General features: G+C 40.3%; 1 protein-coding gene, 1 long non-coding RNA gene and 1 other non-coding gene across 3 annotated transcripts; 2 read left to right on the forward strand and 1 right to left on the reverse strand.

Annotated features, from left to right (window-relative positions):
* Nucleotides 1-4,468: 4,468 nt before the first annotated feature.
* On the forward strand, nucleotides 4,469-4,714 carry LOC122226732 (protein PET117 homolog, mitochondrial-like). Its single transcript, XM_042950368.1, has one exon. It carries the CDS (start codon nucleotides 4,469-4,471, stop codon nucleotides 4,712-4,714), a length of 246 nt encoding a protein of 81 aa, XP_042806302.1.
* Nucleotides 4,715-7,383: 2,669 nt separating this feature from the next.
* Nucleotides 7,384-7,486, forward strand: LOC122228976. Its single transcript, XR_006206857.1, has one exon. It is a non-coding gene; the product is annotated as a U6 spliceosomal RNA (small nuclear RNA).
* A 16,698-nt stretch (nucleotides 7,487-24,184) lies between these two features.
* On the reverse strand, nucleotides 24,185-37,553 carry LOC122228201. The gene is made up of 2 exons (XR_006206472.1): nucleotides 37,282-37,553; nucleotides 24,185-24,247 (listed from the first exon to the last, which is right to left on the reverse strand). It is a non-coding gene; the product is annotated as an uncharacterized LOC122228201 (long non-coding RNA).
* Between the last annotated feature and the right edge of the window lie 34,536 nt (nucleotides 37,554-72,089).

The raw sequence follows: 72,089 nt of genomic DNA on the forward strand, positions 1-72,089 counted from the left end.
ATGTTATGATTTGAGAAACTTCTAGCTTCATTTTTCCTATTCTTGACTACATATGTGATATTCAAGAAACTGTTGATGATTACCCCTGTTTAAGTTATTTGAAACCCAGGACCCGGTGAATTTTAATGGCAAAAGATGGACTTTTTACATTCTTTGTGGGAAACCCTCTAAAAAGACAAGATTTATAGAGTTCGCTGGTTCTGTAAGTTATACACGTTTATAGCTTTCAACATTAGGGATTCGAACATTAGAGAAGTATATAAATGAGACAGTGACATTTCCCCCATAATCCTATTCTCCAGCATGAACCACAGTTAACAGCTATGCAGCTCTTCTTTCAGACTTTTTATTTTACAGAGTTTACAAAGCACTTTCACATACTTCATCTCATTGAAACCTCACAACAGCAGTATTCAATTATAAATGTGAGATTGGGGAAATTGTTTTCCAGTGAACTTTAATAACCTTCTCACAAAAGGGAGCTACCATGACTGACTACCTTCTATTCACATTTTTGCAAACCCAGGCCAGGATTGATTCACTGTGACCTTTCGTGCTCAATTCATATAGCAAAGAGCAAACTGGGCTGTGGAGAGCAGAATCAATCCAAAATCTGCTAAGCATTTGGTTCTATCAGCTACAGTGTTAGCTAAACACAGAACATTTGCATGGGTAACAGATAAAGATGGAGCAGTCTTCTGAAACACAATAGAGGATGCTTCTTCAAGAATCACTAACAAAGAAAAATGTGGGGCTAACTGGTCTCAAACTCTGGTATAAAATTGAGTTCAAATTAGAGTAAATTGTGGTATTTCCTCCCACAGAAGTGGGTAGAGAGAGACTGAACACACAATTACCACTGGAGATAAAGTAGCAGCTCTCAAATTAATGGAATAAAACAAGTCCCCCAGGCTAACAGCATAGTCTTGGGGTTAGTTGCTTAATTAGTGGGCTCTTTGCTCTAATAGATCTTTTAGATAAGATCTTGAAATGGAATCTGAATGGGGGGAGGAGAGTGTTGGAGAGAGCTTGGAGTCTTTGGTGAACCCGGTTACCATATTTTTAAACCAGACTAATGGAAAGATAAGGACCTTGATTCCAAAGAGCCAAATCAACCTTATCTCTTGACTTCATTTTTGTATAATGAGCTATTTATTTTGGCCTGGAAAGATGCTTCCATGAACCCATTATGATGGCCAAGGACTAACTATGATTAAATTTTCCTCCAAGGACAACCGAAGGATAGTTAATATCCTTATCTTCCTCCGGTTTCCACATCATGAGCAAACATATTTACCAGGCAAAATCTGTATTATTGTGGCTTTAACATGGTATATAGTGCTTACATGCTTCTCTTCAACTCTTCGGTCACATCCGAAAGCAGGAGGAAGTTGTGACCAAGCGGATTTGATTTCCACTGGAACAAAAAGCAACCAGTCTCTGAGCTCCCTGGACTCGGAGCAAAATTCAGACTGACTTGAAGTTGTGTGACCTAGCTTAAACTGTTGTAATGGCCCTGATAGCGATTCGTGTCCGCACAAAACAAACAGCTATCTTTCTAACCCTTCACAGCTTAGGAAGGCCCCCACCACAGAGCCGCCTTTAGTCGGCTCTGCTGGCTTTGATGATGAGGCTCTGGCAGCCAGTCTAAGAGAGAAAAGGACATTCGGGGAATTTTAAGTGGTTTGGATCAGCAGTTGTCATGTACAATTGATGTTCATTTATATTTCACTAGCCAAAATCTAATGCTGCCCAAAAGTGGGAAAGAAATATTTCAAATACTAATCAGGTCCAATCCTGCTTTCATGTAAAAAATGAGCTGTCCTACCTTTTTTCAATCCTAGTCTCAGGAGGGAGATTTAATGTTTCCTGACAGTGCTTTAAATACTTTGCTGTTCAGACTTCAATGAATCCACAATAATTATATCAGTTAAACCAGCTTGGTTTTTCCAAAGCTGTTTCAAGCTGAGGGTGCTTTTGAACTTCTTATCATGGCATTCATCCTTTGATACCAGGTTTAATAGAGGAAGGGCTAATACTCAGATGGATCACCACTTAACTATTTAACCCATTTATGTATTAGTTGTTTTTGTTTTTGTTATTTTGTTTAATCTAATCTATCAGACTCTGTGATCTACACTTTTCCAGCCTCCTCCTTTCCAGGAAGTTTAATTACACAGAATATAGGAACCATATGCTATTCCCAGTGGAGAGTCTCAAGGAAGGCCCAGTGATTTTTAATTCCCAGAAGATCAAGCAGTAAAGACTTCAGTGGATTATCATTAAGAACTGACTTAACATTTAGCGTCTAACTAAGCCTTTTATAAGAGCTTTTATGTTGTCATTTCTAAGAAGGAGGTTAAAAAACTATCGTTTCAAAGATAAAGTGTGAATTATCAATGTACCATTGTTTTGGGGGGGGGGTGGGAAGTACCAATATATCTAGGTGGAAATTAATTCTACTCATCCCTCATCACTCCCTCAAGACATCTAACAATTTCATCATAATTTTGGCTTCAATCAGTGTGCGTTCTTACTGAACCACACTCTCCCGTAAAATGAGATCTTCTCGATCTGTTGTATTGGCAATCTCCAGTCTTCACTTCTACAACAATTGAATAAACAAAAGAGCACAGTTGAGAACAGTTTTCCTTCAGAAGAGCAGCCAAAGAACAGTAAACACATTTACATAAAGCCAGAAAGCAAGTGTAGGAATCAGAAGGCTTCTTCTCTGTGTGAGTGGAACAGTGAGCCTAGACTTCTGAAGTAGCCCAGGAATCATAAGTGTAGATGCTCTTTATTTCTTCAGATGACCACTGAATTTCCATAGCAGAATCTGTCTTAGCTACTTTGAAAGTATAAGAAATACCACTACAAACCAGAGATCACACGTGCAAAATCTTTGTTGTTCCATAAATAATTTTCCTGTATAAAAATAGATTCAAAATCGTGAAGTGGATGCTTACTAACAGCAAAAGAAATGATCAAAAAGATGAACATAAAGGCTTATAAAATCAGAGTAGGCCATGCAAAATACAAACATTGCAGGGTCAAAATCGAAGCGAGATTTTAGCAAACAAGGTTTGCTTTGAAGTTCTCATTCAACATTTATCATGTCTTCTCTTAATTTTCTAATAACCAGCTATTTGTTATTTTACATTTGACTCTTCATTATAAGTCCAAACTTTCATAATTTTATGCTCTGTTTCGTAATCCTGCCATACCCATTTACATGTTGTTCCAGGATTAATATCAGCAACTAAATTTGTTATTTTCACTTTAAGTGGGGAATCTTTTGATATTAATTGGTTGATTTAGATATTACCTCTTTTTTAATGCTTATTAATTTTGAGAGAGAGAGAGAGAGAGAGAGAGAGAGAGAGAATGAGTGGGGGAGGGGCAAAGAGAGAGGGTCCCAAGCAGGCTCCACACTCAGTGAAGAGCCTGACACAGGGCTTGATCTCAGGACTGTGAGATCATGATCTGAGCTGAAATCAAGAGCCAGTCACTTAACTGACTGAGCCACCCAAGTATCCCTGAGAAGGTTACCTCTTAAGGCAACAAGTTTGGACTGTTGGTAGGATTATTGCCATGTTCAGATACTATAGTGATAAAACTTTCAAGTTTGGGGGTCAGAGGACACAAGATCTAGTTCTAATTTTGCTATTTATTAACTATATGGGCTACTTAATAGGGGGTCTGTAATTTAAACTCCCTACTATACTTTATAGGAAGTATATGTATATGTCAATTAGATTAAGTTACATTGTAAGGGTGGTCATTTGCCCTAACCAAAAATTCACTCCCTAGGAGTCATCAACCAGTCTTCTAATCAACTAGTCTTCTAACTAGCCTCCAGAGGTGTTTTCTAGAAAAAATTTGTCTAGCCATTGACTCAGTCCTCAGTCCACTGGTGGTCTGATATCTACTATAGCAAACTACAAGCTTGTATGTTACATAAGTGTTTTGTGCCTGCTTCTTAATAAATGTTTAATATGCATCTTTATGTGTGGCCAAATTTTGTCAGAGATTACTTTCAACATAAACTGGTGAAGAGGTTGTGTGGAAGGTAGTTACTCCTCATTCATCTCTAATTATTGGTGGTTACCATTATCTACAAAATAACTTTTGCAATATTACCCTTCACCTAACATTGGTTTCTCTTTACCTCCATCCCAGATATTTGTAATGTCACCCAGGAGTCTATAGGCAATTAGTGGGTAATAAACTCATAGATCTCCAGACTATAGACTCAGAGAGATTCAGTGGGATTCAGTGCATGCACAGAGCTTTCCTGGGTTAGCAGTCTCCTCAGGATTCTATAGATTGATCTGACAATTGTCTGGTCCATGCCCCAAGTCCCGGAAGCAGTTAGGATTTCTCCAGTTCTGGCAGCCTCTGAGTAGCATTCAGCTGTGGCCCTGGGGCCCCAGGCGGGTAGTGGGAGGTCATGGTGGCTGGTGAGGGGATGTCTAGGAGCCCGAAGGTGGTGCTAGGCCTATCGGTGGTGCTGATGGCGGCCACCGTGGCCCGGGTGCATCTGAAGCAGTGGCAGGACCTGCAGAGGCTTCACGGTGGAGTGATCAGAGACATTGAGAGGCAAAATTGGAAAAAAGAAAACATAAGTCTCTTGGGAGAACAGATTATTTTGACTGAGCAACTTGAAGCAGAAACAGAGAAAATGATAGTGGCAAAAGGATCTCAAAAAACATGACTTGAAATGGATGTCAAATACTGATGGGACATTGTCAAGTGTGAGTGTGTGAGTGTGGATGGAGAATAGCTTTGTGAGGTATTCAACCTTTTCATGGTTACTGCCCTTTCAAACTTGACCAAAGACAATGACACTGGATCATATATTCTAAACAATTGCTTTAGAAGTCCCTTCTATCTCAGTAAAGAAGTGGTCACTCTTCTGAAGAGTGTCTGCCTGTGTGATCTTGGTAGTAGCCCCTTTAAGCCTGGTATCCAGAGTTTAGGATTGTTCGTGAAAAGTGCTTGAGAGCCTAAGAGAGGAAGGTATGGATAGTAATATCCACCTAAGTAGTTTGATAAGCCGTCACGATGATAAAGCCACGAGAACATCTACATCAGAAGGGCTGGAGGAGGGAGAGGTGGAGGGGGAGACTGCCCTGATAGTTGAATCAGAAGACAAGGTATCAGTGGACTTATCTCATGATCAGAGTGGGGATTCCCTCAACAGTGATGAAGGAGATAGGTCTTGGATGGAGGAGCGGCTGTCCTACTTCTGTGACAAGTGCCAAAAATGGATACCGGCCAGTAAGGAGCTTCTTAATTCCCTTGATTTGTCAGTTCCTATGCGAAGGTTTGTTCTTCTAACCTGTGAACAAAACATGAATGTAAAATGGACCTAAATAAAAAGATAATTATTATTTTTATGGTTAGTTTAGTTGGTTAATGAGAGATTTATATAAAGCATAGACACATTTGTGCTAATAAAAACTATTGTCAACCTCTCAAAAAAAAAAAAAAAAAAGAAAAGAAAAGAATTTCTCCAGTTCCCTCCAAGGTCTTCAGTTCCCTGGAGTCTTGATCAATGCTTCTTGTAGACTAAGTTTCTTCCCTAGGACCATTGTCAAACCCTTTGCTCTGCTCGTAAAAACAGAACAGAGATTAGATATCCTGGGGCCATGTCATTGATAGAGATGATGATGATGATGGTGGTGGTGGTAATGATTATTAATATGATTTCCACATGGCAAAAAGCTATGTCCCCATTTGATTGTTTGCACATAAAATAAAACCCAAGAAATACTGTCTTACACCACAAAGTTTTTTTTTCTCCTTATATAATACACCTGGAGTTGGGCAATCTAAATCTGGTACAAGGCCTCAATGATGCAATAAATGACCTTAAGTCTATCTTCCTGCTCCGTCATCATTAGTTTGTAGTCCTGGTCCCCCCATTTTCAATACGGCTGCAGCACCTCCAGGCATGCAATCAATAGGGGAGGAGAGAGCTTTTACAAAATAAGGTTTTGCCTTTTTATTCAAGACATAAAGTTCTCTTCAGGGAAATCCATTTATATTACATGGCCAGAACTTTGTCATCCTCTAGCTGCAAGGGAGTTAGGAAAGGGAATAATTTTAATAGGACATATCACCATCTTGAACAAAGTGAAATCCCAACAGGAAGGAAGAAGGGGAATGGGGAATAGATATTGACAGGCAACTAGTAGCATTTAGCGTTCCTACTATTTAGTAGTTTAACAGGTAATTTTCATACTTACCATCTCTAACATTACCCAGTAACCATCTTCCACATGATGAAACTGAGGATCAAAGGTTTTTAGTAACTTGCGCAAGAAAATGGCAGATTCATGATTTGAATCCAGGACAACTTGATTAATAGCAATAGTAATAATAGTTAACATTGGTCAAACACTTGCCATGGGTCAGATATTCCACTAGGTCTTTTATGTGTATTGACTTGTTTCCTCTTCATAGAATCCCTCTGAAGAAGGCATTTTTATTATTTCTTTAAATGTTTATTTATTTTTGAGAGAGAGACACACACAGAGCATGAGCAGGGGAGGGGCAGAGAGAGAGGGAGGCACAGAATCTAAAGCAGGCTCCAGGCTCTGAGCTGTCAGCACAGAGCCTGATGTGGGGCTTGAACCCATGAACCGTGATATCATGACCCGATCTAAACCCGGACACTTAATGGACTGAGTCACCCAGGGCCCCCTGAAGAAGGTGTTTTTATTGTCCTCACTTATCAGATGAGAAAACCAAGGCCTTGAGAAGTGAAGGGACTTACATAAAAGTCCACAGATTATAGGAAGTGAAGCTTGAATTTAACTCAGTTCTGTGTGAATCCTTAGCCCTTGACTGCTCTTCTACACAGATTCTGCAAAATTCAGCTGCTCAAACCGTGAACTCTGCCACCATCATACTAGGGTAGTATGGTTAAGTACCAATAAGGCAGCTAATAAGTACTCCACTTGGAAGGATTAAATGGAGAATTCCTGGAAATGGAAGCTGAAGATTCAAGAAATAGCAAGAAAATGAGTAAGGTCGAAGCTGGTGTTCAGCTGTGTGCCAGAATATGCATTTAATGTTTTTCCCTGATTCAAAATACACACCTACATTGGTGCGTATTCTTGATGAAGTCACAAGGAAATATCGATCACAGAAGATGACCATTGGTAGTTGCCTATCCAATAACCATTCTCCATTCATTACTAACAGAACCCCATTTTACCAAGGGCAACATTAGGCTTGATTAAAATGACTCAGTGCCACAGACTTCTCTGCGTCTATGGGGTGGCCATATGGAAGCAGGCTGCCCAGCGTAAGCACACTGTTTTGGTTAGGGCTTCCTGAAAAGTTATGTTTATCGCCAAGAAGAGACAAGCTTGCGCTTGCTTTGGCAGCCCATACTGGAAATAAAATGATACAGAGGAGATTCGCGTGGCCCTTGCACAAGGATGACATGCATATCTCTGAAGCATTCCATATTTTCCTCAGTTCCCAGAGGTCATAGGACACTCCATTGGTTAATCCCAAGGAAACTATATGAGTCAAAGCACAATATGTGGCATCCAATATTGACATTGTGATTTTTTTTTCCACAAAAAGAGAGAGAAAGAGAGAGAGAGAGAGAGAGAGAGAGAGAGACCAGCTCAGCCCCCTCATTATTTGCCCTTTATTCATTCCTCTTCCTTTAGCCTGAAATACAGTTGTGATGTCAAGTGGGGCGGTGGCCATCTTATGAGCATGAAGATAACTCACTTATCTCATGAGCATGAAGATAATGGTCTTGCACTAAGGACGGCACAGTGGAGAGATAAATAACTGCCTAAATGCTCCATTTAAGTATGTTGACTCCATACCAATCTAAGCTTGCCTATTTCTGGATTTGTAATGATTTATGAAAAATAAACCATTTAGCTAAGCTGCTGCTATTGTATGGTTGTTGTTGCCTGGAGTTGAAAATAATACCTACTGAGAGAGATGGCCATGCTATTTTCCCTTTCCATTGGGTTTATTTTTGGTTTACTACCAAAGTCATCTCCAGCATAAAGCATATCGTTGTCATTGCCCCAGATTTGACTGCATGGGGGATGCTAATTAGTCTGGAAGGAGTGGGTTTATGGCTCTGGTACCTTGCACTAAAGAAGGCCTCAGAGTAATAAGGTGACATTGTACAAAGAACGGAGGCTTTGGCAGAAGTAATCTTCATGACAATTTTTACTCACTCACTTTGAGCTGCAGTTTCCTTAGCTCCACAATGAAGAGTCTACTTTCTACCCTAAATATTTCCTGAGAGGTGCATGGGATTCCTAATTCAAGCAGCATATACGTGGATAGTTATCTTTATTACGAATTCCCCTCTCTCACTAATACGAATGGACCACATCATCTCACCCTCTCCTCCTCCCTTCTCAATGCATCCCTAGTCTTCTTGATAGAATGTTCTTCAGAAAAAAAAAACTTCTGCCCCTAGAGTTTGGCCTTGGTTTTCATTTTATCTAGATTTCGTATGGTTAAAAGAAGTGGTTGGAAAAGGGAGTGGGGAGGAGGAGAAGGCCCATAGAGTATGACCCAAGGAGGATTCTGCTGACAGGCAGAGGAAAACCTACAAGAAGAGAGCATGAAAACATCTCCCCCTTCCTCAGAACTTCCTTTCTTCCCCATGTGAAAATGGAGACCCAAGTCTGTGACCATATATCTTTAGGTTCACAAAGTATATCTACATTTTTAATTAGAGTGTTTCTTAAGAGCTAAGTCTTCTGAAATGTGCTCTCGGAATAAAGTCATAATCATCTATAGTACATATTTATAACACACACACATATATGCCACATACATATTTATATATAACGTTAGAGTCTGTTACCATGGCAACTATTGCAGTACTAACAAATTAAGCATTGTGACTCCACTGTAATAAGAAAAGAGAAATTCAAATGAAACACCAAGCATTTGTTTAAGCACAAATATCTTTAGTAATTAAATACACAGAAACAATACGGAAAACCACAAATTAATGCTTAGAAGCCTTTTCCAGTATGAAACCCAGATTTGCTGTTATTTTCCCTTTTCCATTCCATTCCATTATACATCTTTATAAATTAAGTTTGGCACTGAGTTAACGAGAACAGATCTGCTGCATGGGAGCTCTCACACACCGAAAAGCTCAGCTTTCATTCTAAATAGTTACACCTTCCATAATCAGTGAGAAAGATTTTATGGCTCTTTTTATTCATCAAAAAGAGGACTTTTAAAAAGAAAGCTCAAATGTGAAGTTGGTCTTACATCCCCTGTTTCATTCAGACAACATGTAGAACTACCCCTGGGGTTTTGAATACATTAACATCCTTTCACAATTAACCCTAATAGGACAAGTGTAGCATTTTTCCAAGCAGATATATTCAAAGCCGAAAAATACATAGTGTTTAAATAGGTCTCATTATATCAGCTACACCAAATCTCTCCTCTTTATATACAGAGGATTGTACCTCTTTTCACTGTCATGCAACATTAAAATAGGAAGGCATACACAAGGGTGACACGGATTTGACAAAAAATTAATGATTTGTACATCACTTTAATGCTTCAAATCTGCAATTCATGTATGCTAATTAGTTCATAATGGGCTGTTGAAGAACAGAACTGTCATCCTGCTGCTTCCCGGGTTTCTGGAAGCTCTGATTCAGCACAGCCCTGCCCGGTTGCCTGCTGGATTCTGGGCTGGTACCCGGCAGATCTATGAGAGCATTTTCCCCCACCACACACAATTGTTTCTAGGATGTGGTGCTTTAATCTATCAGAGTTCCGATGGCGTATCTCAGATGAGTGGTTCCTGGGTGCCGCAATACATACTGGGAGCAATAGCACGGCCCCACTATATCCAAATGATTGATTTCTGGGTTTTAGGCTGTCAGGCTATACCTCAGAGGGCAGCTGTCAGCTTCCTAAATGTATGAAGTTGTATTATGCAGCACATTTTGAAAATGTATGTATAACTTTTTTTTTTTATTTACAGATAAAGAAGGCTGTAAAACTTGGAGAGAGGAAACAAAGGGGGTACAAAGATCAGATATCTTCTCTTACTGTGAAATCATGTATATCTCCCCAATGCAAGAAAAGCAGCTACCGAATCCCTTTTTCCTTCGGTCTTTGTGCTGCTGGGGTGGAGACAGACTGTCACAACAGCAGGAGAGTGTGAGGCTGAACTGTTTCACAGACCAAAAGGAAACACCAGGGCTTGCTGGAAGCTGCGAGACTTGAAAACGAGTTGCTCTGTTTTTACTGGAGAGAAAACTTATTTTCCCTGATCTCATGATAGAGGTTTGACCCAGTGTGTTCCTCATATCACATCTGCTGATCTGTAAACTCAGCTGCTGCGCATGTCCAGAGCAGAGACCGCACAAAGGAAACAAGCACTAAATTTGTTTCTAGGTTTGAAGTATCAGATGCCTGGTGGCTGAAATTTTGTCTTGAAGACTCCAAAATGAAAATGCATGTAATTAATTTTTTTTTTAATTTACTAGAAATATGAACTAGAGGTCAAAATGGAAGAACTCAGCCAGGCCAGGGGAAAAAAATATGCCCGATGTGGCTGAGCCTTAAGGGATTTTAGATGGTCAGGAATAGATACTTGATAAATCTGCAAAATAATGGCACATTAAAAGAGAGTTTAAAAGTGATCAAGTTAGGGGCGCCTAAGTGGCTCAGTTGGTTGAGCAGCTGACTCTTGATCTTGGCTCAGGTCGTGATCTCATGGTTTTGTGGGTTTGAGTCCTGCACTGGGGTCTGTGCTGACAGTGCAGAGCCTGCTTGGGATTTTCTCTCTCCCCCTCACTCTGCCCCTTCCCAACTCAAGCTGTCTGTCTCTCAAAATAAATAAATAAACAAACGTTAAAAATAATGAATAAATAAATACATAAATAAATAGACATGATCAAGTTAATGAGAATTACTTTGTTTACAGGTTTATTTAAGGTCTTTCCATAGGCAAGGAAGTAAAAAAATGTACTGATAAGAATAAAAGTAGGTGTTTAATAAATGTTGAATAAGTGAAGGATGCTCTTCAAAAAATATTATGACTTTAGAAAGACATGAAATAATATTCCAACCTTGAGACTGCTATTGGCTGTCTAGAGAGCAACAGGAAAACTCACATAGATGTAGATAGTGATGATACCATTTTGTCTTCATTAGACATCTGAATAACACTTTCTTGGGGAGGAAACCAAACCACAAACTTGATGTTCCCTCCACTGGTTGGGTTATTCAGATCTACAGATTTTAAGTTGTATTTGGTCAATATTTATGAGTAGGACGGTTGGGTCATTTAGTAGATGTGCGTTTAGATTTTTGAGTAAATCTCAAGCTGTTTTCCAAAGTGGTTGTACCATATTACATCCCTACCAGTCAAGTATGACTTGACTACCTGTCCCCCCACATCCTCACCAATAGAAATATTTTTAACTTTGGATAGTCTAAAAGGCATGTAATTTTGGGCACCTGGGTGGCTCAGTAAGTTAAGTGTCCTGCTCTTGATTTCAGCTCAGGTCATGATCTCACGGTTTGTGGGTTCGAGTCCCATATCATGGTCTGTGCTGACAGCACAAATCCTACTTGGTATTCTCTCTCTCCCCCCCTCTCTACCCCTCTTCCCCCTCTCAAAGTAAATAAACTTAAAAATAGCAATAAATAAGAGGCATATAATTAGGTCTTGCTATGGTTTTGATCTGCATCTTTCTCATGAGTAATAATGTTCAGCATCTTTTCATGTTCTTATTTGCCATCCATAAATTTTCTTTGGTAAAGAAACTGTTTAAGTTTTTCCTGTGTTTTACCTTTTTTTTAAAAATTATTGTTATCATCAAGTTTTAAGATTTCTTTATACATTCTGGATACAGTCTTTTATCTGATATATAATTTGCAAATATTTTCTCCTAGTCTCCTGAGTCTTTTCATTCCCTTTGTCTAGTTTTTCAAGAGTAGACATTCTTCATTTTGGTGAAATTATATGTCATATATATGTAATAGTATATATATATGTATATACATGTATGTATATATATATAATAGTATATATACATACACACATGTGTATGTGTGTGTGTGTATGTATGTATGTAAATATACATGATCTTTCAGTATCTCCTTTCCCTGATCAGTCTGCCAGAAGTTTATCTATTTGATTATCTTCTCTAATAATGGATTTTGTTTTCATTAATTTTTATCCATTGTTTTTTTTTCTATTTCCTTGATTTCTACCCTGATCTTTAATCTTTATTATTTCTTTCTATTTGCTTATTATCCACTTCATTTGCTCTTCTTTTTCTACATCATAAGGTGGATGCTGAAGTTCTTGATTTTAGACAAAAGAAAAATGAAATCATATATATATGCAAAGATTGTTATACAAATATTTATTAAAGTTTAATTTTTTTAAGTTTATTTATTTTGAGAGAGACAGAGATAGTGTGAATGGGGGAGAGGCAGAGAAAGAGAGGGAGACAGGTTTCACACAGCATGGAGCCCAACACAGGGCTCAAACTCATGAAACCGTGAGATCATGACCTGAGCAGATACCAAGAGTCAGATGCTCAACTCACTGAGCCATCCAGGTGCCCCAAGGCTTTATTTTTAATAGCCAACACCTGGAAACTACTCAAATGCTCATCATCATGTGGATAAATACAAAATACATAACTTGTGCATACTTATATAATGGACTAGTACTCAGCAATAAAAAGAGAAGTGTTACATAAACTGTGTGGCTATATCTGAAAATAAGTACACTATTGAAAGAAGCCAGGGAAAAAAAGGAAATACTATATGATGTCATGTATAAAAAATTATAGAAAATGCAAAGTAATTGATACTGACACAATAATAAGTAGAGAACCCAGTGAAATAATAAGCAAAATATTTTAAGAGATATTTTATAAATAAATACATATGTATGGCCAAGAAGCCTATGAAAAGATGGTCAATAATATTAGGCATCAGGAAAATTACAAACTAAAACCACAATGAGATACCACTACAAAGCCACTAATATAGCTAAGATTAAGAAGAGTGCCTTCATTTTAAGGTGCTTGGGTGGTTCAGTCAGTTAAGGATCTGACTCTTGGTTTCTGCTCAGGTCATGATCTCACGGTTCATGGATTTGAGCCCCACGTCAGGCTATGTGTTAACAGCGTAAAGCCTTCTTGGGATTCTCTCTCTGCCCCTCCCATGCTCTCTCTCTCTCTCTCTCAAAATAAATAAACTTTAAATAAAAAGAGTGATAACACAAAACATTGGCGAGGATGTGAAGAAGGTAGGATTTTAATACATTGCTGGAACAATTGCTGGAAAGTAAAAAGGGAAAACTATTTGAAAATTTGTTCGACACTTTCTTTAAAAAGTTAAAGATATATGATCCCTAGGACCCAGCAATTTCTCTCCTGAGTCTGTACCCCTAAAAAAGTATATGTCCACATAATACATGAATATTCATAGCAGCTTTATTCAAAATAGATTAGAATTAGAAATAATCCCTCCCTTGCTCTGGAGACTCCAATTACATGTATATTTGATGTTTAAAGTTGTCTCACTGATGCTCTGCTCATTTTAGTTTTCAAATTTTTAAAAATTCTTTGCAAATTTCACTTTACATGGCTTCTATTCCTATGTCTTCAATTTCATTAATCTTTTTTTCTCCAATGTTTAAGCTGATGTATTTTTTATCTCAAATATTATAGTTTTCATCTTTAGAAGCTCAGTTTGGATCTTTTTTATGTCTTCTATTTCTCTAGTCTTCATGTGCAATCTTTCCTCCAGCCTCTTGAACTTATGGAATACTGTTATAATAACTCTTTTAATGTCTTGTCTACTAATTTTAACATCTGTATAATTCTTACATTGGTTTCAACTGATTGATTTTGCCCTCATTATGGGTCATACTTTCCTGCTTCCAAATGCTAATTGGGAATATTAATTCTGTTCATTTCTGAACGGATGTCTGATGTTGTAAATTTTACCTTTTGGATGCTGGGTATTTTTGTGTTCCTGTAAGCATTCTTGAACCTCTGGGATGCAGTTGAATTACTTGCAAAACACTTCATCCCTTTCAGAACTTGCTTTTAAGCTTTGTTATGTACAACTAGAGCAATCTTTATTCAGGGGTTACCTTTGTCTCAATATTAAAGTGAAACTTTCTTAGGACTTGAGGACTCTACCCAATGTCCCATGAATTATGAGGTTTTCCACTCTGCTTGGGAGGAACAGGAATTATTCTTGGCTTTGTGTGAATTCTTGGTACCATCTCTCTAATCTTTTCAGAGAGTTCTTTCCATGGACCTAGACAGTGTCCTTATGCACATGGACTGATCAGTACTCAGTTGAAGACTCCAGCAGGACTCTCTATGGATCTCTGATTCTCTGTCCTGCAGACTCTAACCACACAGACTCCTTTTTCTCTCTTATCCCATGGGACCACTGTATTCTGCCTAGGATCCCCCTCTCTGCACATTGACCAGAAACTCTCCCTGCAGCAAACTAGGGCAAGTGTAGGTCTCACTGCATTTGTTTTCTGTCTCTTAGGGCTCAGTGTCTTTCACTGCTTAATGACCAGAGTCTTGATAACCTTTGCACCAAGGTGGTATTTTGTTTAGTTTTTCAGGAAGGAAGGTAAATCTGGTCCCTGTTATTTAGACCTGCCTGGAAGCAGAAATCCCATCTAAGTCTAATTTTGCACCACTACTCAATGAGGTCTTTTGATGGGCAGTTTTTAATTTTGAATAAGTCCATTTTATTGACTTTTTTCTTTCCTTATTAGTTCTTTTTGTGTCATCTAAGACAAAATTTTGCCTCTCTCAAGGTTATGAAAATTTTCTCCTGCATTTTCTCTAAAAATGTTATAGTCTTTAAGTTAATTTTTGTGTATGGTACGAGGTAAAGTTCAAGGATTATATTTTCCTGTGAATATCCAGTTGTTCCACCACACCTGTTGAAAAGCCTGTCCTTTCACACATTGAATTACCCTGGAACCCAATCCCTCTGCCATGTTTGCAGTGAAATTATGTTTTCAGCCTCACCAGTCTCTCCTCCACACTGAGCTTCAAAATCTAGCTCTCTATAGCAAATATCTTCTCCTTTTTTTAAAAAAAAATACAAAATGTTCTGAGCACATGTTTTATACAAGACACTGCTAAGGTCTGTGAAGAGTACAATAAAGTAAAATACAGTATCTCCTCTTCCAAGAAGTCTCAATCTTATAAATAAGTAGGAAGTTACAAATGCACTTTGGTGTAAAAAAAAAAAAAAAGGTCAGGTGGTTGGTTGAGATGAGTCAAGAAAGAATTAAGTATAAAAATGGCCAAAAGCTTCTGGTTGGAAAATGGAAAAGAACATTGTGTTGGGCATAATAATGGCTTCTGGAGATGTCCAAGTCTTATTCATTGCAACTGTGAATATATTACCTTATGTGGCAAAAGGGGACTCTGTAAATGTGACTAAGCTAAGGATCTTGAGAAGGAGTGATGACGCTGGGTTCCCTGGGTGGGTCCAGTATAATCACCAGGGCCCTTATAATATAAGAGAAAGCAGAAGACTGGAGACTCAGAGAAGGAAATATGACAATGGAAGCAGTAGTCAGAGTGATGGGATTTCTGGAAGGGGCCATGAGTCAAGGCTTAAAGGCAACTTCTAGAAGTTGAAAAAGGTAAGAGAACAGAAGTTCCCCTAGAGTCTCCAGAAAGAATAGAACTCTACCAAAACCTTAATTTTAGTCCAGTGAGACCCAGTTTGGACTTCTGAATTTCAGAACTATAAGGTGATACATTTGTGTTTTTTTAAACTACTAAGTTTGTAGTAATTATCACAGCAGTGCTAGGAAAGTAAAACAGGTATAGAATAGAAGGGTTGCTTTTTGTCCTAGTCTCAAGAGTGAGGTTGTTGGGGAGAACTTCCCACATGGAGGCTTCCTCATACAGTGGTGATCATCACCACTGTGCATAAAGGAGGTGCACAAAGGGCTAAATCCAAAGTGCCCATTACTTTGTCAGCCTCCTTTGCTACAATAAATATTTTGGCTCAAAATGGTGGGTGGATTTTATGCAAACTTTTTGTATTTGTATTTTGTATCACTAGCTTCCTGTGAATCAAAAAAGTTCACCATCCTCCATCCCCACCCACAGAGGGGACCCGAACTACACAAAGACTGAAGACAATGCAATGGCTTTACAAGACCTGGAGTCAGAAATGCTATAATATTTGTAACACCTGTAACGGAAAATCCTCTTTCCCTTTGTAAAATTTGTCTGTTCTTCAAACTTCTTACTTATGTTCAGAAACATGAGCCTGAATATCCCCCAATAGAAGACTGGTTGTATAGGACTCTTGGCCATATTTCTCTTTTCTTGAAGAGATTTTTTTTTTCAGTCAAGTTCTTGTCATAATGCCTGGATACTTTTGTGTGTCCACATGAGGTTAAGTCAAAATCCTTCTTTATTAATGAAAATTCCTTAATAACCAGTATAAGTTATCTGTATATAGACCAAGAAAACACAAGTCCTTTGCCATATCATTGCATCACTCTCAGCAGTGGAGAACATAAAATGCAGAGAGCTGAGCAGTGGCCTTCCTATGGCCTTCCCTGGTGGGAACAGAGCCGCAGGACACATGGTTGTCACTCTGGGTTGTAAAAGTCCTCTCTGCATGTGGGGATCTGCACAGACAAGCAATGAGCTGAACGTGCACAAGCATTGTGTTGGATGAGAACCTTGCTCCTGGCTAAATAGCAAATAGCAGTACTCATTGTTGAGGCTAATCCCCACTCACTTGGCCTCTCTGTGAGAAATGAATAATGCTCCATAGCCTCATATGTCCAGGCGTCATGCTGGATATCCAGGCAAGCCTAGGTGGAGACAATGGGCTTAACGATTGGATTGCTCCACTGTATTTATGGGGGGAGGGGACTTTCATAAGGTCCCTGTGAAGCAAGCCAAGACAAGAGTTTAAAATATCAGGTGAGACAAGATGTTCATGAGCAGAATTAAGTTTGCAGTGTCCTAAATCTCTTTGCTGAATTATTTTATCAGATGGGTAATGCTTTCACATTCAGACTGTGTCTACATAGGATTAAAACAGTGGTAAAAATTTAAAGATTCAGATAACCAATTTTTCCTTTCTTGACCACATGATATCAAGGAATTGGTTTGGCTGACTTAATTTTCTTTACATTTATTTTAGTAGATTAGAAGAATTCACTTCTTTCACTTTATCTAAGAAAGTTTCTATTTTGAAATGGTTTAATGTGCATTTATAGTATGTTCCCAGCTTAAACACACACACACACACACACACCCTTGTGCCATCTCTTCTTTTCATCTCCTGAGCTGGGAGATTCTCAAAAAGATAGGGGCTAAAACAACACTAGTATAATTAAGCTGTAATTATTCTACATTTTTTATGGTATCATTTGGTTCTCTGAATACTGATATCAGATTTTCCGCTTGTGAAGTTGCCAGTGAAATGGTGTATGGAGATTGGGAACAGAGTTTGAAGAAATCTGGCTTGGAGAAATACTGCAGGAGCATAAATCTCTTAGAAGCCTGTCGAGCTGGAGGATGCATGCTGATTCATGTGAATTGTGTTCATAAGGTAGGTGAGAACCCTTTTAAAGTAGGAGGAGTTCAAGGGAGTTTGGTCCTGTTAGATGATTAGGCAAAAAGAATTTAATGCAGGAAAATTCTATGAACAAAAATAGTGAGTAATGGAGTCAAAGTTCGGGTGTTTTATTTTTTTTTTTTAAGTTTATTTATTTATTTTGAGAGAGAAGGAGAGGGAAGGGCAGAAAGAGAGGGAGATAGAGAATCCCAAGCAGGCTTCATGCTGGCAGCTCAGAGCCCTATGTGGAGTTTGAGCTCATTGAACCGTGAGATCATGACCTGCACCGAAATCAAGAATTGGATATTTAACTGGCTCAGCCACCCGGGTGCCCCCCAGGTGGTTTTTTAGAACAATGTTGGCTTGAAATTAGGAAATCCAAGTGCAATGGGCCCTCTTTCCTGAGTGGCTAGAGAGTAACAAAAGATGTTCCAGTCTTAAACTTGGAAATGAAATTAATAAATAAATATTATAAAATCTAAGCCATTTACATTCAAGTGGCTCCAATATGCTTACTTTACACAAAAATGAATTATTTAGCACCTGAAATGTGCAAGACTTCAGGTAGACAATCCGAGTTCATAGTGGACAAGACAGACATGGTTCTTATCTTTAGTGAAGCTTAAAATTTAGAGACAAGACAAATGTGATAAGCTGAGGAATACCTTCCCCCACTCCCAAAAATGTCCACATCCTAATCCCTGGAATTTATAAATGTTACCTTGCACAGTAAAAGGCACTTTGCAGATGTGATTAAGGTAAGGTTTTTTGTGATAGAAAGATTAGTCTGGATAATCTAGATAAGCCCAGTGTAATCTCCAGGGTTCTTATAAGAGGGAGACAAGAGGACCAGAATCAGAGAGATGTGATAGCCAACCAGAGGTGGAAGCAGAGAGAAGATGCTACACCACCAGCAGATAGAAGGAGGGTCCATAAACCAAGAAATGTAGTTGACCTTCAGCAGCTGTAAAAGGCAAGAAAACAGATTCGTCCCTGAAGACTCCAGAGAGGCATGACTCTGCTGACATCTTGATTTGGGGCCAGTGGAACCCAGGTCAGGTTTCCAATCTCCAGAACTGTAAGATAAGAAATTTGTTTTGTTTTAAACCATTACACTTGCGGTGATTTGTACACTAGCAATAGGAAAATAATACAAAAGGAAAAAAAAAAAGAGCAAATAACCATTCTAAATGCTGCTTCATGATCATTGTTGAGGATGCCATGAAGGGAAAGCACAGAGAGCCAGCAGAAAGCTAACAGAGTCCTAATCTAAAGCAGGCTGAGAGTGGACCTACCTCAATTTCATGTCTTCTGGAGGAGACAGGAGGAGTACATTGATCAGGAGAAGATGGGGAGTGAGGTGCAGCACCCAGAACCACCTCGGCCAGGCCCCAGTGCCTCAAAGAGTTTGACACACTGGAGGCAAGGCCGGGAGGGAGGGGGGATGGGAAGATGGCTGTAGCACAGTGAATAAGGGCACAGCCCCTGAAAGAGCATCAGGCCGGGGGCAGATTCTGAAGGGCTTGGTAGACTACAGCGAGTTTAGATTTTATCCCAAAGGGAGAAGGTGGCCCCTGAAGGGTCATAATAAATGGATGCTAAGATCAGATTCAGGTTTTTGGGAGTTCACTCTGGCTCTGTGGGGGGAATGGTTTTGAGGAAGAAAGAGGGTAAGGGGAGAAGCCAGGTGAAGACTGTTGCAATCGTCAGAGGGAGGAATGATTGTAGCAGCTTAGACCAGCATAATGGGAGATAGGAAGATAATGGGAGAAAGGGAGCAGATACATTTTGGAAGTAGAATCTACGGGACTTGGGTATTGATTGATTTAACCAGTAATTTTTTTTAAGTTGTGATTAGTTTTTCTTTACGTGATTATATCACAATTCCATTCTCTTATCGATGAACACTTGGGATTTGTCCAGTTTGGGGCTATTCTTAGTAACACTGCTATCAATATTCCTGTATAACTCTTACTATGAACATATCATCTTATTTCTCTAAGAGGGAAACCACTGGATCACAGGGAAGCATATATTTAACCTTTTAAGAAACTACTACAATGTTTTCAAAAGTGGCTGTGCCATTTCATACTCCCTTTGGTGATTTATTGGACTGTGTCAGGCACATTCCCTCCAAATAAAGAACAATATGCTGAGTTCTTTAAACATGTCCCTATGTTTTGAGTGTTGAGAAATAGAAAGAGGTGAAGATAAGCCCATAGTTCTATTTGCACATCTCCTGAATGATAGAATCCCTTGGTTCCTTGGGTAGAAGAGGGGTGTGTGTGGAGAAAGTTTCTTAAATTGTCACCAAATCATTCTGGGGAATGTTTTGCTTACAAACTTGTGGAGACCATGTTTCCCCAAAGCAAATAGTATGATTGGATCAGAGACTGAAACTTCAGAAGCTAGTTGCTCTTAGACTATTTCAGATAGGGAAACGGAGGCCCTTAGTCAGTGGAACAGAAGTCTGGTCATAATCTATGCTGTGGCCTCCTGTGTGTGCCAGCTCTCTTCTTCAGAACCTCCCCACTCCTGTTTTAGCCTCCAAAGTTGCAGGTTGAGGCAAAGACCTCTCCCTTCTCACCACTCATCACTCACTAAACAGAATCCTTTATGTCAATTGTTTCTCAAGTCCTCCCTCCAAAAAGGAAAGTGTTCCAGCTGGAGGTATGATCAAAACCAGGATCTTGAGCATCAGAGAAGGTACCAACCAGAAAGGACACAGGGATGGATGAGCAGGCTTAATCCTGGACTGTCTCAGGCAAAGAGCATGTACCACCATTGGTTTGGAGATCCAAACCAACCTGCATAGTAAAACAAATAAAAGAAAAACTACAGAAGGAATAAATAGAGCTGAATAGATAGAACCCTAAAGCCAAATAGACTATGAGATTTGAGAAGAAGTCTATAAGAGAATGATGATTTTAGACAGTTCGGGCTCATAAGAAAATTGAAGAGGCAAGGAATGCCTTGCTGGTATATAAATGGATTCTTTTTTGATTGATTAGTCTCTTACCTAGGGAGTAAGAAATCCTTGGATTTAGGGAAAAGGGTGCAGTGGTGCCTTCTGCACCTACCAAAGGATGTATCCACCCAAAACATCTGGGTGGGACTTTGCTTCCAAAAGGGTCCTTGAAGATGTAATTAAGTCAAGGATCTCAAGAGAAGATCATCCTGGATTATCCAGATGGGCCCCAAATCCTATGACAAGCATCCCTGCAAGAGAAAGGCAGAGGGGGAAGAAAAGGCTATGTGAGAACAGAGACAAAGATTGGAGTTCTGCAGCTACAAGTCAAGGAACACCTGGAGACACCAGAAGCCAGAAGAAGCAAGAGAAGATTCTCCCTTAGACTCTTTAGAGGCAGTTTGGTCCTGCCGACATACTGATTTCAGACTTCTGGCCCCCAGAATAGCGAGCGAATCCATTTCTGTTGTTTTTAAGCCACCTGGTTTGGGGTTGTTACACAGCCACAGGAAGTTCATATAGGGTGGAAGGGAGATTCTTGTTCAGCAGGCCTGAGGGTGGAGTGGAGGAGACACTGTGTATGTTAGTGTGGAAAGATGGAACTGGGTGTGAATGGCCGTGAATTTCCTAAGTCCAGGCAGAATAGAATCTAAGGGGAAGTGATCTATGTAGCTAGCTCCTCATAGAGGGCCACAGCTGGGGCACCTCCAGGACAGATTTCTCATGCTGCTTTTATATTATCCACCCAGTTTGAAAACATAATCCAGTTAGAGATCGGGAGAAAGTTACTTCCTCCCTCTCTCCTGCAGGTTCCATAAATACATGCAACTTCTTCATTTAGTTCAGCCTCATTACCAGTAGAGCAAGCCACACAATTCCGTTCTTTTAATCATTTTTCTCATTATTTTTTGTTCTCTGTTCTAGTTGTCTCATATTTCTTCACTTCTGTCAACCAGTCCCTTGGTTATACATTTTTCTTGTCATTCGCCTTAGAAAAACAAAACTAAACAGCGTAATTAGTAGTGCTTGTATGAAAGATGTGACTTTTTAGCGGGGGGAAAGGTGCTATTAATTGCTGATTCACGTTGTAAACATCTTCAACTCCTTTGAGTGTACTGAATTTCTGGTTCCCACAGGGCCTTTCACGAGGTCCTCAGAGCTCTGGCTGTCAAGAAGCAGTGACTCAGGCATGACTGTACAGAGCGGTCTGGATGCAGAGATGCGTGGCCAAGACTAGGGTCACATCACACGAGACTTTGTGTTGAGGAGAGAAGCCCATGCTCGTCATCTAAAGCTCTACCAAAGTGGGTGCCTTGGTTTAAAATTTTAAACCCAGGATTTTAAAAAGGAGAGTATTTAATCCTGAAAAAAAAATAACAACTCTATTTGAAATATAATTTCTTTAATCAAGCAGCACTTAATGTTTGTGTATGATTTTCCTCCGTGAAGCCTAAGGAGAAAAACCTTCCTAATCCTTGTTCTTGAACATCACCCTGCAGCATCAGGAAATTAGACTGTTAAATTTGATGCAACTTTAATTGAATTGGGAGAGGTAGTATGAGGGGGTGGCTAAGAGCCTGAACTTTCGGTTGAGATAGATCTCTGTTTTCAAGTGCAAGCATAAGAGCATCAAATGATTTGAAATTCATGCAGGTACCAGGAACACCATAACTGCTCATTAAATGTATTCATTTTAACCATATTGGGTGGGATTTTTCCACCACATGATGTGGAAGGGAGAGCCACCCCTTTCCTCCTTTTGGAGTCATTCTCAAATTCTCTGGTTTTGACACTTCAGAAAAATTGGGGTGGGGTCTCAACAGTGCTTCCCGGGCTTGCCGGGAATCCGGAGAGCCCTCACCAATCCACCCAGAGGCACGTGCCCTGCGTCCTCTGTGCCAGCGTTGGGATGTCAGGCTCTTGGCCGAGATTCCCAAGTGTGGCCATGTATCCAGCCTCTCCACAAACAACATGCAGCCAACCCTATTCAAGAGCCTCCTACCCTGGTGCAAACCCCTCACCCCCTTGGGGCCTGGAACAGCCCAGCCTCCTGCCTTTGGATTCAGTCCCCTCAACTTTGGGAAATCCAGCCCTGGGGCATCAGGGGCCTGCACATGGAGGAATGAAAGCTTCTCAATTCTCTCCCGGATTGAGGGAAGTGTAAGTCACCAGGTACGAATCCCACCCGGGCCACCTTTCTAAGAGGAATAAAGAGACAAGGTCCTTTACTCTTTCTCAGATGGCCGACAATGAGAAAACATGGCTTGATTAGTGTCTTGTCTTGGCACATTAGCACTCCAGTCTTCATTGGAGGGCCTACCTTGTCAGGTACTTGCCAGCCTGGACTAGCAAGCCACACACCTTCTGGGTTCAAGTCCTAGTCCACTACTTACTACCACTGCTTGCTGCTTACTATTCTTGGAGTTCAGATTGCCAGGTAAAATACAGGATGCCAAATCGAATGTGAATGTCTAATAGGTAATTTTTGTAGTGTAAGCATGTCCCATATATCATATGCAAGATTTGGGTTTTTAGCAAAAAATATGAGAGCGTAATATATGGGACAGACTTACACGACAAGATTATCATTTGTTACTCTGAAGTTCAAAATTAACTGGGTGTCCTGTATTTTTATTTGCTGAGTCTGGCAACTCTATCCTGGATAAGGCCCTTAAACCCTCTGAGCCTCAGTTTCCTCATCTGCAAAATGGAAATAAAAATAGTTTTGTATTCTGAGTATCTCTGACACAGAACTGTTACAAGAATTCAGTGAGTTAATATTTGGAAAGTGCTTAGAACAGGAGTTGGCAGATAACAGGCACTAATAAAGACTTGCTAAGTAAATAAATCTAACCAACCTCTTGTCAAGCTATGTATACATGCTTTACATAAACAACTATCCCTTGTTCTACAAAAACACAATAATCATAGGTTCTGAGCAAGGCTATAGGGGAAGGGACTGGGTTCTTTCTCAGGGTACAGTAATTTCAGTGATCTTCCCAGACTCCTTTTTCCCTTCCTGCAGTAGCTGATTTAGACGACTGTTTACATTACCTCACCCCATTCCTCCTGTTACCCCAGCGTCAGTAGAGAATGGGGTTTATTTTATGCCGGCAGGTGGTAGATGAAAGTACCAGGAGGAGGGCAGAGGATTTCTGGCTGCATTCTCCCTCTCCCTTGTCACCAGGACTATTCCTGTCACTCATGCCTCATAACTCTCAGGCTCCCATTCACCCTCACTCATCTCACCCCCTCCCCAAGCAAGCACTAGCACAAGAAGCTCATGCTGGACCAAATGCCCACAGGTCAATGTCTTTGTCTTCTTGTACAAGGCCTTAGAAAGAGGGCAGGGAGAAGGTGTGAGACAGGAAGAATTATGAAATGGGAAGGGTGCCTTCTCCACTCTGAAGGCCCTCCTGAGCCACATTTCTTCAAGCCCCATGATTACTCTGATTCTCCTTATTGTGACTACTGCATGTTCCTATTGCAAATCTAGACCACAGACCTTTTGCAAAGCCTCCAAGCTCAGACACAGGAGTCTCACAGAAACAACTCTCTAGGCAGTTGAGGTCACTTGGCTTCAGGGATCAAATCCATTTTATTCTGTATTTCTTGGTTTTGCTCATGATGGAGAACTAAAACCTGAAAGGAAAAAAAAAGGCTTGGATCAAGGAGATGAAGTCAACAAAGAAGCCAAAAGACTATAAAACAGGAAACAAAACCATCTACCCAGAAAGAGAAGGTGACATCAATAGAAAAGGGGAAAAGAAAGCATATATCAGTCACTAAGTCCTCAAAGGAAAAAGACAGAGGACATTGAGACTCAGGTCCTGAGGAGTTCAAACGAACATGAGGTTCCAGCAATCTCTCCTCCAACAATTCACATCCCCAAACTCTGAGGGCTACATCCAGCCTTTATTTTGTAGTCTTTGACCTGAAGGAGACTGCTCCAACCTGCAGGAGACTCATTCAATGGTCTGTAGGTAGAGTCTCAGAGTCTCTGCCTCCTTGACCCAGAATCTATGATCCCAATGACAGTTCTTCAACAGGAAGAAGAGAGAACATGGTGTCTCTGTGCTGCAGAAATTGACTCTCCTGTATTTCAATGATATATTGATATATAGCAAACCATCTCAAAGCCTAGATGCTCAAAAACAATTCATTCTCCCACAATTCTGTATGTTGTGTGGGCAATTCCTTGTGGTGACACCAAGTGAACTGTGATGGTTGCTGTCACTTGGAGACTCTATTGAAACTCAACCAGGGCTGTTGGTAAATGACTTAGCCTTCTTCCAGTTAGGCCTCTCCACATGGCTGCCTCACAGATTGGTAGTTGGTTTCCAAAAAGAACATACCAGGAGGGAGAGCTCTAAGCAGGAGAAAGTAGAAAATTCCAGGCCAAGCAAGAGCTGGTCCCAGAACTGGCACAGTATCACTTCCATAATATTCAATTGGTTAAGGTAGTTATAGACTCCATCCAGAGTCAACTGAGAGGGGACTACACAGAGGCATGAATCTTGGAAGACACAGTTCATGGGAGTCATCAAAGGAACAGTCTACCACATCTGTTCTGTAAGTTCCATAGTACCTCCAAATAATACTCTGCCTCATGTCTACCATCCAGGTGAACGCATATTTATTGAATACTTTCAGTATTCAAGTCACTATATTAAGTTTTTTTTTTTTTTTAACTGGGTGGTGGTTCTTGTTTCTACCTTTATTTAAGGATCTCACAGTTGAAACGGAACAAACACACAGGTACACAAATTCCAGTGGAAGGTACACTATGAATCCTTGCTACGTAAATAAATCTAAGAAGAAGAGGATTTAGTGGAGGAGAAAATTATTCTGAGCTACAGGATTATGAGAAAGTTTCATGGAAAACTGCTGGGAATGTGCTTTAGAAATTGTAAACCACAATTTTAACATTCTAAGATATTACCATTATTGTTACAAAGCTTTTGCCTCATCAAAAACTATATCTAAGATCTTCTGACTACCCTAAGTCTAGCAGGCCACCTGTTTACATCTTAAGTGTTTGCTGGCGAAGTCAGTGACTTTGGATAGGTTACCTAACCTCTCTGTGCCTCAGTGGCATGACCTTAAAGGTTTTGATGATTTAGTATATTTGAGGTTTTTCTTTTTTTAATGTTTATTTATTTACTTTGAGAGAGAGTACAAATGGGGGAGGGGCAGAGAGAGAGAGAGGGAAAGAGAGAATCTCAAGCAGGTTCCACACTGTCAGCACAGAGCCCAACACAGGGCTCGATCTCACAAACTGTGAGATCATTAGCTGAGCCAAAATCAAGAGTCAGACACTTAACCAACCAAGCCACCCTGGCGCCCCTATTTGAGGTTTTTAAAACAGTTCTTGGCATACACAAAAAATGTTCAATAAGTGTTAATCATTGGTAATTATGATGGACTGAATAATGCCTCTTCCTGAAAGATGTCCTCCTTCACAGGAACCTGCAATGATATTACCTTACATGGCAAAAAAGACTGTACTGAGATGATTAAGGAACTTGAGATGGGGGAAGGCATCCAGGACTATCCAGGTGAGCCAGTGTAATCACAAGGACCCATATAAAGGGGAGACAGGAGGGTCAGAGTCAGAGAAGGTGATGTGATGATGGAAGCAGAGGTCAAAGACATGCAAGGTCATTGACCAAGGAATGCTAACAGCCTGTAGAAGCTAGAAAAGGCAAGGACAGATTCTTTCCTAGAACCTCCAGGAGAAACACAGCCTTGCTGACTCATTTTGGACTTCTGACCTCCATAACTATAAAATAATAAATCTGTGTTGTTTTTACCCACTAAGTTTTTGGCAATTTGGTAATTTGGTACAGCAGCAAATAGAAAGTTAATGCAATGATGACGATGATGATGATGACAATAATCTGAAAACCAGGACCTCCTACACACAATCAAAAAGCCGAACCTAACCGACCAAAGCAATGTGTGCTGTCCAGTTCTAGAGAAAGATATTGGAGCTTGGTAAAAATGAAGTAATTCTCTGTGCATCTTATTCAATCAAGCTGTCACCGTTTTTTGCTTTCTAGATTTCAAACATCAAAACAATGCTAACTACTTTGCATTTATATTTTATGACTTGTTTTTTGAGCATTTTCATTAATATTTTATTATGAAGTCATGAGTTTTACTTTAATTATATATTTTGTGAAGGTTTTCAGCATACTTAAATATGATTTTCTCATGTATTGGGGCTCTTTGGGGGTTCTTCTCCCTTTTGGGCAACACATCCCTAAGCATGTTATAGCAGGCAAAGAAAGATGAGAGGTGCTCAACATTCTGAAATTACTAACAACTCACTTCTGCATGGCACTTTATAGTTTACATAGTTCTGGTGTCAGCCTCATCTCATTTTACCCTTGCAACATTCCTGTGAGAGGAAAACTAGCCTTCGGAAGGTTGAGAATGAATTATGGAAGTGGCATAGATAGTAAGTAGTAGAGCCAGGTTTTTATGCAAGCTTCTTGACTCTCTAATCACTACACTGAGAGATATTTTCAAAGGTTTTTAGGAGAAATTTCAGAGGTTTGTCTATTTTGAAAATGAGGCTTCCTATCTTTCCCTGCTTTTCCCCCACTGCGGATTCACATTGCAAGGGTCTAAAATGTTCCAGATGTGAAGATACATTCATGACATGCAATGCAGCTGTCATGGCAAGTCCAAGTTTAAACACTGGCCCTTTAACACATGTGTATTCCCGTGATCAAAAACGAGGCATTGGAGGTTGAGTGCTAAATATTTTTGAACACTATCAATAGAAGACACATTGCTTCAGAACTCGGAGATATGAGTGAGGGCTGTGGAGGGAGAGAAGATCTTTTTCGCTGACAGCCATTCTTTCCAAAACTATTGTAAGTTCGGTTTTAATCTAGTAAGCCAAAAACCTAAAATGTTGAATAAGAAACTTGGTTGTGGCCTTTCAATATATTTCCTAGTAAAGGGAATCTGAATCCAGGTATCAGATCCTTGGATTTGGGAATGAAAGGGGATCTCGACTACCATTAAGAATACTGTGAGCAATGCTAGAGATGCTTTCGGATTTTGTGTTGCAGTCCTCACTCAGCCTATCATATTATATCACCTTTGAAGACAATTGTGCAGATAAGGATTAAACAATAAAGAAATATAGAGGAGCCTGCAGGAATCCTAAATAGCCTGTCACAAAATATAAACAGACTTGGAGACATTCCCCCCAGAGGAATTAGACACCTTTAAATAATGGAGAAAATAAAATCTCACTCCTTCCATGAAGGTCTTTCATTGACCTGGACCAGATACAACTTCTTCCAATTAAGAAGTTCCACCTAACACCTAAATTCCAGCACGTTTAGAGCTGAAATGGGATCTAGAAGTTACCTATGGGGAATAATTTACCAGCTGGCTGAATGCAAAATCAAGATTAATTTAAAAACCCAATAACTTTATTATAAATTGGCAAAAACCAATTTGAAAATACAGTGGAGAAAATCCCATTCACAACAGGAACCAAAGGTATAAAACCTAGCAATAAATCGAATGAGAATGTCCAAGACCTATGTAAGTAAAACTAAAGCTCTACTGAAGGATATAAGAAAGAGCTGAATAAATAGAGAATTAGGCTTTGTTCCTAGATGGAAATGCTGAAAATTTTAAAGATTTCATTATTCCCAAATGAATCCATAAATTCCATGTAATTTCAATCAAAATTCCACTGAGCTTTCACAAAACTTGATAAGTTTGTTTTATTTTTTCATTATTTAAACTTATTTGAGAAGCTTATTTTAAAATACATGTAAATATGGACAAAATTAACTATGACCTTTTTTAAAAAAAACAACAACGAAGACAAGAGGCATTACTTTAACAGATTGCAAAACATACTATAAGTCTATAACTATTTAGAGTGTGGTTTTTAGCATAGAAATGTATTTTTTAAATCAGTGAGATGGCGTAAGAGTATAGAAAGAGGGGTGCCTGGGTGGCTCAGTCAGTTAGGTGTTGGACTTGGCTTGATTCGTGGGTTTGGCCCTGCATCGGGGTCTGTGCTGACAGCTCAGAGTCTGGAGCTTGCTTCAGATTCTGTGTTTCCCTCTCCCTCTGTGCCCCTCCCGCACTGTGCGTGTGTTCTCTCTCTCTCTCTCTCTCTCTCTCTCTCTCTCTCTCTCAAAAATAAGTAAATAAACAAACATTTTTAAAACAGAGTATAGAAAAAGAATCATGTATCTGTAGGAATTTAGTACATGATAAATGTGGTATTTAAAATTAATGGGTATAAGTTATTATTGCATGTTGCAGCAAGTAACAGACACCTGAAAAATAGTGGCTTAATCAGAGATTTATTTCCTCACATAGCAAGTAGAGCCTTGGGAGATCTACGTTCCCTTCAGCTTTCCATTCCAGCCTCCTTATCACGTGCTGTTACCACTGTGCTGGTTGCCTCATGGGCAACTGGCTGCCCATCCTCTAATCTCATGTTCCTATTTTCAGCAAGAACAAAAAGAAGAAACAAGGAATAATGGATGTGTCTTGAAATAAGGACTTTTCCATAAGTCGAAGTAGGCTTCTATTTCTGTCTCATTGTCAGAACTCTGTCACCATCTCTCTAGCTTCAAGGGAGGCCATGATATACAGGTCCTTAGCTGAGCACAATGACACCAAAAGTGAAGCAAAACAAAACAAAACAACAAACCCCAAAAACCAAAAAACCTATTTTTCTTTTCCATAAAGAAGAAAGGAAGGCTAGCTAGGTAGGTATTTAGAGGTGTCTCCTCTACAGGGCCAGCCCAGTGGGTATGAGGCCAATGTAGTCACACAGGACCCCATGCTTGGTTTTATGCTCTGTTATAGCCATCTTGAAATCCTTAATAACTTTATCCTTGAATTTGTGTTTTGTAAGTGAAGTCCAATGGGACAATGGGGCATGTGATGAGTCCAGGAGGTATGTGAAATATGCATGTTCATAGTCTTATTGTCCCTTTTTGCACACAACATTCATGGCACCCCACAAGGAAAGAATTTTGGTGGATTCATGATGCATGGAAGCTCAGTGAGACTCAAAGCATATACAAAGTAAGTATGTTACATCCCTGAGTAAATGGGGGCACTGACTGCCCTGAGAGGCTGTGCTGCTTTCCATTTAAGTCAGAACTTGCTTCAAATACAGAAAGAAAGTAATGGCATTCTAAGAAAAATCAGTAACTTAGGAGCTCTATCATGCCCTTTCTTACTTAGGTTACTGCCCTGCCTTAACCAACCACCTAAGCTGAAAATGATGATGTACAGCAAAGGAAAACAGGGCAACCTGTAATTCCTTTTCCTTACAGTCATTCCTTACTCATCAGTAAATTAAAGGTAGAGAGTACCTACCTCTATAGAATGTGTGTGTATCAAAAACTGACATAAAAACAGCTGAATTTTGCACAATGTTCTCACTTTTCTAGTAAGAATAAAATAGATATGCATATATAAACCACAATATACAAATTGTTTAATTTCAGTGATTATGTATACAAGTTATGCACAGGACTATCAGTATGTCAGAACTATTCACATGATCAGAAAAGACCTGAAGCCCTAAACTCTCACTTTTGGATAATGAAATCTCTGTTTAATTACTTATGACTACAAAGCTATCTAAGCAGAGACTTCAGTGACCACACATGACAAAGAATACAGACCCTACATAATTAGTTCATAAATGTCACTAAACAAACAACAAATACAACAACAAAGAATAATAATAACAAATCTGGGGAGTGAGGTAAGAGAATCTGATTTTCAGAATTGGCATATTATATTATTTAAGCTGTCTAGTTTTCAACAAAAAATATGAAACATACAAGAAACAAAAAAACTGTAGCCCATACATGGAAAGGGAAAAACAATAGAATCTGTCCTTGAGTAAGCATAGACTTTAGAATTACCAAAGACTTTGTATCATCTCTTTTAAATATATCCAAAAAACCTAAACGAAGCCATGTTTAAAGACCTAAAGGGAATTGTGAGAATGATATCTCACCAAATAGAGAATATAAGTATAGAAATAAAAAAAATATGAAAAAGGAACCAAAAAAGAATTCTGGAATTGAAAACGACAATAACTGAAATAAAAGATTCATGAGAGGGGTTCAACAGCAGACCTGGGTAGGCAGGAAAAAAATCAGTGACCTTGATAATACATTAATTGAGATTATCTAGTCCAAGGAATAAAGCAGTAGAAAGATAAAATATTTTTTTAAAGAACAGAGTCTCAGACACATGTGGGAAATCATCAAACATACTACCACATGCATGATAGGAGTTCCAAAAGGAGAAGAGAGAAAGTAGCAGAAAGATATTTGAATAATAATGCCTGAAAACTGCTTACATTTAATAAGAAACATTAACTACATATTTAAGAATTTATGATAAACTCCAAGTTGTGTAAACTCAAAGGATTCACATCATACTCAAACTCTCTAATGCCAAAGGCAAAGAAAAAATCATGAGAGCAACAAGAGAGTAGGAATTCATCACATACAAGAAATCCTCCATAAGATCAATAGCCAATTTTCATCCGATACCGTGGAAGCTAGAAAGTAATGTGGTGATATATTTGAAGTTCCAAAAGAAAAATGGTGTCAATCAAGAAATCTACATCCTGCAAAACTATCCTTTGAAGAAGTAATTAAAACATTCCCAAATAAACAAAAACTGAGACAGTATTAATGTATTTTCTAATTTGTAACACTTTTTTCCCTCCTGTCTAATTTAATTGACAACTGCGTAAAGCAATACTTATAAATCTGTGCTGATAGATACACAGTGTATAAAGATGTCGTTTTTATAACAATAACAGCACAAAGAAGTTATATAACAACAATGTTTTTGTACACTACTAAAATTAAGTTGGTATTAATCTGAACTAGATTTTTAAAAATTAAGATATTAATTACAATCCCCAGGGCAACCACCAAGAAAACAATCCAAAAATATATACTAAAAGAAATGACAGGAGAATTAAAATAATACACTTAAAAATATCATTTAATACAAAAGAAGTCAATAATGTAGTAAGAGAGGAACAAAAAAAACATAGATATACAGAAAACAAATAGCAAAATGGTAGATATAAATCCTACCTATATTAATTTTCTCAGGTCACCATAAGAAAATACTATTGTATACATGGTTTAAACAACAGACATTTATTTTCTCTGAGTTCTGGAAACTAAAAGTTCAAGATCAGATTGCCAGCAGAGTTGGATTCTGGTGAGGCCTTTTTTCCCGGCTTGTAGATGGCCACCTTCTTGCTGTGTCTTCACATGGCCCTTTCTCTGTGAAAGACTGAGAGATCTCTGATGTCTTTTTCTCTTCTTATAAGGACACCAGTACTACTGGATAAGGGCCCCACCCTTATGACATCATTTAACCTTAATTATCTCCTTTAAGGTTCTTTATCCAAGCATAGTCATATGGGGGATCTAGGCTTCAACATATGAATTTTGGAGGGACATGATTCAGTCAATAAAACCATCTTAGTAATTACAGTAAATGTAAATGGAATAAGTATTCCAATCAAAAGGAAATTATTGGCAGAATACATTAAAGAAACCATGATTCAACTATATACTATCTACAAAAGACATACTTTAGATTCAAGGACACAAATAGATTGAAAGTAAAATAATGGAAAAAGATATTTATTCCACATCAAAATGGAGCTGGAATGGCTGTACTAACATCAGATAAAATATACTTGAAGACAAAAGTTATTGTTAAAGAAAAAGAAAGGTATTTTATGATAAAAGTGTAAATCCATCAAGAAAATATAGCATTTATGTAACAATATATATATGATAAAAAATATATATATATGATAGATATGTGAATAAATATATAATACCATATATATGTGCACCTTGTATAAGTATTACATATTATAAACACTATACATATATTATATTGTATAATATATAAATATTACATATATTATACATATATATAGTATAAAAAATATATACATGGTGAAAAACAGAGTGCCCAAAATACATGAAGCAAAGACTGGCAGAATTGAAGGGAGAAATAGACAATTCAACAATAATAATGGGAAACTTCAATATATCACTTCCAATAATAAATAGAACAACTAGCCAAAGGTTAATAAGGAAATAGACTTGGATAGCTCTATAAAAAAATAGCTCTAGATTTAACAGACACTTATAGGAAATTCCACTCAACAATGGCAGAATACATAATCTTTTCAAGTGTAAATGGAACATTCTCTTGGACAAGCTGTATGTTAGGTCATAGGAGTGTCAATAAATTTAAAAGGATTGAAATGTTTCAAAGTATGTATTTCCCAATCACAATAGAAGGAGATTAAAACTCAATAACAGAAAAAACTTTGGGAATTCACAAATATGTGGAAATGAAACAAAACATTCCCAGTAACAAATGTGTCAAAGAAAACACACACACAAGTGAAATCATAAAATACTTTGAGATGAATAACAATGAAAACAAACATAACAAAATTTATGGGATGCAGATACAGCAGTGGAGAACTGTTGCTCTATCTGCATTGTTTGAAATTTGTAAGAATGCTTTCAAGTGCAATAATATAATTTTTTAAAATCTCTAATTGTGAAAACCTTGATGATTCCTTTATTTAACAGTTACACAGTTGCCCAGAAATGTTGAACAACTTTTCCAGTCACACTGTTAGTCAGTGGAGACTCAATAAAACCAGGGATTCCAAGTTCCTGCAATATTTGTGGACCCATCCCTCATCCCTTCTCCATCCCTTCTCCATCACACTTCTAATATTCAAATAATTTTTTTCATAACTGCCATAGCTGATGGTGCATTGACTTTAATCCACTAGAGTATTAGTTCGTAAAATGTGAAGACATCTTTATTTCTCTGGACGCATTAACATGGCATTTTAAATAGTAATTGGGTACTCATTAAATTGCAGGCACAAGGCTAGTCAGTAGAGATAAAGGTGAACAAGGCACAGTCCCATCCATGGAGGGGGTCAGTCATAATCTAGTAGCTGCTAAATAAATTCCTAGTTGATTAAGTAAATGGATGGTGAAACCTACAAGTGGATAGTCCTGCCTGCCTACTTAAGAGCACTTGCTAGATTTACTGGAATACTTTTATTTATTTTTTAATGTTTTTTATTTTTACTTTTGAGAGAGAGAGAGAAAGAGAGAAAGAGCATGAGTGGGGGAGGGGCAGGGAGGGCAAGGGACAGAGGATCTGAAGCAAGCTCCATGCTAACAGCACAGAGCCTGATGCGGGGCTGGAACCCACAAACCACAAGATCATGACCTTCGCCAAAGTAGGATGTTCAACTGTCTAAGCCACCCAGGCACCCCCTGAAATACTGGATTGCAAGTAACTTGTTCTGCGAGTGTTCCACAAGACTAGTAAACATTTCTAATAAATTTTAACTTCATAAATGAGAATCGTCTTGTGATACGAGTAGTTCGCAATGCCAGGTGTCACATGATCACAACTGAGCCAATGGTTCTTAAATTTGCTTTGATATACAAGTGCTTTGGATTACAAGCATGTTTCTGGAACAAATCATGCTCACAAACCAAGGTTTTACTGTACTTTCAAATGTATGAAAAAGTTCAGAATAAGAACTAATTAGACACTAATTTTTCCAACAATATATTGAAACCACTAGCGACCATTCCAAACGTGCCTTGTTTTAGACCAAAAAAAAAAAAAAAAAAAAAAAAACAAAACCTCTAAAATAGGATTGATGAAAACCTTTACTATCCAGATAGGTAATTTCTACTGACAAATGAGATCATATGCTTCCAAGTGGGTAGATACTATGGGATATTTCCTGTGTTTTGAAAAATAAACCTAAAAGAGATTGATTTTTTAAATGTTGACAGTAGCAACAGAAAATGCATCCCTAGTTTAGAAGATAAATTCAATTACAGATGCAATGTTAAAAATACACACACACACACACACACACACACACACACGCACACACACACAGAAAGAACCCCATAAGAAATGGATTATACTTCAGACTGGAGTCAGGTTCAAGTCTTTCTAAAGAGCAGTTGGATGTTGACCTTTCCTAGCTCGGCCACCACCAGACACACACGTCCTGATGGTAGGGATTGTGCCGAGGTTCTGTGGTGCTGTGAGACCATAATTATTATCCTCTGTGGGCCGTGAATGTCAGCCTTCTGCAAAATGTAGCTCTGGGAAGATTCTGCACATTTGCTTTCAGAGGTCCCCCTGCCTCTTGATGCTTGGTGGAAATCTTTCCCTAAGCAAGAAGAAGAAACACTCTGTTACTGACAAGCTCAGTTACAAAAGATAAGGCTAAGAAGGTGGGAGAAGTGTTCACGGGTGACAAGAGGCTTCAGAAAAGGGATCTAGAGTCAGTGAGTCTGGAGACAAATGGTCTAAAGAAGCATTTCCAGTGCTTCAGAATTGATGATGCTCCACATCACTGAATTCACACTTTTAGAACTTGCTAATAAACATTTAGTGACAGGACAGGATACGTTATGCTGCAGTAGAAAGCAACCCCAGAAGTCTAACTGGGTTATAATAACAAAGTTCTATTTCTTGTTCATGCAACATGTTTATCACAGCTTGGCAGAAACCTCCACCGGCTGTAGAGTCCCAGGCTAATGGAGCTGCCACCATCTCAAGCACTGGTCACCGTGTCAGAGGAAAGATTGCTCTAGAGGATCTTGTTCTGATAATTACATGATCTGGCCCAGAGCAACACATATCACCTCCACTCACAACTCATTCTACAGAACTAGTCACATGATCCCACCCAACGTCAAGTGGGCAGGCAGCGCAATCCTACCATGTGCCCAAAGTAAGAGAGCCAGAAATATTTGGTGAACGGCATCTGTGACATTCACAGAAGTAACAGAAATAATCATCGAGACAGAACAGGAATTCCAGCCACTTTAGTAAACCTCAGCCTATATATCATCAAACCTTCATCAATAAGTTTCTAAATACCTACGATGTACCAGGGTCTGCATTACTAAACCCCCGACATTTATCCCGATATTTTGTGATTTTTTTTCCTGTCCTGGCATTTTCAGCTCATCATTTGCCTACCAGCAGGCAATTTAGAACATAACTTCTATGTCTCCGTTGATTGCAGAACCCACCATGTACATAAGCTGTGACTAAATAATCAGTTCAACTGAAAATTGAAGGTAAAATAATTTCAGAACAGGTTCTGCTACAATGGAATATGGGACTTAACATGATTTGGAGTTTAATATCTGTAAAGACAGAGTTATGAACTCAAATGCCCGCAGGGACAGACAGGTAACATAAATGCATGAAGAGGTTAAACGTAGGAGGACAGGAGTGACAGGGGCTAAGCTGAACTGGAGAGAATATGGCCTATCTAAAAGAAGCAGAGGCTCTCATCTGGATTCTTACATGAAATCTTGGTTTTGGATTTTGGCTAAAAAAAAATCTACAGCACACCTTTTAAATTACACTCTATGAACCAAAGAAAGCATGTCATAAGCAAGATTTCACCTGCGGGCTACCAATTTGCACTCTCTGCTGAAAAGGTATGGGTTATTAACATACGTCCCACAAGGCTGATTATTTCCTGTTTAGGTGCCACTTCCTATTAGGAGCTGGGGCTCCAGTTGTAGATGCCTGCCATTGGGTTAATGATGGAAGGGACATCTGCAGTCACAGGTATGCAGTGTTTGGTTTGGATTATTGAATGAAAGTGTTGAGAGTACATGAGACTTACCTTGATGAACTAATAGTCCTTCTATAGAAATACCACTCTGACAAATTTGAAGGACGTGTGTTAGCAATCCCTACTACTTCCTTTTAAACACAGGGAGTATTGACATATATTTTATTTATTTTTTTTAATGTTTTTTTATTTATTTTTGAGACAGAGAGAGACAGAGCATGAACGGGGGAGGGTCAGAGAGAGAGGGAGACACAGAATCCGAAGCAGGCTTCAGGCTCCGAGCTGTCAGCACAGAGCCCGATGTGGGGCTTGAACTTACAGACTGTGAGATCATGACCTGAGCCAAAGTCAGACGCTCAACCAACTGAGCCACCCAGGCGCCCCTTGAAATATATTTTAAAATAGATGACAGCATCCCATTCCAGGTAGTATGTAGCCTATCACTAAATTGTATTCTGATGAATTTATATCTCATCGAATGAACTTCCTTAAATATCAGCCACAGCACCAAGTTCCTCAGTATGTATGTGGAGTATTGTTCAATGGTTTCAAGGACATAGAATATGGAGCCAAATCCACTTTCGTCGGTGGTGGGATCTTAGGCAAGTGGCTCAGCTTCTCTGTGCCTCAATTTCCTTACCAGGAAAACAAGGATAATAATGGCACCTTCTTATCAGAGTTGCTATGAAGATTACATTAAGTCAATTATACGTGTAAATTGCTTAGAATCCCGACAGGCACAAAGTAAGCATTCAGGGAAAGTATTTTAGCCTAGTGTCTTAACTCTTCCTCATTAACTCACACACTCCTACGTTGTCATTCTTTGCTAGAGACAAAACACTTAATTTTCTTCCCCCAACAGACTCTGTCCTGGACAGCTATTCTTCGAGTGCTACGTGAAGTCTTCCCCAAACAGAGGACTATCTGTACGGCTACCATAAAATCTCACCACGATGCGCTCTCTGGTTGAGGTTGTCATTACCATCTCACAACATGGTCCTTGTCAGTACTTCTGAGAGAACCCAAAGCTTGCTCGCTTTTCTCAGCAGGAGACCCCCACACCCTGCTCCTCTGTAGACGCTTTAAAATGCACTCGAACACCGTAGACCAATCAGTTAGCAGAGTAAACAATAATTTCTTCACAGGGGACTCCTAAGGGATCTGTGGTGTTTTGATGATCTGCAGCCATGGAAACAGCAGATGAAGTGTTTGGGTCATTGGAATGCTTTTAACTTGTGCTTCCTGTGGCAGAGACTACTAATTGCTTCTCAGTATCCTTTCTCCCCCCCTTTTTAGACATTTTTAGCTAAGCACATTGTTGCCCTACTAAAACATTTTCTCTTGAAGTTAATGTTGCTATGTGAAAGTTTTGGCCAAAGAGCTATAGACAGGAATGCTGTGAGCCTTCCAGGGATTCCTCTTAAAGGGAGAGTACTAATCCTTCCTTCATCCTTTTCTCTATCATGATATCTTCAATGTGGATATGATGGCTGGAACTTCAGCAGTTATTTTTAGGCTATGAGGTTTAAGGCAGCAGTTCTCAAAATGTGTATTGAGGACACACAGCATCCCCCAAACCCTTATTCAAGAAATTCCCAGGTTTCAGTTTCCTTTGCCAATCACATATTTATATAAAACCTAGAATGTTCTCCTGAAACTTCAACCAAAACAATACATTGCAATAGATTCCATACAGTAGCAGATATTTGCTTCAAGGGAGCCAGATAGGGATTTTGTGTGTGTGTGTGTGTGTGTGTGTGTTTTATAAAGTTATTTTATTTTATTTTTTTATTTTTATTTTTTTTTCAATATATGAAGTTTATTGTCAAATTGGTTTCCATACAACACCGAGTGCTCATCCCAAAAGGTGCCCTCCTCAGTGCCCATCACCCACCCCCCCCCCACCCCCATCAGCCCTCAGTTTGTTCTCAGTTTTTAAGAGTCTCTTATGCTTTGGCTCTCTTCCACTCTAACCTCTTTCAGATAGGGATTTATAAATATGTAAACACGTTACTCTTCTCACCAAATTTGTTTTAGAAAATATAATTATTTTTCATAAATCTGTGTTATTAGTGTTTACATGCAATGGGTTTATTGTCACTTTAAAATGGATTAAATAAGTGTGCACAATAATTCTGTTTTAATTGTTTTTTAATTTTTTCAATTTTATTTATTTTATTTTGAGAGAGAGACAGAGAGTGAGCAGGGGAGAGGCAGAGAGGGAGGGAGAGAGAGGGAGAAACCCAAGCAGGCTCCTTGTGGTCAACACAGAGCCTGATGTGGGCTCAAAGTCACAACCATGAGATCACGACCTGAGCTGAAACCAAGAGTCGGATGTTCAACCGAATGAGCCACCAGGCACCCCTCAGTTTTAATTTCTTTTTAAAAAAAATTTTTTTTAACGTTTATTTATTTTTGAGACAGAGAGAGACAGAGCATGAATGGGGGAGGGGCAGAGAGAGAGGGAGACACAGAACCGGAAGCAGGCTCCAGGCTCTGGGCCATCAGCCCAGAGCCCCACAAGGGGCTCGAACTCACGGACCGTGAGATCGTGACCTGAGCTGAAGTCGGACACTTAACCGACTGAGCCACCCAGGCACCCCCTCAGTTTTAATTTCTAATAAACTAACCCACATAAGGAAAAGTTCCTTGGGGGCCTTAATAATTTTTAAGGGTATAAGTGTGCCTGGGTGGCTCAGTCAGTTAAGTGTCTGACTTCGGGTCAGGTCACGATCTTGTGGTTTGTGGGTTTGAGCCCCGCGTCAGGCTCTGTCCTGACAGCTCAGAGCCTGGAGCATGCTTCAGATTCTGTGTTTCCCTCTCTTTCTGCCCCTGTCCACTCGTGCTCTCTCTCTCTCACAAAAATAAATAAACATTAAAAAAAATTTTAAGTAATAATTTATAAGGGCATAAAGGGGTCCCGAAAATAAAAAGCTTGAAAACTAGTCTAGTCGCACATTCTAGGCAGAAAGATGAGCTACAAAAAAGCCTGACTTAAAGTCAGCCTCTTTTTATTTGAGCAAAAATTAAACTTTTATTATGCGTAAGTCATTATCATCAGAGGAATTTGTTATATCCAGCCAAACTGATATTTAACAGATACATTTACACTTTGTTATTTCATTTGAGACCATGGCTAGGGATACAACAGAGCAATTAAAAGCTGAAGAGGTTTTGAAAAACTCCCTTGGTTGAGAACGCTAGTTTAAACAAGCCGGTGTGAAGCATGCAGTCCTGGCCTATTCTGTACCTGAGATGTCACAAGTGTCTATTTGCAGTTGCCACAGAAGCTCTGTATCCAGCTAGCCCTTCCTGACTGCTCAGCTCGTTTTCAGGGGACAGGGCTGGTTCCAGCGCCGGGTTCTGGTGAAGGCAGGTGGGGGCAGGCAGATGCTTCTGTCTGGAGGACGGGTTTGGTCACGTGGCTGCCCCAGTGCCCTTGGCCTAGGGCCAGGTGGGGTGGAGCAGAGGCTGTGCCCTGGGAAAGCTGCCCTCCGTCTCCAAGGCTTCTCGGCCGTGTTTCCTGCCTTCACAAAAGGCTCTCAGGAAACCCAGGAGCCGGTTGCTGCCAGGAAGTAAAGGACACACAGATTCTAGGGCCGTGGGAAAGGGGGTGAGCGAGGACAGGGAGGCCCTTCCATCTGAGCACACGCCTAAGGAGAACTGGGGGAAAAGAATAGCAAAAGCTTCCTGTGAAGTGAAACCCGCTTTCTGCACAGAAAGGAAGAGATTCTGGGCTGCCATATAAAGTATATATCATTCTCTTTTATAACAGAAGACCCTGCAAATGGGCTGGACTTGTTACAATCCACAGGGCTGAAACCCATCATTTCTAAAATTCAATTTGCCGCTAGAATTTTAACTTGACTTTGTTGAACACTTAATAGAGGCCAAGCAGAATTTTCTCCATGTATTTGCAAGCCTGTTTTAAGTAATACATTTTAAATCATAACTCTCTTGAGAATAATATGGCGAATTTGCTTTCTTATAGAGCCCATCTGAGAATACATCAGATTGCTACATTTTTGTCCAGTCTAGACTTTCTTTCCTTTTGTTACTTTGCTGTGAATCCCTATAATAACATTGTGCTGGGACAGGGCTAGAAATGTTGTCCTATGGCCAGTTTGCTATTGTCAAAAGGAGTCCTCATGCTTCTGCAAGAGCTGTTTTGTGAGGTCCTTCAGAAAGTCTAATGGTAGGGTGCCTGGGTGGCTCAGTAGGTTAAGGGTCTGACTTCAGCTCAGGTCACGATCTCATGGTTTGTGAGTTCCAGCCCCACATCAGGCTCTGTGTTGTTGACAGCTCGGAGTCTGGAACGTGCTTCAGATTCTGTGTCTTCCTCTCTCTCTACCCCTCCCCAGCTGTTTCTCTCTCTCTCTTTCAAAAATAAACATTAAATTTTTTTTTTAAATAAAAGAAGAAATTCTAATGGCTATAAGCAAATTATTTGAAAGAGATTATTTAAATTTTACATGGACAGGAATTAAATATTCAAGCATAATAAATTTCACTGATTAAGATTTTTATTCATATGGTGCAGTAATGAAAAAAGCATATAATGAGAATGCACTTTTAAAAATATTTTTTATTTGTTTAATGTTTATTTTTGAGAAAGAGAGAGACACACAGAGTGCGAGTGGGGAAGGGCAGAGAGAGACGGAGACACAGAATCTGAAGCAGGCTCTAGGATCTGAGGTATCAGCACAGAGCCTGACGTGGGGGCTCAATCTCACAAGCTATGAGATCATGACCTGAGCCAAAGCCGGACACTCATATGACTGAGCCACCCAGGCGCCCCTAAAAAATACATTTAAATCATCAGTTCCCTCTATGGCTCCCCCAGAAAGGAGCTGCTTTGTTCCCATTGAAATGCAGCCATCACTCAATGGCAATGGAATGCATCACGGAGGGGTCAGTAAAGAACTCAGCCAGAGGGACACACCCTTGTCCGAGTTAGATGCATCCCTCCAGGGTGTGCAGAGACCCCAAATTGGAGGGTCCCTCACTTGTCTCCAGCGTCTGAGCCGACTGTCAGATGATGATGTCTGCTCTGTTGGGTTGTATTGGTCGCTAACCATGCATTCCCCCAACAGGCCCCAGGCCCCTGGAGTGTCTAAGACTTACAATGACATAGCAGTGACAGTGTGTGTGTGTGTGTGTGTGTGTGTGTGTGTGGCCCTGTGTCGTACAGTAGATTGCAGAAACACGGCTCCTAGGTTAAATGGGGGTGAGTCATGCCTCAAGTCATGCCCTTTGGAAAGAACTTAAAGTAAGTTCCGGTGGCCTCTCACAATTGTTAAAGGAGGGATTGGAAAGGTCGTGGTAAGAACGTTTGCGATTAGAAAGAAACCTCCCATATTACCTCTTACAAGTGAGGGACGGAGGTCTGGAGAGGGTGATGACCCACCTGTGTCCCACAATCAGTGGGAACAGAGCCAGCCTAGGGCCTGGTTCTCATGACTCTTACTGCTGTTCATTCCCTGTGCCCCACCACCAAAGTTAGCCAGGAAACAATGAAGCAAATTGGGAGACATTGTGGATACTTTCTGTGTCCTTATAGCATTCGTTATCATTTATTAAAATCATCTAGTGGTCTATTTCCTCCACTAAACTGTGAGCTCCTTAAAATAGGAATTTGGTTGTTTGTGTGTTTGTTTCCCCTGTGCCTAGCCCCACTTCCTTAACACACGGTGGGCACTTAATAACTTGGAGAAAAAAAATCGTATTTATTTTGAATTTGTCCTGACCATTTTTACTTCAGCTCTTAAGGGGCTATACCGGGAAGATATACAGCTGACCCTTGAACAATGTGGGGATTAGGGGTGCCAGCCCCGTGAAGTCAACAATCTGTGCATAACTCTTGACTCCTCAAAAACTTAACTACTAACAGCCCACTGTTGACAGGAAGACTTGCAATGATATAATTAGTTGATTGACACACACTTTATACATTACATGTATTATTTACTTATTCTTACAATAAAGGAAGCTAGAGAAAAAAATGTTATTAAGAAAATCAGAGGCACCTGAGTGGCTCAGTCAGTTACATGTCTGACTTCGGCTCATTCATGATCTCGCAGTTTGTGGGTTCAAGCCCTGCGTCAGGCTCTGTGCTGACAGCTCGGAGCCTGGAGCCTGCTTCGGATTCCGTGTCTCCCTCTCTCTCTGCCCCTTCCCTAACTTGTGATCTGTCTCTCTCCCTCTCTCTGTCTCAGATACACACTAAAATATTTAAAAAATTAAAAGAATAAGAAAAAGAAAAGAAAATCATAGGGCAGAGAAAATACACTCACGGTACTGTATTTATCCAAAAAGATCCATATGTCAGTGCGCCCATGCCATTCAAACCCATGTTGTTCAAGAGTCTGCTCTTTTGGTTAATGTCCAGCGAAGGAAACAGAAATTACTCTGTATCTTTACACAGATGTATAAAATAAGAAATAGCTACGTAGTGTGGAAGACAAACAGAGGGTGAGGAGGTTATTAGTGGCAGAAAGTTGGAGGGAAATTGGGAGGAGATTTTGTTAACAGGACTGTTTAAAGGGAACAGGCATCGCTGTACCATGCAGCGAATGGCCTTCCAGGAGGCGGGGTCTTTGTCAGATAGACCCAAAGCTGGAGGCCCCACAGGAAGCAGAAAGAGGGGGAGAAATACCCTGGCTTTTCTCTCCTGCTGCTGCCCTTGACAGCAAAGGGAGAAGGGAAAAGGAAATGACCTGTGGCAAACTTACCTACTCTCCTGGTGTGATCAGCTCATCGTTTGCCTCCAACATAATGGAGGTTCTTCAAGCTCATCCACTACCCTTTGTACTAATTCAATATTCAGCAAGTAACCCTCCTACCTCAAACCTCATTCTGTTGCCATATTGTTATTTCAACCAAAGGGCAAAGAACTTTTTCTCCTTTCTTTCTTTTCTTTTTCTTCTTTTTTTAAATAGCTGATCAACAGGTAAAGGAAAAAAAATCAAAACAACTGAATTTTGTTAGTTCGGGGGTTTCATTTGCTTTTTTTTGTAAATTAAGAATGAGGGACCTAAAACTTTTTGACTGCTGCAACAAATAAAGCACATATTTCAGCACGACCATGAAGGATGCAGGTGTCAACGAGTGAGGGTCAGCCTCCCAGCAAAGGTCCTAGAGTTGCTTGGATTATTTTACAATTTCCACGCGAGGGTCATCTTTCACAACTAGATGCTTCTTTCCCCTTTCTTTTAGAAAAAGATAGAAGTAAATTCTAGCCCAAAGAAAGAAAGATACCATGGCTTAGAGTTAGGGAAAAAAAATGAAATGAAAGAAGAGACATCTAAAGCGTCTTCTTGCTGAGAACCTACCTCCTGCTGTCTCTGGCAGTCCTGACCTCATCCCTGAGAATAAGCTTCCAGAGAAGCCCAGAAAGAACTCTCTTTACTGCTCCACTTTCAGATATGCGCACAGTTCAATTTGTTGATCTCGATGGTTGCAGCAGAAGCTGACAGATATCGACATTTATAAAAATGCTGCAAGCCAGATAAAACTGAGATTAAACCAGAGCAGCTCCCAGAGCCGAAGTTTCCCTTGCCCCCTGAGTACGGCTGGCAAGCACACTGCACGGATGCATATTAGATGCTATCAGGGTGTTATTGCTAGTATGGTACTGGGAGTGCGGTTAGGAGATTAGGCACAGTTTTCGAAGACTCATGCAGAAGTATGCAGGGGTGAAGTGTGAGTGACGTTTGTAACTTATTTTCAAATGATTCAGCAAAGATGATTAAACATACAAATATGAAAAAAGTTAATAATTATTACATTTAGGTGGTGAGTATAAGGATGTTCTGTTTTTTCAAAGATTTTATGTTTGAAATTTTTCATAAGAAAACTGAGGGAAAATTAACTGCTCTCCTTTTGGCAATTAGAGTTTTTATCATCAACCACTAGTATGGAATTGGTTTGGTATAAAACGTCATTATCTCTCCAGTTGGCAAATCTGGACCAATTAACCAGAATCTAATTGAGATAACAAATTGACTTTCTTTTTTCTTAATGTTTATTTATTTTTGGGAGAGAGAGAGAGAGAGAGAGAGAGAGAGAGAGAGAGAGAGAGAGAATGCAGTTGGGGGAGGGGCAGAGGATCCAAAGCAGGTTCCACACTACAGCAGAGAATCCAATTCGTGGTTCAAACTCGCAAACCATGAGATCACGACCTGAGCCGAAGTTGAATGTTTAACCAACTGAGGTACCTAGGCACCCCAAGAATTGACTTTCTAAACCTGGCAAACATGAGTCATCAAACCCTTGACTAGAGGTCACATGATGAGCAAAATACTGTGACATTCTAACGACTCTAATAGGAATGTCTGTTACACTGACTTAGGTTGAGGGCAGTATTCTCAGCTGTTCATTCAGCCTGTAAGCACCTGCTGTGGGCCCTACCATTGGGGAACAGACACAGTCTACTCTCCAGAAGTTTCCAGACCACCGGGGAGATGAACTTGGAAACGAATGTGGGCAGTGAAGTGTGACTGGTGCAGTGATTGAGCAGAACAGGCCACAAGTATAAGAAAGAAACAAAGGCAGCAGTGATCAGCGCAGAACTGGCAGGACAGGATTCAAGAAGGAGCATATCAGTCAGAGAGGTTAATGAAGGAATAATTTACAACAGTGTGGAAGGGTTATGGAAAACCAACAAGGTTGGTGAGGCTACCAATAGTGGGGACCCATTAACACCGTCAGTCTAAAAAGAACAAGAGGAGGGAACACTACCAGAACTTAGAGAAGGCCATTGTAGCTTTTGGTTAAAGGATTCAGTCAACCTGCAGGGACCCAACTGAGAGGGAACCAGGGGAGGAAATATTCTGATCCTGTCTTTACACCCACCTCTGATCTCCTATAGAGGCTCCCACCTCCTGAAACCAGCTGGAAGCCAGGAGATTAGAAAGCTTGGTTGGTGCAGTCCCTAAAGTTCAGTCTCCAGAGAGAGAGGACAAGGTAGAACAGGCCAGGACCAATAACACTGTTTTGCAAAAATGCATGATGCCGGAGAAGACCTTGAAATAGAAGTAGGAGAAAAAGAGACAGAGAGGTGTCCACTAGAGGAGAGTAAAGGACATGCTATGTGGCAGAAAACAGTCTTGCATGCTCAGGGATTGAGGGCTTCTCAAAATAAGCTTTGAATAAACTTTGAATTGTTTTACCGGTGGAAGAAAGGACTTAGTCACAAACATCTCCCTCTCTCATGTATTGTCCCTTAGGATCAGACTTTTACCATTTTGCGTTCTTAAATATGCAAAAAAAATGAGTTTTAAATTCATCAAGAAACGTGGCTGGAAACATTCCCTTCAAAGTTATTTTGGCGCGGTATTATTGGTCTGCTTATCATGTGTATATGCCTTGTCCTCCCCCTGGATTTTAAGCTTTTGTTTTTTTTTAAAGTGTATTTGAGAGACAGAGAGAGAGAGAGAGAGAGAGCAAGATGTGCAGGGACAGAGAGAGAGAGAGAGAGAGAGAGAGAGAGAGAGAGGGAGGGAGAATCCCAAGCAGGCCCCGTGCTGTCAGCATAAAGCCCAACTCAGGTCCCCATGCAGGGCCCGATCCCACGCACTGTGAGATCATGACCTGAGCTGAAGCCAAGAGTCAGACACTTAACTGACTAAACCACCCAGGTACCTCAGACTTTAAGCTTCTTGGAGGCAGTGATGAGACTGGACTCACCGTAGCACCTCATATTTAAATAACGGTACACATTTACTGATTGATTTATAGACAATGTATGGCCTGCATCCATGTTCTGAGAGCAGAGAAACTTGGGCAACACTTACAAGAACTAGCTGCAAGTAACTATAATACTAACAGATCACAAGTGAATTCAAAATAAAGGCATCTTATATCAATGATTCCCAATAAGTTTAAATATGAAGATCTTCTCTGAGTGTAGAATATTTTTACAGAGTCTACATATACTAATAAGATCAGTGTATACTAATTAATGACAGAAAGTTGTTCTGGGTTCACATATTTATAATTTATTGACCAAAGCATCCATAATCATTCAAAAATAGTTGTATGTATTATCCAGTATACATTTAATGCTTGGGGTCTGTATGGGTCTTAGAAATCTTTGTAATAATTCTATAGTTAAGAGTCTTCCTATTATAAGTGACAGAAACTCAGCTTAAGTTAGCATAAGCTAAAAGGGAATTAATTAACAACTGAGATATTCCTGAGGTGGCACTAGTTTTAAATAAGGCCCTACCTAGGCATTGAAATGATGTCACCATGCCTTTCTCTCCCTCTTTCATCTGTTAACTTTGTTATCACTCTGTTGGCTTCTCCAGCTGATTTTCTCTAGTTGGGAGCAAAGATGTCCACAGGAAATTGTAAGGATGTGCTGTCCTTATAGCTGGTGAGCCAGGAAAAAGAGAACAGCCTCATTCAACATTCCTTTCCATCCCTTATTGTGGATTTGTATCAGCCCTGATTGCATTAAATGCCCATCTCATCCCAACACAGCCTCTAAGAAGAAAAAAACTCAGTTTGTCAACAGAGATCATGTGGCCCTCATGTGAGGGAGAATAGGAGAGGGAGGTAAAATTGGACCTACGTGATTTATAAATGGCAAAAATGCTGAATAGACTAGAAAGTACAGACGGGTATTACTGTAATCCACAGGCTGTGAATAATACCCTTTCCATTCCTCTTTCTTTTTCTCACTTATTCATAAAAACACTCTTAATTTTTACTTTAGGTCAGGTACTGTAACAGTAACACATCAGTGAACGTTAAAACTCAGTAATATCTTAAAATCCCTTAACTTGTTTTTGTTTTGTTGTTTGCAGTGATTCATGTAACCCTTCAAAAATAATATGAACTCTATTTTAATTCTATAGTTTGTTTTAGCTTTCCTGCACGTATATTCAGTCAGCAAATATTTATTGAACAAGTACAATGTGCTATTTAAAATAGTGAATAGAGGGGCGCCTGGGTGGCGCAGTCGGTTAAGCGTCCGACTTCAGCCAGGTCACGATCTCGCGGTCTGTGAGTTCGAGCCCCGCGTCAGGCTCTGGGCTGATGGCTCGGAGCCTGGAGCCTGTTTCCGATTCTGTGTCTCCCTCTCTCTCTGCCCCTCCCCCGTTCATGCTCTGTCTCTCTCTGTCCCAAAAATAAATAAAAAAAAAAATAAAAAAAAATAAAAAAAAAATAAAATAGTGAATAGAGGGGCACCTAGGTGGCTCAGTCGGTTGGGTGGCCAACGTCAGCTCAGGTCATGATCTCATGGTCTGTGAGTTCGAGCCTCGCATCAGGCTTTTTGCTGACAGCTCGGAGCCTGGAGCCTGCTTCTGATTCTGTGCCCCCACCTCTCTCCCTCCCCCACTCACACTCTGTCTCTCTCAAAAATAAAAAGACATTAAAAAAAATTTTTTAATAGTGAATAGAAATCTACAATCTAAAATGTTTTTTGACTTTTATTTGCCAAAATCCAAATCAAGAATTCTTTAAACAGTGAATAACATTACAACCACTCCAAATAAATTTCCAGGTCTGCAGTTATCTGTTGATATTAGTGCTATTGCTGAAGAAATAATACAACTTTGTACCATAAGGAAAGTGAAGAAAGTGTTCTTTATGTCCATTTTCAGTAACTTTGTGATTCTTAACCAATATTCTTTATTTATTATAATATAAAATACTTGGGAGATTATTTTTAGTCTTCAGATGTTATGTTGTACTTTTATCACGGTAATGAGAATGTTTTAAAACAGGGTTGTTTTTCACAAATATGAATTACATATTGTGTTCATAAGTATGAGTGATAGTATTTGAGTTGTAATGTCCTAATAAATTTTTTTGAATTTATAGAAAAGACTATACTCTGTTGACCTTTTTAATATTCTGCTCTCTCATTGGCTACCTATCTTAAACCTTTCTTCCATATTAGTAGGAATTGTTACAAGAAGAGGAGGAGTGGAAATGCCAGCCAGTCAGAAACCAGAATATTAAAAAGGTCAACGTTGTACAGTTTTCTGCTGTAATTCATAAAAAAAATATTAAACATCCAATATTTCACCTCAGGACCAAGATTGTAATGAGAACAGAAAATGGCACAACACTAATTCATCTTCATGACAAATATTGTAATGAGAAAGGCAGGATATCAGCTATAAATATTTGGTCACCGTTTTAAAAATATCTTATATCCTTTATAACATAATGAGAGTAAATTTATACTTCCAAAAGTTGAGTCCTCTCACTAAATACTTACCGCCTTTTAAATTAATAGGACTCCTTTGGGACTACACTGAAATTAGGCTTTACCCCAAAGAAAGCTGCTACTACCTGAGGTTGCAATAAAGAGATATAAAAGACGTTCGTTATAATAAAACAAACGACTAGACATTTTATTTTGGCTAATTTCTACTTTCGCTATTATGGAAGCCTTTAAGTGTGACTAATTATAATTTTCTCACTACTTTACATGGTTACTTCATTACCACCTTCGTATCGATATATCTCCAAATAAGTAGTATTCCTTCATGATTAATTCTACCATATGATAGAAGTTGCATTATATAGCTAGTAGTAACAGAAAAGGGGGTTGTATATTCAGAGTCTGAGGGGACTCAGGCAGTAAATCAGTCCAAACCAAGTAGTAAGGCCCATATGCATTCAACACAGTTTTGTATCTTTCTCTTTCCTTGTGTCCGTACGTGAGGTAGGACCAGAGTCCTACACGAGCTCGAGATCTAGCTTCAATCAGCCGTATTTCAGAGTTGTGAACAGGAGTGAGAGAGCTAGCAAGGTGGAGGCAGCCAGAGACCAGAAACAGCAGAAATGTATTATTGCCTTTAGGCAGAGGGCAAAGAGAGTAAATACTGTCACCAGAGTCCTGGATGACAGGACTCAGGCAACAGGAGCTGTAGTCACAGAGGGATGAAGCCGCTGCCAAACCAGTGATGCAAAGTAGGGAGAGAGGAGAGGAGAAATACTGCCACCTCTCTCTTCTCGTGTCCCATTGGCCAAACCCACCTTAACACCAGCTATCAAGGAAGCCTGGGCAAGGGTTGCATCAGGGGTAGGCTCTGTGGATCAGAGCAGGGAAAATGATGGGGAGGGGCACCACCGATGGACAATAAGCAACAGACATGTTAAAGGGGATTCTGAGCAAGCTTTGCTGAAGGCAGGTTTTGGGGTCTCTTGGAGCACAGTGGAAAGAGATGAGAATGGATGGAAGAGAGAATGGAGAGGGGAAAAGAGGGAATGAAGGAAAAGGGAATCGAGTATAGCTGTCTGAGTCTGACTAGAATCTAGTGAAGCTATTTTAGGATATTACTTGGAAAGCTGCCTTAAATGAATTTAAGTGAAAATAAAACTGCCAAACAACTGTATAGAATATCTCCTGGCACATCCATTTTGAAATGGGAAATGATGCCGAGAGATTGTGAACTTCCATACTTGATATTTATTTTTTTCTTTTGGGAGATCTTTGGACATTAACAAAAAAATCCCCTATGAAATCCGCCAGTTCAAGTTCTTTGATATTCAACCAGTTCTTGGTATAGTGAATGCAACTAGAGTGTTGAGTGAGTCATTAACAAGAGCATAATCACCGCCTGCCTTTTTACCATAGCTTATTTACTACTAACAAATATCATCTTGCAGTGCTAAAGAGTGTCTTTCGCCCGCTGGATCCTGGAGTGCTTTATGAACTAGGAACGCCAGAGTAGCTGAAATAGAGCTCTCTCTCGGGTGGAATAAGACAGCTGTTAGCCTTGCAGAAATGTTGCACAACAGCCCGAGTGGAAACCAGGGAGGGTTCTCAATCTAATTGAAACTGCAAAAAGAATTTAAGTTGATGGACTAATTGCTGAGACTGGCATTTACTCAAAAACCCAGGACTTTTCTTCTCTGATAGTGAGAGGCACAGCAACGTAGTTCCATTTAATGGCCACTGTTGTTTCCATTTAAGAGATGAGGAAACTGAAGTTCATGGCACAAACTCCGCTTGAGAGAATTGGATTGTAACGCATGCCCTTTGAGTTTCTCAGTGTTATTTATCTTTTGAATCACATGGCCGACTTCAGAGCATCCGCTGCGAAGTAATGACTTAGCACCAACATGAGAGAAAGGGTACACCCATAGTGTGCACATTTTTGCAGAAACTGGGCTACTCTGGGAGGGTCGCCATGTGATCCTGACTCAACTTGACCCTACATAGTTTCTGAATTCAGTCAAGTTCCAAGAGCCAGAGGTGGTATGAATGCAAAACACTTGTACGCCTTCAAGAAACAGCAGATTGTGAGTCAATGAAATTTAAACTGATTAGTTTGCAGTGGGTTCCTCTTGCCTAACACTTCTTTCATGCTGGAATGTCACATTAATTGGTTCTTAATTGAACAATGTGCTTCCAATTTTCAAAACCCAGCAGAGTATAAAACAGAAGAAGTCAGACTCTTGCTCTCTGGAATCGAAAGTCATATGGGTAAAGCTACATTCATAGGGATTAAACTCTCACGAAGGTTGAAAGCTGTCACACAAACACTTCTGAACACTGTAAGGCAAAGCTCTTCAGGTTGTCAGTTGTAACATGGAAAGCAGTTTAATGCTACTTGTTTGGACGAGAGATGATCCTGAGGTCTAAGATGATGACTAAAACTTCCTCAGCTACTTGCTTTCTGGAAAACCAAGATCTCTAAATGGAGCCGTGTATCGTATGTGGTTAATTATCAATTTCCTCTATAAATAAACATCTTGTTTTTAATTTGTGTTTTTAAAATAAGCCATCGTTTGGTGGTAGCTAGTTGAGCCCTTGACATGACAGTTTCTTATCTGCAAATAAATTTGGGCCAAAAAGGTCTACTTCCCACCTGAAATTAAAAACCTGTTTGTTCATGTTCTCTCTTTGAAAGTGTTCCATGTAGAGGCAAGTTTATTTTTTCTGTTTTGAAGAAATATTATTTTTAAACAGGGGCTGTGTTCTGAATTCCTATGGTGTGAAAAGAGATAGAGGGAAGGTTGATTTCTTGCAACAAATAAACCTTTTAAAAAACTTGTCAAGTTTCTGAGTTATTTTTTCCGAATACCGCTGTGGTTGAAGGGGGAAAAATCAAGCAGAGTTCTTTAGATCATGATACTTAAGAGTTAGGTATTCATTTTCTTTCTGTCATATCTGTATCACACTTGCTTATCTTACAAGTGAGAGAAGGTTTTCTAATTGCATGCTCACACATGGATCATTCATCAAAGTTGGGCTATTTCTGCCTTTTGCATCAGAAGCAGAAATGACATTCTTTCTCTCCCTTGCATCATGACATATGGTCTCATATAGCACTTATCAGTTGATAATGCAATCGGTAGAGCCTTTGCTTCTTTTTAGGGATGCGCTGGCCCCACAGTTACTGTGAAAGTAGGTAGGAAAAGGAAGAAACAGTCCAAGAGATGATGCCATTTTGACCACAATCTCTCTGATTATATTGGGTGCGTTAACGATGATACCATATTTCGAATTGGGAAGCAGCGATACTGTGATTTAAAAACAAAACAAAACTGTATATCACCAATAAATCAAATGCACCCATTGCTTCTCATTAACAAAGAATCTTTGTGGGATTGCCTCATTTAAAAACAGAGTCTGGAATAAAGGTCAACCAAAGGTATGTCTAAGAAATGCATAGTGATCTCAAGTGAGTTTCTCTGAGCATCTCCAGCTGTGGAAGGCCTCCAACTCTCAATCCTTGTGGCAATTTACTATGCTGACACCAGGATCACACATCTTCAGGTTAATTACTCTCATTCCCTCAACACCATCCTTTCTGCTCTAACAAGACCTCCTTTAACTTCACTAGGACCAAATCTGGCATCAGAAAAGCAAGCATGGCAGCAACACTGCCACAGGAGATAAATGTTTCCCTGGGTACAAACTCAATAATAAGTGCAACATTTGACAAAGAAGAATGCCTCTGGCGGCCCGGCTCAATCTCTCTAAGAAATTGACACTGCGGAGTACCGGAGCAAAGCCCAGATAATGACAGCTACAAAAAGCTTTTGTAAGCAAAGTAATCAGGCTCTTGTCAGCCGGTCTCTCCTTTCATGATCTCTTGCCTGAACAGTTGGTAAAATCTGATCAATGGGATATTTTTCAGTATCTATGACAAATCATCAATCAGTACAAGGTGACGCTCAACAGCAATGACCTGAACAACAACAACAACAAGAGTTAGAAAATGGATCCTGGTTTGAGGAGACAGTTGCATTTGGTGGATTACAACTTTCAGGACCCTTTTTCCACCAACTGCAGAATCCAGGCACTATTTTATGCAAGCAGCTATGCTCAGCTACTTTCTGTGCTACATGGGTGCTTATGGCATCTGAATTTCTAGGCTGCTTCTTGGCACAAAGACCCACAGAGTCTTCTTTGGGCGACTTCTTCCTTCTTCGGTTTCTTCACCTGTGAAACAGAGGTAAATGGTTGCAGGTAGAACTTATTGCTACCCAATCCAATGATCGACTCAGTCCATGCATTAATTTAGAAATCTTGTGTTTTTCAATTCATACAACAACCAGGCTCCATGCTGGTCATTGTGATGGACTGACACTGTGAGGGTCCCTGGAGAACATGAGGAGTTTGCTGCTGGGGGCTGGAGGGACAAGTCACACACATGTCACTGCTACGGAGTGTGATGAGGTCTGTAACATTAGGATAAAGTACGAAGGCGTTCCAAGGAGGGATAAAGCACTCGTGACAGAAATTAATGGGAGTTAAGAGGGAGGGCTCCTCGGTGGTGGTAGCATTTGAGCTAGGCCTCAAAGGAGGTGTAGACTTTAAACCTGTACAGATGGAAAGTGAATAACGCAAATGGAAAAAAATCACAACAGAGAGGCTCCCTGCTGAGATGCTTATGATGTTTCAGCCGGAGGGAGAGAAGTCTGGGCGTGCGCGGGGATTTCTTGCTCTAACGTTTACAAAGTACTCCTATATGCTCAATCTTATAGAAACTGTGGTATGCGGGGAGAGAGGGAGATTCAAAACCCACAGTGCCTGGATTCATATTCTAACTCTGCCACTTTCCAGTTTATGACCCTGGGCAAGTGACCTCAGTTCCCTCTGCTGCAAAAGGCGGATAAATTACAACAGTGACCCCACAGGTTGTTAGGGAGATTCATACATAATAATATGTATAATGGACACTTGCTGCACGACAGAGGAGGAATTAGTATTGCTCGGAAAACGCACAAGGGCCCAGTAGAGGTAGCAGTCACAGAAAGTCCCCTGTCTCTCAAACATGTGCTCACTACCCCCCAGGGAGCCCGAAGTGAGAGATCCTTGGACACACCTTGTGGCCACTCCAGTGCAGTGCAGTGATTCTCAACCAGGAGTGGTTTTGCACACGCACATGCACACGTGCACACGCATGCACACACACACACACACACACACACACACACACGGGACATTTGGCAATGTCTGGAAACACTTTTGGTTGTTATAACTGGGGGATCGCAGCTAGCATCTAGTGGGTAGAGGCCAGTAATGCTGCCGAACATCTTACAATGCACAGGGTGGCACCCACAGCAAAGAATTATCTAGTCTCAAATTTCAGTCGTGCTGAAGTTGAGAAATCCTGAATAGAGCTAACCCTTGAGGAGATATTTCAATATTTCAGCAGGACTCCCCTTTGCACAAAATACTTGGCTGAAAACTATCAAAGCAAAAGTCAAGTCGTGGCACCAGTGAAAAAAAATCTAAGTGTTGATGGAATTGTTGGGGGGGGGGTGCTGTTCCTCTTGAAAAGAAAATGCCTATGTTCATGAAAAATAAAAGGAGAGAGTCACTCGAAACCCTGATCTACTAAAAAAGAATCCTAAAAAGCAATCTAATTGCTAGAAGAGGCAAAACGTGCAGGTCTGCTGCTGCAGTATGTAAAGCACCTAGCTTTACACACACACACACACACACACACACACACACACACACGCACACACACGCACACACACACACACACACACACACAAGGTATTTATTGCCAACTGCAGCTCAAGGCTACTTCCATGGTCAAAAGTGCTGGTGAAAAGTCTGTCTCTTCCGTCCTAAAGTTAATTATCATTCAACGTGTAAATATTGCTCATTCCATTGATTGTGCTGTGATTATACTTTTTCTCTTTAAAAGGCCATTAAATCAGGTATAAAAGATCTATTAATTTTCTACTATAAATAGTCTCAGAGACATTAACTACTTCATTGTTTGACTCAGGTGCTGTAGTTTACGTAGAGGAAAGTGTCTGCAAAGCTGTGGTTTTATGCCTTCTGCCGGCCACTCTCATCTTCCCCCAGTCCTGGGAACAATAATTCAGATTCCAGATACATTAAACGTGTTGTAAATAGTACATGCCTCCATAGCGCCACCTCGATGGACTGATCGACCTTGTTGTGGTGTCATAAATTTGAAGGCATCCAATAAAGCTGCCACATGCAGCCAGACATTGTTGTTCTGAGACTTACCAGGCAGTTCAGCAAAGTACCTCACCTTGCTCATTCCTCCCCTATCATCCCTCCCATCTTTGCTCCCGGAGACCCATCATTACTGGATCGTAACAACAAGAAGAGTTATAAAAACAGCATTTGTATACACTTTCCAACATACAAAGCCCATTTATGAACATTATGTTATTCGATCCTCATAATAATATCTTGAGCTTGCTGTGGAAGTTCTTATAAAATGATCCCAATTTTGTAGATAAGAGAACGCAGTACTACCTTCTCAAGTTCTATAGAAACTTTTTTCAAGACCTGAGGTCAGCTAAGACAAGGAAGATTTACAGATGTTCTCATGATAGTGTACAGTCTTAGCTTGAGTTCCTGTAGAAGCAGAACCTGAGACATGGATTCCATTTGTAAGAGGTGTGGAAGATGGTCCTAGAAAGTACCAGGAAGGGAGTGTGGAAACAAGACATGAAAGGAGACAGTGAAGGGTGTTTTACGGAGCAGGTACCACTGTGGAGGCTCAGGACTTAATCCTGCAGGGGAGCACTGTAGACAGTGTGGAGTGATCCTCCCTGGAAGTGGGAAAGCTGGAGTATGAATGTTCCAACTCCCATCCATTATTGCCTGAAGCCTGTTCTTTGCGGGGGCAGAGGGGATTATCTCTCTGGAACTCTGTCCAGGCTGAGAGAAATCCCCCGAGTTTCAGACGCTGGCTATAGGGCCTCAAGACAACCCAGTCAAAGAAAGCATGCGTGCACATAGGGTGGTGCTTCTGTCCTCAAAATCATCAGTGTCAATTGTGGTGTTACAGTGCCAACCTATGCAATGAGAACCTAAAGATGGATCTCAGCTGTCTTTTCTGTGCAGCTGCGTCCCCGACCTCCCTATGGTTTGCATCTCTTAACGTAATAGACGCTCTCATCTGACCTTTGAATCTAAACACCTTCTGACACACTCCTCCCCCATTTACTGGTACAACATCTCCCAGCCTCCTCCAAGTTTCTTCTCAGATTACGGATTTACTCCAAGGCATGTGTGACTGATAACTTTAAACATCTTCTTTCTCAGGAGGCAAAACAAAGTCTTAATCAACATGGTGAGCAAAGCTGGCTCTGGGTCTATATATTGCTTGGTTCGGCTTTTACAATCTTAATTAGCTGTCGCAATTTTAAAATATTAAAAGAGTTCACCTAAAAATTGGAATTCCCTTCTTCTCCCGAAGCATCGGATGATCTGGCAACCCCGACCCACATGAAGACCACACAAGGATCTGCTTGAGTGGGATAAAGACTGTCTCTCTGGACAGGGCACCTATTCTCCAGTTAAGTGCATCCCCAACACCCATAGGCTCATTCCAGCCACCTGCCTGCTTCTCCAGGCATTGGAGATGAGAGACATTAGAGAGCCTGACATTAGAGATGAGAGAGAAGATTCTTAGAAGTTGTTGTTTTGATTAGTTACCCTCTGCCAGTGTCCTTGAAATCACACTATCTCGCGCATAATTATTCTTAGCACTTACCTAACCTTCTAGCTCTGTAAGCGACTAAGATCTTCGTAGAAGGGATGATACAGACCATTATATAAACCGACATTTAATTTTCATTAGAATCGTCCTAGGTAGTGCTTGAACTTTAAATCCTATAAAGTAGACGCAAATCTGGGTTTGAAATAGAAATTGCCAGAAGAAGGGATGAGGAAGGCATTTAGCCACAGTAAGATTCATCCTTCCATTAGCTGTATGCTGGAGCCACCTGTTCTTCATGACTTGGAAAAAGAAGCTCTGAGTTATTAAGTTGCACGTGTGGGAGGCATACGGTCTACAGCAGCAGCTAGATTATTAATGGACTCCTATATTGAAGTGTTCACATCTTTGAAAGGCTAATTACAATATAATTTTAGTTTTAAAATATTGCTTTGCCAAGGGTGGGAGTTGTATCATGTATTAGTAAGTGTTAAGTGGTACCTTTTTTTTTTTCAATCTTGGGGCAACTATCGGTTTGGTTATGATAATCATTTAATATTCGGTTATTTCTCATGCTTTCTTCCTCAATGCATCTCACTCTTGAAACAGAAAAAGATGCTGCGTGTCTGTCAAATGCCAACAGCTACACTGGAGTTTTCTTGTGAAGAAAGCCGAACTGTTCATAGACTGACTAGGCTAAATCTCCTGTTTTTCTTTGCTGCCTGAGACCCATGATCTTATCAGCTGTACAATTTTAACATTTCGGGAAGGTAGATTGAAGTAGCTGTCTAATGAGCTAATTCTGGAATCCATACTACCATTCCCTGGTTATAGATGCACAAGTAGGGCTCCAGTTGATTGTAATGGGAATCACATGATTTTCAGATTCAAAGACCTCATTTAGAGTCCTTGTGTTGAAAGTTCTGTTCACTGCATATTCCAAACCCAAATGAACACACACACCTTCTACCCACATATCCTCCCAATGAAAATCATGGTCACTTCAATGACATTTTAGTTTTACCAAATCGGAAAGAAGGAACCTGTAGAAAAGAACATGAATAGTGAGTAATTAGTGTTTTTATATGCACTGGGAAGAGCCTCAGGGAGAAAAGGTGTTTTTAAAGTGGCACCTATTCAAAGCAGAACTCTTCTGGACTAGGTCAGTCTGGTAGCTGTGGTCAGCAAGGGCTGTCCCTGGCATTGACATTGCCCATGACCCAGCATCTCTCTGTGACTGTCCAGACAAGCATTGTAGTGGCTAAGTACCTTGAATGATAAAAGGCTCAATTTTCTCCCATTACATTTTGCTGTATTTGATTTTTTAAAAGTCATTTTGCCTGAAGCGCTGGAATGAAGGAGAGAGACAAGATGACCAATCTTAGACCATTCCCTTAGGCCAATCATGTCATTCTCTTGCCTAGAGTCATACATTCTTCTGAACCGTGGATGGGAAAATTGACATGACTAAGCCCTAGCAATGAGCTGGGACTCCGCCACCCAATCCTCTGTGTAGGCAGTTGTTCCAAGTCCGATTATTGTGGGAACGGAAAGGTGCCCATAGAAACCAAAACAACATGACGTATCCTGTTGTCTAAGTATCCCAAGGCCAAGGATGTTCCCATATCTTTTTGAGCCTATGGCAGAAGTCCAGTCCTGCGCTCTTTCCTCACCCCAGCATGTTCTGACTGATAAAGCTACCAAAGCTTAGTGCTACACCATCTGGTGGCAAATCCACCCTACCACCTTACCCTAGCCAAGCTCCCCCTCAATAATTGCTTACATATTTTCAGTTCTAACTTGTCACTCTGAGTCAGTATCTCACCCCAATTTGCTGTTATGTTTTATATTTAATCAAGAGTAAATCCAATTCTCTGCTACCCCAGCTTTAGCTGTTTAATTGCTGAGAGAGAAAAGAAAAAAAAAAAACTTTCCCCACTTGTGTAAATTGTATTAGTAATATTGAAAGGGTCAGAAAGGATGGGGGGCGGTGAGGGAAATGCCAAGACTATGGGCTTATAAGAATTCCCAAGACCTGTAAGGTTATGATCATGAAGGAAGGAAAACAGTCCTTGCTGAGAATTGACTATGAACTACACTCTCCAATCTGGTTCTGCTTGGGCTTAAAGCTGTCTAGCATTAGCCACAGTTAAAGATGAGTCTGTAACCTTGAAAGAGAAGAATGTCAGATGGTCCAGGAAGAGATTGAACTCTGAACCTTATATACTAGAGGATATAGCTTGCACCTCAGAGGGAAAGTGAATAAGGTCATTTACACAAGTTGAAGATATAGGCAAGTCATTGAAGTGACCAATAAAGCAAACAATGTCTTTGTATTAAGGTCTCTTTGGGATCTTATTATAGTTGCAGAGTTTGGGGGTACAAGCAGAAGGAGAGGTAAATTTTTAAATAGCTTCCCAGTTTCCATTCTGTCTCAGTCAGAAAGTATTAGCTGTAAGGGCTGCCCAATTTGTGGGTAACTGAGCCCTCAAGCTCTCTAAAATACAAGTCTCCCAAGGCAAGGACTCTGATGCTTGAGGCTCCTTAAATAACCTTCTTCAGTGCCTCAGGCTCTTAGGATATGTGTACAAAAGACCCAGGACATTCCACACTGATCTCCACAGGCCCCTGAAGCTTTCCAATGTATGGATGGATTCACTACTACAGTAAACGAGCGATGGGGCTCTTTCTTGTTTCTTCCTCTTTCTGGTTTTAAAATTGGGAAAGAATTGTCTGAGATAATTTCTTCGTCCCCTTCATCATTCCTACTTCCACTTGCATCCCATTTGCCATCTATATCACCAATGGCAACTCAACCCAAGGAACTAAGGTGCATTAATTATCGCTGTGCAAGGACCGAGGCCTAAATTTCTGTTGTGCAAAGGCCGGGGTGGTTATGAGGGGCTTTGTGTAACTGTTTGCATGTGGGAGCAATGATGTGTTCAACTTGTGCTACAATTTGTTAGTATAATCCCTGCCTTATGTGGCTAGCATGGAATCTCTTTTCCCTCGGGCTACACTACGTTAACGCCTAGAAAAAAAGTGGAGTTGGGAGGTAATGTCCTCCGACCCACTGAAACCAAGAGGGATCCATGGCTGGCCTCCACTTGGCACCCTTCTGAATTTGTAGTGAGCCAGGGAATCCAGGTCAAAAGATAAGAGACTTAGCTCCAGGTGCAAAGGTGTGGATGTTTAGCCAGGCGAGAAAGAAATGAGGTCAAAGAAGGTAAGAGATATAGATCAGTTACATATCACCGTGCCCTCTGGAACACCTGCCTGCTCAGGAAACGCCTTGGTATTCTCAAACTCTTCTCTCAGTGCTTCTGTGACCACTTTGTCCCCCAAAGACAGTGTGGCCCCTGCAGTCCCCTCAGGGAGAGGCTCACATGCCACTCAGTGGGTCTTTCCTCCCTCCCCCACCCCCAGCACTGTGGCTTTTAACCGCCTCTCTTCCCTCCTTTAAAAACTGCAGTGCAGGGCCGCCTGGGTGGCTCAGTCGGTTAAGGGTCCAACTTCAGCTCAGGTCATGCTCTCACGGTTTGTGGGTTCAAGCCCTGTGTTGGCGTCTGTGCTGACAGCTCAGAGTCTGGAGCCTGCTTCAGATTCTGTTGTTTCTCTCTCCCTCTCCCTCTCTCTCAAAAATAAATGAATAAATAAATAAAATAAAAAACCACGTATTTTTAGCTATCCATATTCCCCTATCCTGGTCTTCACTCTCCAATTTATCCAGGTAAATCCCAAGGTCCCCTGTTGAATCATTCTCTTGCAAACAGCAACTTCTGCCTTGGGTGGCCTTGGCCTTACTAGAATGATATCACCTCAACCACCTCTCTCCCTAGCACATACACCTGGCCAGCTCTGTGTGACTGGAAAATATTAAATGCACAGCCTCACATTTAGAGACACTATACGTCTTTTAATTTGTGGCCTCCCAATTTTACCCAGAAATTACATTGTTGCCCCTAGGGAGTACAGATCATCCCTTGAGACCAGTAACTTTCCCCCACCTCTTTCATTTCTCCATACAGTTAGCTGATGCCCTTTTTCCACTCGCAAAATAAATACCATCTGAGCCAAAAACCTTCATCCTCTCGCTATCAAACATACAGACCTGAATGTTTCCTTCCGTTGTAAAGGAAACAGTGTCTTTGCTTACAGCCAAGTGACATTCCTTCACTGGGACTCTGCTACCCATCTCCTCTTGCTTCTGCCAGATGTCACTCCTTAGTTATTATCTCTCTTTCCTGCACCATCAATTTCTCTTTCTCTGCTTGATCACTCAAACGTGCTTTAGCAGAGGTTCGTTATCTAATTTTTGGAAAGGTGACGCAATATTGTGATTTGTAAGAAATACATATTTGGTCTTCAGGTAACCAAAATATATTTCTCATATGTGTTTGGTCTCCCTCCACCATTCCTGGTTCGCAGTTCCTAAAACCATTGGAGTTTCTTCTGATAAGGACAATAAAGATGTCTTTTGTTATGTTAATGAGGCAAAATTTTGGACCCTACTCAAGGGTTGCCAGGAGGACCAACCACTTGATTAGAAGGTTGGAGCTTTCAATCCTACCCCCTCCCCCCCGACTCCCCACCCATCTCCTCTGGAAGAAGGAAGATGGGCTACAGGCTGAATCAGCCAATGGGCAATGGTTAGGCCAATCATGACTACACAATGAAGCCTCCATCAAAACCCAGAAGGGCCGGGTTCCGAGAACTTCTGAGTTGGTGGACATGGGCAGAGCCAGGAGAGTGAGTGGCATGTCTGGAGAGGACATGGAAGCTCCATGCTTTTCTGCACATCTCGCCCTCTGCATCTCTTTTATCTGGCTGTGAATCTGTACCCCTTATCCTATCTTTTGATAAACTGGTCGACACACGTTAAGTGTTTAGCTGAGTTTTGTGAGCCACTCTATCAAGTTTAGAGAACGTAAGGAGGCTGTGGGGGCCTCTGTAGCTGGTATATCAGCAGACAGCCTGGAGCTGAAGATTTGTGTCTGAAGGGGGAAGTTGCAGTAGTACCCTTAACCTGTGGAATCTGATGCCATACTGTTATCTCCAGGTAAATAGTGTCAGAATATGGTTGAGTTCTTAGACACCAGCAGAGAACTGCTTGATGTTGGGACAGGAGAGTGGGGGGAGACCCAATGTTGGAGTTGGGTCTGGGAACCCTAAAAGAGTTGGTGTCAGTGAAGTGATGCATTTACATCATTTAAATTTTGGAAGATATAAAATGGCGTACAGAGTTGAGTCTCCCTTTCTCAGTGCACTCAAATATCTTCCTTCTCCTCCCTATTGACAGCATTTGCACCTGCTGTATATCCTACTTGAAATATTTCATGCACATGTGTAGCTACATACAAATATGTATATTCTTTGCCCCCTTTTAAAAACAAAGCATATTTTTCTGCATTTACCTTTTTCACCTCGCAGTACATGTTGGAGATCATTCCACCTTTGTTCATATAGGGCTTCCTCATTCTGTTTTACAGCTGTATCATTCCATTGTATGGATGTGTCATAACTTATTTAACCCGTTCAGTATTGAATCTCTTCTTAAAAATAAAGAAAAACTACAGCCTTCTGTGATCTCATTCCCCTTTCCCACATTCCCTTTTCCTCTTTGCATTCAGACTCCTCAAATATGCTGCTACACATGCTACACTATCTCTTGATCTCTCCTGCATTCTTCACCTAACTTCATTCTCTACTGAAATTGTTCTTTTTCAGGTTACTGGATTCAGTGACTATTTCTTTGACTTCATCTAACTTGAATTCTCAGGAGCAATGTTGATCACTTGTTTCCCACTCTTGTTTCCAAACACCATATACACCTCTGGTTTTTTTCTATCTTCCCGGTTATACCCTTTCTGGAGCTTTCTCTACCTACCTTTACTTTTTGGAGTACTTTAGGTCTTCTTATCCATCTACCTACCATCCCTAGGTGAACTCATCCTGAATTTTGGCTTTAAAATCACATACTGATGGCCTCCATATCTATATTTCAAACATAGACTTCTCTGAACTCCATATACACTTGCCTATTTAATCTTTTTACTTAGATATTACATAGGAGTCTTAAGCTAGTCTCAGAAACATAGTTCTTAATCCCCTTCTCTCTCTTCCTCCTCCTACCTAAGCCTATTCCTGAATCAAACTTCCTACCTAAGTAGACAACCCCACTATCCATCATCGCTAAAGCCAAAAACCTATAAGCCCTCCATAATTCTCTGCTAGCTGTTCGGTCCATATCCTAGTCCTGTTCATTTTACCTGGAAACCTACCCTAGCATTTCTACTTCTGTTCCTATTACCTACCACATCAAGTTACTATCCTCTCTCCCGTGGACTGCCCCAATAACCCCCTGGGGTCTCTCTGTTGCAGCTTCTGCCGGCTCCAATCCGTTTTCCTCAAGGAGCCAAAGTAATTCTCAAAAATGGCAATGGGATCAAGTAGATCAGATCATATCCCTTTCTTGTTCAAAACCTTACAGTGACTTTCTTTTGTATTTAGAATAAAATTGAAATTCCTTATGATGGCCAAAAAGATCCCACAAGAACAGTCCAGGGTCTCCCTAACCTCCCTTATTCTCCTAATTCCAGCCCCACCACACTGGCTTCTTTTATTCCCCAAGCTTCTCTGCCTGGAATGCTCTCCCTTTCCTCTGAGTGTTACCAGCTCATTTGCATCCTTCAAACCACAGCCCCAATGCCACCACCTCAGAGAGGTCCTCCCTGATTTCTTCCTCTTCCTCCCCTGAGTGCCCTGGTGACACCCTGATTATCACCTCCACATGGAGTATCACATGCTAGCATTACCTCAGGTATTTGGTCACTATTTATTTCCATCTCCCCACTAGGACAAAAGCTCTGAGGGGGCAGGGCCTAGTTGTCTTTTGTGTCTAGCCCCTGGCACAGTGCCTGGAATTTCCTGGAATCTCAATAATTCTTTGAAGACAGAATTGTTTCCTATACTATGAAATTGCTAAAAGAATTTGGTCAAGTATTCTGATTTTACCAAAAAATCTCATAAATATTATAGATTTTCAACCTCTGTGAAATTTTTGTTTTTTGTTTTTTTAACGGTCCCAAAATAAGCTTAGGACAATAAAATACATTCAGAAGTTGTTAACAAGGGATGGATTTTGCTTTATTTAAAGGCTTCATTTTTGGAAAATCCTTAATTTTACCTGTCCTACCACTTCATACAGCCATTTTAACTTTTAAAGCTCTTGGCTTTTTATTTTTCTACTTCAAGTATCTTTGTATGCTTTGATGAGAGAAAACATAAATAAATTTTGTTAGGTGAGAGGCGTATCACTTCTCTGAAAAAGCTCAGAATTTACAGAGAAAAAAATCATTTCGAGGAGCTGGACAGCCAGCAGGGTCAAAGGCAAGATTACTAGAAGTGGCACACGGGAGGCTGTATCTTGGCCTCCGATGTGCGTCTACTGTGGGTACGCGCTAAGATTTTAACTTATTTTAAGGGAACTCTTGGTCTTCTGGGATTATCAATGTCCAAATCACAACTCCCCACCACGTTTTCACCCCTCCTTGTCTGTTCCCACAAAACGTGGTGCTCCCCAGAGCTTTCTTAATGCAAAGTCATGCATGCATAGTGGACTTCAAATAAATAAATCCCAGCCCGTTCACTGTTGTTTGTATCACAAAGCTCCCGCTGACCAGCTGGCACATACGTAGCCTCTAAGGCTTCTGTGGCTTGATTTATTTTGCAGTCTCTTAATTCATACGTATGATGCCACTGCTTTATATTACAGGGGCAGGGCCATCTCTTCTATAAATTATGAAATCAGTTGGAAAGCCCGATTGCCTGCTAGTGAATGTGCGCTCCGTGAACATTAATCTCACACTGGGCTGCAGTCAACAAAGTCCTGGCATCGGGCCAACCCACCAGCACCGGAGTACTTTTGACTGCAAGTCAGGTTCACTGAGCTGAGCAAGTGTGGAAGATGGATCGCAGAGCAGCCCACAAGGCTGTGGTAGGATGCAAAGGACAGTAATGACTTTAGACTGAAGAAACTTGAGAAGGACTTGGCAGAATGGGTGCATGTAGACCATGGCAATGGAGAAGCAGCAGCAAAGGCCAGATCTTTCTGACGTAGAGGAATCCGAGAGAGTGGCGGAGACATCACAAAAGGGGGGCCAAGTGGCAAACCAGAGCCAGCCTCCAAAGAATATGGATCAGGGAGACAGAAACTAGCTGCCTAAGGACATCCAGGCTGCACACATCAGACCCAGAGAGGGGTGTGCGCGTCTGTGTGTGCACATGCACACAGGTACACCTACTAGAAATGAGGCCAGCTTCCTTCTACAGTCACCCCATTTGTCAGTGCAGTCATTATTTTTAAAGTCCTCTATAAATCTGAGGATTGCATTTTAAATTTGTCTATAAAAATAATACGTAGGGGGCACCTGGGTGGCTCAGTTGGTTAAGAGTCCAACTCTTGATTTCTGCTCAGGTCATGATCTCACAGTCCCGAGATGGAGACCCACATCGGGCTCTGAGCTGGGCTTCGAGCCTGCTTGGGATTCCCTCTCTCCTTCTCTCTCCTCTCTCTCTGCCCCACCCCCACTTGCATGCATGTATGCATGCTCTCTCTCAAAAGAAATAAATAAACATTAAAAATAAAACATACATAGCCTTTGCCCCTCCCCCAAACCACACATGCAAGCTCATAGGCACACATCGTCCTCAAGTGTATAGAGTAAAACATGGAATGTCACGACCTCCATTTACACCTCCCAACCTTATTCCCTACATACAACCAACATGAACTAAAGGTTTCATCAAGCTTTCCTCAGACTTTGGCTTTGTTCTCTTTCTCCAAGAAGGGCGTGCTTGGAACTCAGTGAGTGAGGGGAGTAGCTCTCCAGCCTCCGTCTCTGCACTCGCTCACCCCCCAGCCAACACTGGACTCTTCTTGCTGGAGCCTTGTTTGCTGCTAGGAAAACCCCAATGGCTCTCCCCGGTGCCTACCACATGGCATCCACACCAGTCATCCGTCCTCAGCCCACCTTATCCAACCACATCCCCTCTCTGAGACTTCCGTCCAGCTACACCTGTCCACCTCATTCACCTTATCTGGCCTTCCCTGGGTTTCTGCCCATGCTGTCCTCTGCCTGGTGCACTGTCGTTGTCTCCTCCCACCCACCAATCTCTCCTCCCTTCTTTGCTCATTCTTTTGTTCCTTATTCTTCAATGTCCACCTCATACTCTCCTTCCTTGGCAAAGCACACCTGTTCCTCCAGCCCAGCAGGTCTCTCTTTTCCCTAAATACCTATTGAGTCACATGGCATTTATTGTTTTCTAATTATTTGTGGAGTGTTAATTCTCTCTGTTCCAATTAAAAAGAAATCTCTTGAGGTTAAGAAACTCGCCTTAACAATTCTGTTGGCCCCACAGAACCTTGGTATTCACGTTGAATGATTGGGAAAAGTCACAGTGTCCAGGAAATGCACAGGAGACCAAGAAAGTTTGCTTTCCACTCAGATACTTGTCTCCCCACTATTTTGTACACAGGGCTGGCTTTCACATTTCTGCTTTTGGTTTATGACCCTATAATCATTCCTTTTTATGTGGTCATTAAAATGGAGGTGAAATTACCTTCAGGGCAAGGCCACTAATAGGCTTGTTGGATTCACTGAGCCTCTCCTTTAGGGGATAAGAATGTGTGTGTGGGTGTGCGTGTGCGTGTGTGTGTGTGTGTGTGTGTGTGTCCTAGAAATTTGGAAAGATACTTTCACTCTCAAAAATAAAACCAGCCCTTGGAAGTACAGCAGGTAGTTAAGGCTTACCTAGGACTGAGACCCACTTGCTTTTAACTTTAAACAATTTCTTCCTTATGCCATTTTAACCACTTACGAAATGCTTTCTTTCTTCTCATTTAGCGTAGAAGAAAACTTAAAAGGGTAAATCTACTGGTGTATGACATATGGAGGTCAAGATCTTACATAGATTTTTCAGCATTAAGGCAGAACGAATGGACTGCAAGATTACAAAGAAAACAAATTCAGAGCAGTAACCTTTCGAGAACTGCCAAATTGCTGGCAAGATGAAAATGGGGTTGCATTTGAGAAATTATGCCATGTTGTGCTTCTTGGAGAAATATACAGCACAGAGGACTATATGTGTTTTTGTTTGAAACTATTTTTAATATTCATAATGATACCAACTGAAGCAAATGTGACTATATGTAGAACATCCAGTAAATGGTAAGTAGTCGTCATGAGGAAGGGGGAAGTTATGTGGAAATAGAGGCTCTGGTGAAATGAGTATATTTTTGAAATATCAGACACATTCAGCCTGGATGCTGAAGATCACTGTGCAGGGTGAGAAAGAAGTCAAAAATTTGCCCAGAAAAACTCAGAAATCACAGCAAACAGAGGGCTTGATTCTCAGAAGTATGAAGGAAGGGAATATATAGAAGAAAATGTCTCTCTGCATATCATAAAAATAGCAAAATTTCCAGCATATGCTGCTATTTAACTTTTTTATTCTGGCAGACCATTTGTGACTAGTGATGGGTGGGGCTGTTCTTGCATGTATGTTTCAGCCAAGTATGATGAATGCTCAGAATATTTTTCCTGACCTTACATGAATTTACTTTTGGTTTTTTTCTCTCTCATGCGCCTTCTCCTGGTGTTTTCTATCAGATGGGGTTCCCAGGCAGCTCCATACAGGATCATATCAGAGATATATGGAGTAATTCCATTTAGATATAAAATTGACCCATTTCTGAAACGTGTTCCCTTATTTCCTTCATTTATTTTGGCATACGCGAGACAGCAAGCAAATAAGAACGTAAGTAATGTAAGATTAATAAAGAAGCAAACACATACTAATAAAGATTTAACTCCTACATTCATTACTTCTTTCCAGGCTTTAAACAAATGTTACGTATAGGCTTTTTCATAGTTCAATCAGTGTATCATATCTTCGGGTCTATTTTACTTTCAGATTTATTTGCCCACTCACATATTTCTACATAGTGATAAAGCTCACACATTTCCAATTTATAACACCCATTTGATATTCTGGTTCTTAACATACCACAGCTTGTTTAGCTGTTTTCCTTTGGTAGTGCATCTGAGTTATGGTCAAATTTTTACTATTATATACACCAGTGATTCAGATGTCTGGGTAAGATATCACGTATTAATTTCTTCTTTAGATTATTTTTTAAGGAATTTTTAAAACTGGAGTTCCTGCAAAAAGGAAATGAACTATGCTTCAAAAACTCCCATGACCTACATCCAAACTGTCTTCCAGAAAGTTTACAACGTGTTGTGCCAATAGCCATTGAAAGTGTGTTTGTTTTCCCATATCCCTTATAAAATTGAACTTTCTCACATTTACTTATCTTTGCTAACTTGAGGAATTCATTGAATGACTTTTTATTCATATTTCTGTAATTTCAAAAAAGGCTGTGATTTTTAATGTAACTATTTATAGAATTTATTGCTTCGTATACTGTTCATCTCCTTTGAACGTTTACTAACTTCTATGTTTATATGAATTTTTATGTTTTTGTAATAGAGACAGTAGAAAACAGGGGTTGCAAGCATGGCTCTGAAGCCAAACTCCTGGATTTGAATTCAATCTCTATCACTTATTAGGAGGTAAACTTCAGCAAGTTCATCAATCATTCCGTGTCTCAGTTTTCTCCTTTGTAGAATGGTGATGATAATAGCATCTACTCACAAAGTTGCTTTGAAGATTAAATAGGTCATTACATGTAAAGTGGTTAGAACAGTGGCAAGCAGATAGTAAGTCTATGTAAATGTTTGTTTACTATTATAAATAAGCCTTTGAGTTAAAGTTATTTTTCCATTCTGTTTCTTTCTGGTGTTTATTCTATGACACTTAATTGAATATAAAAGAGATATCCAAGTATGCCCTTTTATTGCTAGGAAAAGTATCTTATCACCACTCTTTGATGATTTGCACTTGGTGGACTACTGGGATTAGAATCCAAGCGAAGGTAATACTCAGAATACTTGTAATTAAAGAATAACTGTTTTAGAAAACAATCAAGATATTTAACAACTGACAACATTTAACAATGATTAACAATTGTTTCAAGAGTCAATCAAAATATTTAGCAATGATAGAAATTAATCAGCCAGAACAAGGCACCCTCCAATCAGAACAGTCAGAAGCTGGCATCAGCCTGTGAAAATACACTTGATAAATACTATCCCTGCATTCCAGGTAACCCTTTTTTTTAACTTTTTAAATGAAGTTTCTTTTTATTTACTTATTCTTTGAGAGAGAGGGAAAAGGAGAGAGCACGTGCATGTGTGAGAGTGGGGGGAGGAGCAGAGAGAGAGAGAGAGAGAGAGAGAGAGGGAGAGACAGAGAGAGAGAGAGAGAATCCGAAGCAGGCTCCGTACTGTCAGAGCAGAGCCTGATGCAGGGCTCGATCTCACAAACCATGAAATCACAACCTGAGCTGAGATCAAGAGTTGGACACTTGACCGAATGAGCCACCCAGACATCCCTCCAGGTTAACTCTTCAGTAGTGTTAGGCAATTATTCAATTAACATGTATTTAATAGCAAATTCTTTCCAAAGCATGGTATTACTTCTGATTTGTAATGCAGTCACTTCTCCTTTTAAGAGGGATATTGAGGTGATTTAATTGTGTTCAAAATACCTGTCCTTTACTTTTTACTTCTAGTTAAAACATCTAGCTATAGCTACTCTCATTAGTACCATACTAATTGGAAATAATGCCAGGGATAAGCAACGTACAGCTTGCTATGGAGTCTTCAAATGGAATATTTAATGTATAAAAACCATTTACCCCACACAATATTGATTAAGAGATTGTCACAAGGCTAACACTTTCTGATAAAACGTGAAGAAGACATTAAGAAATCATATTTTTCACAAATTATAATAAATATTGAGATGTTTGGAAGCCGTCGGCTGTTTGGAATGAGCTTTTTACTTGTCATTGTATAGACAGCTATGGCCTCTGGTTATCAAAAAGGACATTGAAAGCAAATGGAATACAGTCTGCCAATTGGTGTTACAGAGTTCTATCATTGCAAGCGCCTACTCCATTGATATTTGCCATTTTTTTTTCTCAGAGAAGTGAAAAAATAATTACAAGCTGTCTCTTTGGCTTATGTATGGTTTGTACCCCCATTTCTTTTTCCATCTCTTAGTTCTGAAATTTCAATAACTGCTTCTTACTAGTCGTATACTGCTGGGCATGGTGCTCTGAAAAAGTTAAATAAAAAGAGAGCTGCATTTTCCAATCATATTAGCAAAGATTCCAGGACCACATATTATGAGGAATATTATGACTTTGCTCATCACACTTTCTGCATTCTGTCTCGTCCCTTTCAAACTTAATTGACGTATTCCATTGTGTGCACATTTTCCTAACACTTTTGAATTTATCTGTCAGAAATACAATGTGGACGATCCTGTTAGAGAGGCATCCCCCTCAGTACTCTGAGAAGCAGACGAATAAAGATGAGACATGATACATGAGATCCGATAAATGCAAAAGTTACCGTAAGACATATGGCCCAGCAAGATCACGCCTTGACAATGGCTGATCAACGGGGTTAAGATATTCTAAGAAAGCATGTGTCACCGTTGTGGAATCGGCAACCTAGAAACCCAGAAAATGAGTGTGAGCAGCGATATGTCAGGGTTCATGTTAGTCATCTGGGAAGAGGGGCTCACTGAGCAGATTGAAAGTGTATTAGATGAATCCCCAAGGAGCAGAGGAGTGTATTAGTTAAAAACAAACCACAAGCCTGTGTTCAAATCCCAATTCTACCACCTATCAGTGACTTCAGGTAAATTATTTAACACCTCTGGGCTGGTTTTCTCATCTGTAAAATGGGGATGATAATACTACCACTTACTTCCTGGGTACTGAAATAAGTTCACATATGAAAGCATTTAGAATGCTGCCAAATGCACACGGAGCGTAGAAGCTGATAATGAGTGGAGGCTTTAGAATGTACCTAATATGTAGTAAGCACTCAATAGCTGTTAGCTGTTATTTATATTAATAATAAATATCATTGTGCTTTAATGACATAATCACATAAAGGGACCCTTTGGTTCTCAAGCGTCTTCCCGTGCAGACTCGCCTAATGGAAAGGATATGCTGACCTATGAAAGTGACTCTCCAGTTAATGACATGACCTGAGCTGTCTTGGAAATTAATCTTCTGCTGTATATACATCATTTTGTTCTGAGTTTGATTCGTGTGACTCCTTCTGGCGAAACAACAAGATCTGCTTTTTGGAAGCGCAATGCTAAAAGCCAGACTTCAGATAGAGATGAGTCTGTTAAGGCACCATCCCTTTGCTGCCTTCTGCCTGAGTGACAAGAAGACTACAGCAAGTCACAATCATATCCTCTAGGAAACTACTCAGGACATGACACCTGTTGAGCTCGCATGAGAAAGCTCTGACAGAGACAAAAAGGTTAGTTGATCCGTGAGTGCACAACCCCACCCCCTCAGGTCAGCAGTTGCGGACCGTGAGAGTTTTAGGCTGCACGATCACTTTGAACCTGAAAATCAGACAGACCTACAGAATGACGTGTAGCCAAAGTGCTTTTCGGTTAGCATTAGGTAGTTGCTACCCGAAGAACTGCTTATTCCAGAGAAGATGTGGCATCCACAAAAATGTACAGTGCTTTTTGTTCTATTCATAGTGGTTAAATAATTTATTTTGTTGTATTGGCTACATTCCCTGAGTGGCAATAATTTGACATGCATGGCAGTTAAATATCTGCCAAGCACCCCACGGGTTGTGGGGAGTCTGACAAAAGGTCACCGAGTCCGCTGGAGGTTTGCTGGAATAGTGAGGCAGGGCCTCTGCTGAAACTTTTGCTGGAAACCCCCACTGGGCTGATATATGTTCTATGGCCTTATTAGTTTAAAATTTAATAATTTTTCAGCACTTATTGCATCTACTACAAGCTCCCAATGAAAAAGGAAAAAAAAAAAAAGCGAAGACCTTTTCTCTTGCTTTAAAGTATAATACTTTTACAAAATGCTATTGTTTGAAACCAAATGCCAGGACAATGATGCTGGGGCTGGGTGACAGCTGCTGGCGGAACTCCAGGGAAAGGGCGGAATGGCAACCTGGCTTCTCCTTCCCAGAGCCCAGGCCCATTTATGAGTAATGAGAATCGGCTCCGGGGGCTGAGGATGCTGTCATGATCCAGAGAGCCAGGGTGCTGGGCTCATCACATGTACGGCAAGACCCGGCATTCTTTCGAACCCTTGAAGATAAACAATGGGTCCTCAGTTGAACGTTTTGTCTTCTCTGGCTAAATATCCATAATTCATTCATCATTCCTCTTAAATGATGGTATAGATTCCATTATTAGCTCGATAAGAGTCACCTGGAGGACCCTTTAAACTAACCGGATCCTCTGTAGGTTTTAACCCTCAAACATAACTGACAACTTTTAAGCTATCTTGGGCCTGCCCAGAATCATATAAGAATTGCTAAGGATTCTCACACCAAGGGTAGACCCCCAGACCCAGAATACATGGGATCTTAACCTCAGCAGCTGAAGGGAGGGGACTGTATCACTTAGGCCCACCCATCAAAGTGTCGGCTGACCACCTTTCTCTGTTGGCTCCAGAAGGTCCTCTGAAAGGGATGCATGTGCTTATGTGACCCAGACTTCGAAAAACACAGTCAACATTCACCTTAAACTTGTCATACTAGGAACAGAACAAAGACTTAAGTGCATTTTTTTGAAAACTGTCAAAATACAGGAGTTAAACTTAAGAGGATAATAAAAACAAGAAAGGAGTAATAAAACTGCCAACTCCTCC

This window comes from Panthera leo, chromosome C1 (assembly GCF_018350215.1).
Source record: "Panthera leo isolate Ple1 chromosome C1, P.leo_Ple1_pat1.1, whole genome shotgun sequence".
In the NCBI taxonomy this organism is placed as follows: Eukaryota; Metazoa; Chordata; class Mammalia; order Carnivora; family Felidae; genus Panthera; species Panthera leo.

Bases quoted from the DNA above. Each gene is read 5' to 3' on its own strand.
- LOC122226732 (XM_042950368.1), top strand. From the start codon at position 4,469: ATGTCTAGGAGCCCGAAGGTGGTGCTAGGCCTATCGGTGGTGCTGATG.